This window comes from Spermophilus citellus (assembly GCF_964194105.1).
Source record: "Spermophilus citellus genome assembly, chromosome: 4".
NCBI classification, from domain to species: Eukaryota; Metazoa; Chordata; class Mammalia; order Rodentia; family Sciuridae; genus Spermophilus; species Spermophilus citellus.
Window position 1 is genome coordinate 28,289,468 of NC_138185.1, and position 71,310 is coordinate 28,360,777.

At 47.6% G+C, this 71,310-nt stretch overlaps 1 protein-coding gene across 3 annotated transcripts; it reads left to right on the forward strand.

Moving 5' to 3' along the window:
• Positions 1-7,439: 7,439 nt before the first annotated feature.
• STK35 (serine/threonine kinase 35) lies at positions 7,440-48,547 on the forward strand. Of its 3 annotated transcripts, none has more exons than XM_081290383.1 (4): positions 7,440-9,592; positions 10,185-10,788; positions 47,016-47,130; positions 47,383-48,547. In XM_081290383.1, the coding sequence occupies exons 1-4, from the start codon at positions 9,287-9,289 to the stop codon at positions 47,591-47,593; spliced, it is 1,236 nt and encodes a 411-aa protein (XP_081146509.1). In that variant the 5' UTR covers positions 7,440-9,286; the 3' UTR covers positions 47,594-48,547. The 3 variants fall into 3 exon arrangements, with proteins under 3 accessions (XP_081146509.1, XP_081146508.1, XP_081146510.1); XM_081290382.1 differs by adding an exon at positions 24,837-25,586 and having other exon boundaries at positions 7,449-9,592; positions 47,016-47,525; XM_081290384.1 differs by having other exon boundaries at positions 7,454-9,592; positions 47,016-47,525.
• Positions 48,548-71,310: the final 22,763 nt, after the last annotated feature.

Consider the following 71,310-nt stretch of genomic DNA (forward strand, 5'->3'; position numbering starts at 1 on the left):
ATGAAATCACCTAGAGAATTTTCCTTGGCTTCCTGAACACTATTCGTCCAGATGTTTTTATATATGCAAAATTTGGCATGCCAAAGGCTGTACCATGTGATAGTTCAAGATCATGAGCTCTGGAATTGAATATACCTGAGTTCGAGTCCAATCTTATCACTTTTTAGTGGTAGGCCCTTGCGAAAAATCATTTAATCTCCCTGTGCCTCAGTTTTTATGGAAAGTAGAGATAATAGTAACACCTATCCTAAAACTTATAGGGATGATGAATTGGTGCTTATGAGCCCCCCTTAGTAGGACCCCAAATGCAGAGCTATAACTCAACAAAGGTCAGCAATTATGTATGCATACTTAAATAAAACATGAGATCATACCATAGATCCTCATTTGTATTTACTTTCCTGTGCAACAAACTACTGTGAATATTTGTCCCATGGTACATACAGGGCAATTCCTTCCTTTGGATAACTATATTGTATTTGAAGCTATAACTCTATGTCATTAATCCCTGAACGTTAGCACTTGAGTATTTCTAATATTTTATTATTACAAATAGCCACAATAAAAAACCTAGTTGCACATATTTTTTTTGCATACTTGAGTAAGTATTTCTAAGGGAAAATTCCTAGAACTAGAATTGTTGAATCAAAGTGTATGAATTTTTAAGTATTTTAATAAACAGTGAGTTATCAAATTGCCTTCCTAAAAGATTGCGTTGCTGTGCACTTTGATCAACGAGGGTACTTGGGTTGTGTATATTTCAACCAGATGCCCCAATAATTTATTTCAAATGCTGCAGTAGTTGCAGAATTAAATATTTTCTCCTGCTGATTCTGCCTTATAATTCTTACTCTTTCCCAAAATCCATAAACAACTCCTAAGAACTTAACAACCAATTTTCCAAAGCAAATATTCAGATACATTTTCTGACAATGAATTTTTAAGCTATTCCCTCATGGGGGAGGAAGAAATATTGGAATTTCCTGGCTTTTCAGCAGCCAACAAGAACATTTGAAATTAGAACAGTCCCACTAATTTTTGGAGACAGGGTGGCTGTGTCTGGGACCTTCAATTAATAGACAAGAAGCCCTCTCTGTTGGATCTACTGGAGACCAGGCCTCTAATTCAGTGTTCCCTAAGTGTGATAAGGGTACACCTGATACAGTCCTCCAGATGCAGGTAGGCGATACCAGGACAAGGGTTGGACCTCCTGGCCAGAAGCTGAACAGCGCCACCAAGCTGACAGTCGGCCTCTATGATGGCCAAAGCCATGCACACTTCTATTTTTTTTTTTCAATTGATTTTATTTTTTTTTAAATATATGACAGCGGAATGTATTACAATTCTTATTACACATATAGAGCTCAATTTTTCATATCTTTGTATATAAAGTATGTTCACGCCAATTCATGTCTTTATACATGTACTTTGTGGTTTTTTTGCATTACAATTCTTATTACAATATAACCACAATTTTTCATATCTCTGTTTGTATATAAAGTATGTTGACACCCAATTCGTGTCTTCATACATGTACTTTGGATAATGATGTCCAACACATTCCACCATCCTTGCCCCCTCCCTTCCCCTTCCATCCCACTTCCCTAGAAGTTCATCTATTCCTCCAATGCTTCCCCGTCCCTATCCCACCATGATCAGCCTCCTTATATCAGAGAAAACATTCGACATTTGTTTTTCTGGGATTGGCTAACTTCACTTAGCATTATCTCCTCCAATGCCATCCATTTACCTGCAAATGCTATGATTTTATTCTCTTTTATTGGGATTGTGTATATATGCCACATTTTTTTATTCTTTCATCTACTGAAGGGCATCTAGGTTGGCTCCACAGTTTAGCTATTGTGAATTGTGCTGCTATAACATTGATGTAATCCAAGTAATTAATAAATATATATATATAAATTAATAAATATGTATTTATTAATTACTTGGAGATATATATATATATAATACTTGAGAGTTAGAGACTACTACAAGTTGGATACTACTTCAGAGCTTGTAACCAAAAGGCCCTTTTCCACCTCCCAGACCCATCCCAGAAGCATAATTTTAATTCTGTAATTAGCTTTTCATACCTGGTTTTAGTGTCACTTCTTGATTTTAAAATATTAGTCCTTTCCCATCAACTCACAGCCATAAAAGATAAGGAAAAAGTGGTTTTTTTCTCTCTCTCCCTCTCCCTTCATATCTATTTATCTCTCTCTCTCTCTCCACACACACACACACACACACACACACACACAACACTCGCACACATACATACTCTACCTCTCCAATTTTCCCCAAATAATTATACCATAATTTTTTTGTGAAATCGATGTGCTGTTTTACATTATGACAATGTAATATTACTTCCAGCTGAGCACTGTAGTCTATAATGATTACAATGTTTTTCTTATAAATTGTTTTTGTTCCTGGGCTTTAATAATCACCTCATGTCCTATTTGCTTAGTTTCTTATGTAAACAGCTCCAATCCATCCCCAGATTCTTTGCCAGAACCCAAATCCTCTGAAATTGCCTTAGCTTCATTATGCTCAGTGTAGGGGAAGCATATTGGAAGGCAGTCCTTCTCAAAGTGTTGTCCCAGGGACCAGCAAATCAACATCAGCATCACTGGGATTTGCTGGAAATGCAAATTATCCATCCTACCCCAGATATACTGAATGAGCCAAGGGGCAGTTGGGGGCCCAAAAATCTGGCTTCCACCAACTCTCCAGGCAATGCTCAAGTTTGAGAAGCATTGATGGAAGAGTTAAGAGTTTGGATCCTCAAATTCAGGGCTACCAGAGTTCAAGTCCCAGTTATTCCATTCATCTGTGATGTAACAACATCCAAGCCTCGGTCTTCCTGTGCAGAAAACAGAGACACACTCGAGCAGCATGGTGTTAGGCGTCATGAGAAGTCCCAGCTTTCTCTTGGAGCCCTGCGAAATCCAGCTCCACTGTGGAGGGGAGCTCTCCAAGTTAGCTCAAGGTGTCCTGCCCAGGGCCTTCTCACTTCCCCTCCAAGAGACACCACTTCCAGCTGGTCCTCAGCCCCTTGTACCCTCTTAGCCCTCGTCCACCCTCAGCTCTGCTGCTAGGTCCTCCATCCCTATGATGCTGAGTTCATGTCATCACCCCAACGCTCCCACCTCAGTCTCCCAGCCTCTCAGGATGCCCCGCGCTGTCTCAGCACCGGCCCCCCTTGCTTCAATCTCTTCCACCCCCCTCGGTGGGCCTCACCCATTTCTCCCAGGCCCCACCCTTCTCTCCTGGCCCAGAGCCTGCTGCTTGACCCTGGAACCGGCCCATGGCTGCCTGCCTTTAGGTGTCCACAGCCCTGTTCAGCACGTGGATGGAGGGGGAAGAGGGCAGGGCGGGGTTACCAGCCCCACCCTCACCCTCTGCCTTCCCACTCTGGGGCAGTCCCCCCAAGTCCTTTAAGAAGGACTGCCTTACACTGTACTGCTCCTAGACTGAAGATAGGAGCTCAGGCAATAGCAGAGGATTTGGGTTCTGGCAAAGAATCTGGGGAGGGATTGAATGGATTGGAGCTGTTGACATAGGGGGTGGGGAGGGGGAAATTGAACCCGAGGCACTTAACCACTGTGCCACTTCCCTGGCCCTTTTTATTTTTTTATTTTGAGACAGGACCTAGCTAAGTTGCATAGAGTATCATCAAATTGCTGGGGTTGGCCTTGAATTTGCAATCCTCCTACCTCAGCCTCCCCAGCTACTGGGATTATAGGCATGTACCACCAAGCCCAGCATGAGCAGTTCTAAGATAACAATCACTCTGAGCCTCAGCTGTCTCCTCCTTGAAAGGAGTGGCAATGGTGTCCAGCCACATCACCTCCCATGGGATTTGGTAGATGGTGAGTGCTCAGGAAACACCCAGTCCTTATCATGGCTCGGCCTCATTTGGGGTCCCTACCACATCCCTCTCTCCTCCTTCCCACTACTCTTGCCTCACTCAGTTCTAGGCCCACTGGCCTCTGTGCACATTCCTTCCCACTCAGGGCCTTTGCATCTGCTCTTGCCTCTGGCATGGAATGTTCTTCAGTAGATATGAATTTGGCACATTCTTTTACTAAAATCAGACCTCTGCTTAATGGTCACCTCCTTAAAGAGTTTTTCCCAATCCTTTTTTTTTTCTTTCCCTTTTTTTTTTTTCTTTTGGCACAGGGAATTGAATTACCCAGCCCCTTGTTTTATTTTGAGGCAGGATCTCACTCAGTTGTGGAGGCTGGCCTCAAACTTGTGATCCTTTTGCCTCAGCCTCCTGAGTCACTGGGATGACAGGCATGGGCCGCCACATCCAGCCTCCAAACCATCCGTTCTAAAATTGCACCCTCCCCGTTCCTGGTCATCCCTTTGCCAACTTTATTGTCCTTCATAGACAAATATTATGTGGGATTACATAATTCCAGTACTTTATTTTCTTTGTCAACTCAAACACAATCACTGAGTTTGGTCTTGTTCTTCCCCTTATATCAACTCTACAATTGCCTAGCACATAGGAAGGGTTAAAAATAAAGTTAGTTGAATGAATGACTTCTCTTAAATTCGGTATAGCCATTGACTAATTCGATTTCAGTGACTCCTTTGGTATAAAGAGCACAGCTAACAGCCTGGCGTTCACAGGGGCCCCTGTATACAGCAAACAGGCCCCCAGCACATGGGGGGCTTCCCTTCTGCATCCCAGGCCCACCAGAAGGGCCTAAAACCTTACTGTTTCTCTTCCTTTTTTTCTTGTATTTCTTCAGTCACTAAATACCGAGCTCTAGTCAAGAACCTGACACCATTTTTTGTGGACAGAGAAAAATGTAAAAGAGAGATTGTTATGGATGGTCAGTCTGCTTCCCTCAGGGAGGGGCTATGGGGGTGGAGAAGGAAAAGCCTGCAGGCCTAGGCCCCACCCCAGCTGAGTAACCTTTTTTAAAATATTTTCCAGTTGTAGTTGGACACAATACCTTTATTTATTTATCTTTATGTGGTGCTGAGGATTGAACCCAGGGCCTCACACATGCTAGGCAAGTGCTCTACCACTGAGCTACAACCCCAGCCCCAGCTGAGTAACTTTTACCCTCAGTTTCTTCATCTTTAAAATGTAAGTACTTCTCAGAATTGTCATGAGAATTCTTTGTTAATCCTTGTGGTGGATAGAAAATTTTCACAGGTGTTGGTTGTTAATCATAATAGTGAATATAGGTTACATCTGTAATTCAAGCAAACCTAAAATAAGACAGTAACTCTCCTGGAACTTTATATACAATCTGTCAAAATTCCGGTGGAAAAAATAGCCAGAAAGAAAGATCCTGGGTCTTGTTCAACCTGTGGAATGAGGGGTGGCAGGTACAGGATAAGGCTTCACAATGCAGCCTGTGCCCTTAGGAACCTCTAAGTAGCTGATCACGGTGTTGCATGCCTGTAATCCCAGTGACTCAGGAGGCTGAGGCAGGAGAATCATAAATTCAAGGTCAGCCTCAGCAATTTAGCAAGCCCTGAGAAACTGAACTTAGTGAGATCTTGTCTCAAAATAAAAAGGGCTGGGGATCTAGCTCAGTGGTCAAGCACCCCTGGGGGCAATCCCCAGTACGAAAATAAAACAAGGTAAGACACAAGTGTTCACAGCTGAAGTTTTGTTTTGCTTTTTCACCTTTTAAACAAACTTTACTGTGGTACAACTTACATACAATCAAATTCCATTACCCAGAAAGTCACCTTGTGCCCCTCAGTCATCAATTTCTGCCCGAAAGACAACCACTGATATGATTTCTGCCACCGAAGGCCATTGTCACCGGACTTTATATCAATAAAAACATAGAATATGTTATCTTTTCCTTTCATTTTAAAAATAACTTTATTGATGTGAAGTTGCAAAATCGAAGTACATAAGCTAAACTTAAGGGTACAATTTGGAGTGTTTTAACACACCCTGGAGACAGACAACAATTAAGATAACAAAACCTGTCCACTGCCCAACAGCCCAACAGCGCTTCAGGCGCTTTTGTTTTCTATCTTTTCCCCTCCCTCCCCACCCCATCCCTCTACTAAACTGCTTTCTGTCACTATTAATTTGCATTTTCAAGAATTGCTTATAGGGCCAGGCCAGTGGCACACCTATAATCCCAGCGATTTGGGAGGCTGAGGCACGAGGATCACAAGTTTGCAGACAGCCTTAGCAATTTAAGAGACCCTGTCTCAAAATAAAACATAAAATGTCTAGGAGCTGGGCACAGTGGCGCATGCATGTAACACCACAGGCTCCAGAGGTTGAGACCAGAAGGATCACAAGTTCAAAGCCAGCCTCAGCAAAGGCGAGGCACTAAGCAATTCAGAGACCCTGTCTCTAAATAAAATACAAAATAGGGCTGGGGATGTGGCTCAGTGGCCAAGTGCCCCTGAATTCAATCCCTGGCACCCCCTCACACTCCTCCCCAAAAAAGGGCTGGGGGATAGCTCAGTGGTAAAGAACCCCTGGGTTCAATGCCAAACAAACAAACAAACAAACAAAAAGATTGTATATAGAATCACCCATTAGGTATTCTTTTGCACTTTTTGTTGAGTATCAATGTTTCATTGCTTTTTTTTCCTTTATTGTATGAATATAACCACAATTTGTGCATTCATTTATTGATGAACATGGGAGGGGAGTGCCTTCCAGTTTGGGATTCTTATGCGGAAAGCTGCTATGAATATTCTTAACCACATCTATTTGTGAATGTTAGGTTTTCATTTATCTGGGGTAAATATCAAGACATGGAATTGCTGGACTATAGGGTAAATATACATTGCATGTTGTAAGAAACTGCCAAACTGTTGTTTTCTTTTTCCCAACTGGTTTACCATCTTACACTCTCACTAGTTGGCTGAAATTTACCATCAAACTTGTTCCTATCTCAGGGCTTTTATACTTGCTGTTCCCGATTCCTGGAAGAAACTTTCACTAGTTTTAGCATGGCTGGCCTCTTGAAATTTAGGTATCAACTCAAATGTCATTCCAAAGGGATGGTTATAAACTGAATTGTGCCCCCCCAATAAAATTTATATGTTGAAATTGCAACCCCTAGTACCTATGAAGTGGTCATATTTGAAAATTAGGTCTTTCAAGAAGTGATTACATTAGAATGGAGCTGTTGGTAAAAACATCAGGGTGAGGCTTCTTTCCTCAGAAAGACCACATGGGGACACAGCAAGAATTCAGCCATTTGCAAGGCAAGGAGGAAGGCTCAGGAGAAACCAGATCTGCCCATGGATTTTGGATTTCTAGGCTCTAGAACCATGAGTACATAAATGTCATTTAAGCCACACAGTCTATGGTATTTTGTTATGGCAAGCCCTAAAAAGCTCATATAAGGTCTCCTGATCACCATTTCACAACCATTTTAACAAGAACTGTTTCAAGCTTTATTTATTTTTTGGATACAATTTCAAATGTCCACATAAAATTTAAGAATAGCAAAAATCTCTCACATACTTTCAACCAAATAATAAAATTTGTTATATTTTGTCACATTTGCACCTTCTCTTGTATATATATGCACATGTACATACATATATACATATATATTATGTATATAATATATATTTGTCCAAATGAGAATCATCAATTAATGCTAAAACCAGTAGATGAGAATCTAGTGAAGAACAGAATATTTAGTCTCAAAATATATTCCTCTAAAATACTTAATGTTACAAAGAGAAAATGCAAACTTATGGTGGAGAATCTCAGCAGACATAACTTTAACCAATGATCTAGAATAATATCACCAATGTTGGGACAAGCCAATGTCATGTGCTTCTTGATGTGAGACACTGAGGACATAACCTTCTTTCAGTAAAATTCCTGTTGAAAAGTGCATATTCTGAATCTACTTGTGAGAAAATATCAGACAAATCCAATTTAGTGACATTCTACAAAACAGCCCGCCAGTACTTTCCAAAAATGTCAAGGTCATGAAAGACAAAGGAAGGCTGAGTAGCTAACTGCCTTGCCAGGATTAAAGCAAAGTAAGAGACTTGACAATGGAATTCAAGTGGTCCCAGGAAATAGCTATAAAGGGCATTTTGCCACAATTAGCAAAACTTAAAATATGAACAGGTGTATTAAATAAAAGAAGGTTCTGGTTAAAATTCCTGATTTTGATCTTTGTACTGAGATTGTATGATAATACCTTTGCTCTTAGGAAATACAGAAAAACTATAAAGGGATAAAGGAATATAATGTCAGAAACTCTTGGTTTTAAAGAAAAAGGATGTATTATATAGAGGATGCAAATATGGCAGACTAAAACAACATTCTTCTGGTTGAAAAGTATATGAGAGTTCTTTACTAGTCTTACAATTTATGAATACGTTTGAAATTTTATCAAAAAATAAAAGAGCCTTTCAGTGAACACACTATCAGAAGTGGCCTGTCCACAGCTGTCACGCTTATTAATGGCCAATATTACATTGTGCGTTTAATACTTAATTTTTATTGTGTGCAAGACCTGTCCTGTTCTAGGTGCTTTAAGGGGATAAGCACTTTGAATCGTCCCACTCTTATAGATGAAAAGCAAAGACAGGAGGTTGATTAACTTGCCCCAAATAACCCAAGTGGTTTGTCTCCTCCAGTGGTGAAGAACTTCCATTAAGGCAAAGACTGTCTCTGACCTTTTCTCTGAGATTTAAAATGGTACATAGCACATTCGGTAAATATCTGAAGATTTCAACTAACAAATACGGGGCACCTACTAGATAATGGGGTACAAAGCAGTGATCAAAATATTTAAAAACCTGTGCCTAAATGGAGCTTCCATCCAGCACTGTCTGCCCACACCCAATTAACCACCACATTTCATTTGGTGGGAAGGCAGGCCCATTTTATTTTGCTGAGGAGGAAACTGAAGTTCAGGGTGGGGCAATGATTTGCCCGAGATCGCTGGGCTGGTAAGTAGGAGTGACAGTGAGCATTCCAACCCAGTTGGTTCTCAGGCCCGAGCTGGGAATCAATCAAACTAACGAATCCAATCATCCAGTCAGTATTTATTAGGCACCAACCGCGGGCGGTTAGTCCTCACGCAGTTCTCGAGAGGAGAGGCGGTTGCGGTGCGCAGGCGGCTGCGTAGTCCCGGAGGCCGCCGCGAATCGCGGGAATTTGGCGCGTATTTTTTGTAGGTCGGGTGTTCTCGGCCGTGATTGGGCCCCGGCTTAGCGTCTCCGGGTGCGCTGGGTGGCGACGGCTGCGTCGACCTTGCCGAGACCTGGGCGGCGCAGAACTCGGCTGGCCTCCCGGGGGATGGGCCACCAGGAATCTCCACTGACCCGAGCGGCAGCAGGAGGTGCAGCTTATATAAAGAGGTTATGTAAAGGGCTCAGCTGGCGCGAACACGTGGAGAGGCACGGGAACCTGGAAGCCTGGGCCTCCCCCGCGAGCGCCCCTGCCACCACCGGCGCATCAGTGAGATCTGTCGTACGCCTCACTCGGGCCACCGCCTCCCGCGAAACTAGGTCCCGGAGGCAGCTCCGGCCCGGAACGGACCATCCCCAGGCAAGGGCTCCAGGGGGAAAGCGGGCCGCCCGGAAGTGGAACGGTGCCGGCCAGGTAAGGTCGGGCCCGGGGAGTAAAGGCGAGAGCCAGCTCTGGAGCTACCGCCCGCTGCCTTGGTGACTGGGGCGGGAAACGGGGTCTTCGGTTTGTCGCACTCCGAGAGGCCGAACTTTTAGTCCGTTTCCTTCACCCGGTGCCCTGGGGGACTTGGGTCGATCCTTGGGGCTCTGCTAGGTCTTAATTCAATGGACTGTTTACTCCTGGGAGCGCACAGGGCAGGAGGCGGGGAGGGGGATCTCAAAGGAGACCAATCGGGGAAGAATATTTGAACAGTCAGAATCCCTCCTTGAAGGCGCTTTTCATACATCGTGGAGGCTGCTAGTTCTTGTTTTTCCTATTCCTACCCGATAACTTAACGGAAAAAGCGGAAAGTTTTTGCTTTTCTTTCCGGTTCACCCTCTGAGCCACGGCTTGGTGGTTCCGTCTTTCCCGCTTTCCCCTCCCCTCCCCCGTTCAATCCCCGGCGGTGGCTTCTGTCTTAAAGGGGCCGCGGCGGCCGGTGGAGGAGGAGGTGGGACGCTCCGCGGCCTGCGCTCCTTGCCTCCCCGCCTCGTCCTAATCGTTCAACTGACTCTTTCGCCCACAGGTCACAATCCAAGGTCCCGCTCCTCCGCGTCCCGGGGCCGGACGGAGGGATGAGGCAGGGGGGTCCCGGGCAGCACCGTTGCTGCTCCCCCCGCCGCCTGCAGCCATGGAAACGGGGGAGGAGGACGGCGCCCGCAGAGGTACACAAAGCCTGGAGCGGAAAAGGCGAAGCCCAGTGCCGCGGGCGCCCAGCGCGAAGCTGAGGCCGGCGGCGGCGGCGGCCCAGGCCATGAATCCGGTGGCGGCCGAGGTCCCGGGCGAGGCCTACCTGGCGAGGAGGCGGCCCGAGGGCGGCGGCGGGTCTGCGCGGCCGCGCTACAGCCTGTTGGCGGAGATCGGGCGCGGCAGCTACGGCGTGGTTTACGAGGCAGTGGCCGGGCGCAGCGGGGCCCGGGTGGCGGTCAAGAAGATCCGCTGCGATGCCCCCGAGAACGTGGAGCTGGCGCTGGCCGAATTCTGGGCCCTGACCAGCCTCAAGCGGCGCCACCAGAATGTCGTGCAGTTTGAGGAGTGCGTCCTGCAGCGCAACGGGCTAGCCCAGCGCATGAGTCACGGCAACAAGAGCTCGCAGCTCTACCTGCGCCTGGTGGAGACCTCGCTCAAAGGTAGGGACACCCCGGGCCCACGCGGGGCCGGGACGCTTGTCCTCCCTCCGGAGCGCCCGGCCGCACTGTCCCCGGGCCCCCGAGGCCCTGGTCCTGTCACCCTGGGCTCAGACACACCCTCCTTTCCCAGGCCCAGGCTTTAGGAGGCCCTCTTATCCGTACTCTAGATCAGCCTGGGGCCCCTAATGGTAGTTGGCATTTTCATAATAAAAGCTCATTTAAACGCTGATCATTATCTTGGTACTTAGTGTGCCCGCTTTATTTTTAAAATGTCTGCTACCTATAAGAGCTGGTGGGGAGGGGTAGGAGTCTTGTTCTGAGTTGTTGGCCGAACTGTGTGGGGAGCGCCCTCACCCTCTAGGGTTTTTTTTTTTTTTCCTTCTAAAGCAAAAAAGACTATATCCACCCTCTCTCTAGTTCCTGGTTTCTTGACATCCTCCAGCTCTTGCATTCCTAGTCTGCGTTTTCCTCTGAGACCCCCCACCCCGCCAGCCCTTGGTCCCAGAGTAGTCAGGAAACCGGGTTGATTTTCTGTCTTATTAATCTGCATGCCCCAGAAGACTTTAACTCCTATAGGGGGACCTAGAACTGTCAGATACAAGCCACCTGAGTCTTTCCCGCCTTTTTGCATTCTTAATCTTTTTCCTAACCTCAGAATCTGACTGGGAAGTAATTTTACTTGTAAAGAAAATTAGGCTCTGTGGGACCAAGGAGCTTGTAGCCCTCTGGGAACAAGTAACCAGGATCTCTTCATAGAGTAAAAGGAACAGTGGGCTAGAAAAGTGTGAAGAGACTCACTGAGAGTCAAGGGGAAAATTAATCTGAGTCTCAGGGATGGTCTGAGCACTGAGTAATTTTAGGTAATAATGTTTAAGTAAATTCTGTCCCATTTCTATAAATAAGAGAAATTAAGGCGTAGAGGTGAACTTAATTTGATTAAAGTTAATCAGCTTGAAAGGGAAGTTGGACTATAACTCCTTGTTCTTAATGTACCTCTCATACTTATGTGGACCCAGAATGTCTTTCAAGGTCTGAGTCAAAATGAGTAATACTACTTTTCTACCTAAGAACGAACTTTTAAGAGTAAGCAGGATTTGTGGTGGGGTAGGCTGGTTTCCTAAAGTCTTTTTCTTTTTTTCCTTTGGAGCTTTTGCCCAATTTTACTATAGAATCCCATTAGTCTATGCCAAGAGAATTCCTTGTCCTGTTTTCAAGTTAGTTGTTTTGACAATGGATTGGATGTCAAACCATATCACCTGGGGCTCTTTTCCAAAATAGACTTATATCTTTATGTCAGTCCCTGCCCCTTTAATTCTGAAAAGCCCACCTTTTCCCCAGAGTGAATTCTTTTGTTTTGAAAAGACTCTCGGGACATTTCTTTTTCTTTGCCTGTGATCCAGGAGCTCATCTCTTTTGTGTGTGTGTGTGTGTGTGTGTGTGTGTGTGTGTGTGTGTTTTGCTAGGGATTGAACCCAGGGCCTTGTGCTCGTGATGCAAGCACTCTACCAGCTGAGCTCTATTCCCAGCCCAATCACTTATTTTTAAGTCATCCTTTTTCTCAGGTGTTTTCACCATAGTTAATGAATGTTCTGGATTTCATACTTCAGGACTGTTGTGAGATGTGGGAATTTTGCGTTGCCAAACACTCCCTTACCTTTATTTCACTGATGCCAATTTTAAAACTTTAACCTCAATTTACAGTCCTTGCTTACTCTCCCAAAATATAAATACTTTTAAATTTACCATTCAGCTAGAATTTTTAAGAATTCCACAGTGATCAGAAGCAGCAGAGAATAGTAGTTAATACCATGGGCTTTGGAGTTGGACTTAATATTCAGTACTGAACTAGTGCACAGGACATGGGACAAGTTATCTAAAACCTGTGAGGAGCATGCTTTTATCCCTAAGGTCATAGAATTGCTGTGTAAACTGGGATTAGCAATAAGTGCTCCAGATAAGGAGAAATTCACGGCCTCAGTGAATTCAGGCTGCATTCTGAACCCCTTCTACTTCTGTCTTTTTTTTTGGCTTGGTACTAGGAATTGAACCCAGGGGCTCTCTACCCCAAACCTTTCTATTTTTTGAGAGAGGGCCTCTTTAGGTTGCCCAGGCTGGCCTTGAACTTAGTCGTCCTGCCTCAGCCCCCTGAGTGGCAAGAATTACTGGCATGAGGTGCTGTGATTCATGTTCTTGAAGTTTCCCAAACCTGACCATGGAACACATCTTATTAACTTTGTTAGAAACACCAACTTGACAAAATCTCTGGTATTTTCATCCTGGCTTTGCAAACTAAAACTAGAGAAATGAAATATTTTGCTTTAGGTCACATACTTGATATTGTCCCTTTTACTTATTTAGAGTCTTCAAAATATTTGATTCTCTACAATGTTCTGGGCTCAGTGAAGAAAATGTATTTGCTCAGCTTATGAAAATGACAATCTTTTTTATTAGGTGTAGATGGACACAACACAATGCCTTTATTTTTATGTGGTGCTGAGGATCGAACCCGGGTCCCGCTTGTGCTAGCGGTAGAGCGCTCACCTGAGCCACAATCCCAGCCCCTGACAGTCTTTATTGTCTGTTAATTTTGCAAGTAATAAACAGGTGATCATTTTGCCTATGTGATATTAAAAGTGGAGAACAAAGATCCAAATATCTCCAGGTTAATTTTCCTGACTCAAGCTTCCAAGATTTAGTGGTCATGATCTGACACAGGGTCCTGGGTGATCAGCCTGCCGATCCTGTCCAGTAATGTCAGAACTGGAGGGAATTCTAGAGGTAACCTAATTTCTACTCGTTAAACAGAAAAGTCCTTCACAGCCACCCTCTGCTCCATCTCCTGCAAATTAGAATGATTTTGAAATTAGACTAAAATGATGATAATCTGCCTTGAAGTCTCAGTGGAAGCTGATGCCCATATTTTTTTTTTTTAACTGGGCCCCTACAGTGGTATTTGAAGGGATAGTACAATCACTACCCCACCCCCAAAATAATCTTGCTAACTTATTGTAAAGTCCGAGGACTGTAGAAGACTTGCATGGTGAGCAAGATCACTGAGGAAATGGCAGGTTAGCTCATTAGCTTTGTAGAGATCATTATAGAATTTAGAGATAATCAGTAGTTAGAGGAGAAGATGGGCTCGAGAAAAAGGACCCAAGGGCTAAGTATAGGCAGAGACCAAGTGCAGTCTAATTTACTGTTGGGCCAATAGATTGGTTATTTTCCCCCCTTCAGCTGCCAAGTGAATGTACCAAAGGCATGTCTATAGTCTCAAGAAATTACTTGAAGTATAAATAACCCAAAACTAAGAAAGAAGGAAATTTTTTACAGTGTTCTTGGTCTTCTCCCTATCCTGCTTTGGTAAACTCTGTGCTCACATCTTTCCTTTCTGAGTAAGGACAAACCAAGTTCTACCCAGAAGCACTATGTAAAAACAGAAGCTATAGAGTCAGAAGAGTCTTATGTCTGATTTGGCCTGAGTTTCACAAGGAAGGAAATTGAAGCTCAGGAACGGGACTTGCCAAAAATGAGTTAGTGGCAGCACTGAAACCAGCCTTTTAAAGGGGGACTTTTTTAAAACTTTTTAAAACAGTCCTATAAATTACTTGGGTGATGAGTTGGTATCTGTGTCTTTGTTTAGCTTTGAAGTACTTTTCACATAAAAGAGGAATTAAGGCATCACAATTTGCTTTTATTCCCCTGCTTTCTATTGCTACATGACCCTGTCCTGATTGGACCTAAAACAAAGTTCAAGATCACTGTCACTTAGAAGACAGCAGGCAAGCCTGGCTGTCACAAACTCTGAAACTGTCCTTCTAAAACCTTCTGACAAACAGCAAATGAGGAGCTCTCTCCCAGACATAAAGTAAAATCAGGACCAACTCTCAAGACTGATAAAACTAGAAGTTTAAAAGAGCTTATCCCCAACTTTAAAAGATGTATTTCTGCTTTACCAGTTGTTTGTGTATGACTGAGTTTCCTTTAGGTAGCTTGATGTGGGAACCTAGGCCGCTGGGAAGTAGCCTTGCTTGCTTACCAACAGAATGGCCGCTGTGGTCTGGGCTGTGATACTAGAAGGGACTGTTTGTTTTTTTTTTTAAAGAGAGAGAGAGAGAGAGAATTTTAATATTTATTTATTTTTAATTTTATCGGCGGACACAACATCTTTGTATGTGGTGCTGAGGATCGAACCCGGGCCGCACGCACGCCAGGCGAGTGCACTACCGCTTGAGCCACATCCCCAGCCCCTAGAAGGGACTGTGCACAGAACTTGCCCCACGAAGCATACACATGCCCAGATGGACAGAATGATGCAGGGTCATGAGTGATGACAGCCTGGAAAACAGGTTCTCTCTTGGAGTTAAGTTCGAGGGGAGCAGGGAACACAAGTAGCTGAGCAAAGAACTAGTGTGGGGGAGGCCAGGGTCTTCAAATGGATGGGGTGCCTGCGACCTCTTTTACACTACTGAGTGTCTGGGGAAACGTGGGGGCTTAGCAGGGCAGGGCCGCCCCCTTGCCCAGGCTCCTGGAAAGCAGTTCTGAATTCTCTACTGTTGCTTAGGCCTTCCGTTTATAGAGAGTCCCCAAGTAAACTGGGCTGGAAGGTGATCTTTGGCTACCTTGACAGATAAAAGTAGTATTGTAAGTTAATGGGATTTATGGAATGCTGAACTTGGAGTCCAGTTTTAGTCCAGATTTCACCCTGTTAATATGAGCTAAAACTTATGCTGGTATGTGCCTGGTACTCTGCTTTATACCTGTTAACTTCATTCACCCTTTAGAACCATATTTTAAAGTCAGCATTCTGATTATCTTTTATAGGTGAAGCAACTGAGGTTAATGAAATGGTCCACTGTGAAACAGCTAGGCAAGTAACCAAGCCAGGATTCCAGCACAGGCATTCCGACTTGAGTCTGCTTTTTTAACTGCTATGGGCTTGACAGCTGGGGCAAATGGCTTAAATTCTGAGTTGTTCTTTTTTTCTTTATTCTTTTTTTTAATGCCATTTTTAAAGTGGGCATAATCATACTTAGGAGCTAATGGTTATTGTTTAATTATTTATTCATCAGTGTTTGGGGAACTGCTGATTTCTGTTGGTCTGTCCATGTGTCTCAGCTGCCAGGGACTCTTATGTGCCTCTGGTCTGTTCTTGAATGTCTTGGGGCAACCATGGATCCTCTTTTGCTACTGACTGCTTGATTTCTATGTGCATTGGGAATTTTTAGGTACCAGCCCCAGGAGATAGAAATGACTCTTATTTAATTGAGAGCTTTGGTTAATTGGGGTTGCATTGGGTAAGGCTTTTTATAGTGCCAACTCTCAAGGAGAGCCCAACTTCCTAGTAGAACTCATTTCACCTTGAAGTTAGCCTTTGGTTGTATCCTTCAGACTAGGAACCCTCCTGAGTGACTCAAATTCTGGATCCTTACCTAATTGTCTTTAGTTTACACATTCTGCATGCCTTAGTTACCACACATGGGCTCCTGCTCCTTGCATACTTGACTAAAGTCAATTAGTGGAAACGCGGGTGGTGGTATTTTATTTATTACAATGAGCTAGACAATCAGAAGGTAAGTGACCATCACTCTTTAAAGGGTCAGCTTGCCAGGAGCTGATATAGGGGGCAGTCGGTGTAGGAAATGGGTGATCTGAGTTGATGGGTACCTTCTCACAGGAGGTTTGTGGCAGAACGAGGTCTATCTGATCCTAATCAAACACCTGTCACCATATACTTTTCAGTTCTGCAAACTCAAGAATAAAGATCCTTATTTCCATTGGCTCTTCTTGTCACTGATTGGTTTGTGGGTTGTTCCTGACATGTTTCACAATGGATAGGTGAGAGGGAGTAGGTGAGAGGGAGTAGCTGTCCATAGGCCCCCTTGCTGATCCTCAGCCTCACAGTAATGAAAGAAAAGACTTCACCCAATTACTGTGAAGACAAGGGTCGGGTGAGGGTAAATAGAAAGTCGACTTGAGATCCTATTTCACTGTTCAGCTTCACTTCTACTTTTTTCCTGTTTTTTTTTTTTTTTAAAGCCTCTCCAGCTCATGATTTTTACTTGGTTAATTTTACCCATTATCTTACACCTATTATGGGCACGCAGTATATTGGGGGAACCCTAGGACTTGGTTTCATTCCTCCATGAGTGCTCAGACTAACGGAGGAGATGGTTATGGTACAGCAGATGTGACTTCACTGAAACCTCTGAGGTGTTGTAGGGAACCAGCTGCTGGAGATGTGGACTAGTTGAGGGAAGAGGGATGAATTGTAAAGGTCAGAAATGACCCTTGCAGAAGCCAAGGCTTGGATATGTGGCAAATGGAGAAAGTCTTGAGCCAAGACTATTGTGGATTATTCCCACTCTGCTTGGCTGGTAGAGTACACACTTTAACCAGACCCCCAGTAATGTTCAAGTGATGAAGGCTAGGTCCCCACAGTATTTTTATATTCATTTTTTTTCATTTAATCCTCTCCTGAGAAATTGGTGTTTTTGTTTGTAACCTGATGTTACAAATGAGAAAAATCAAGAACCATCAATGTCAAGTAACTTGTCCAGTATGACCCTAGTGAAGGATAGAGCTCTAGATTTGTAAACAGATGTTCTCTTCAGTTTTTCAGTCTTGATATGCCATTGTATGACAAATGTGGTCATATGGGATGACTACCACTGGTGTCCAGAGACCTTAAAATAATTCACACCCAGAAGTTGTCTGCTCTAATGTCTAGGCACTATGCTAGGTGCTCCAGATATCACAAGCCTTACAACAGCCCAGCGGAGGCAGTGTTCTTCCCAGTTTATGGAGAGTGAAACAGAGTCTTAGGATCTTGGGTCATATGGAAAGAAGGGGCCAGAGGAAAAACGTTGATACCAGGCCTGCAGGTTCATTCTTGGCCTCTGTAGGACACTGTTTCTTGCCTGGCAACCATTGAAAGCAGATCTATTTAACTAATTTTAGGAAGTAATTTTGGCACACCCCATGGTGTTGACATGGTACCCAGCTATTTTATAGTGTCATGGCACAGCCTAAATGATTGAGATTGGGCAGCAGAATTGGTTTCTGTACTCATTGTTCTTGGGAAGATGTGATGGGTCCTTGCCTTTAGCTTGTCAGAACTGATCTTTTTTTTTTTTTTTTAAAGGTTTATTTTTTTTTTTAAAGAGAGAGTGAGAGAGGAGAGAGAGAGAGAGAGAGAGAGAATTTTTAATATTTATTTTATTTTTTAATTCTCGGCGGACACAACATCTTTGTTGGTATGTGGTGCTGAGGATCGAACCCGGGCCGCACGCATGCCAGGCGAGCGCTCTACCGCTTGAGCCACATCCCCAGCCCCAGAACTGATCTTGAACTAAATCACTTTAAGATTTTAATCAAAAACAAGGATTGTCATAACTTACTCAAACTACATCTTTTTCTTAAACATAATTATATACTATTCTGCCCCTTTTTCCTCTTCACATTAAAACTTGCTTATGATGTGTTATATAACTTTCTCTTTTGACTTTAAGTTTTTGTTGACCTATAACATGACCCTTGAGCATTCAACCAAGTGGCAAATACCATAATTAACTGTGACCATTCTTAGATATAGTTGTTTTCGATTACTTTTATTATGCTATATAATGGGTGTCCTTGGTGTTTAGGGTGTCTTGGTGGTGGTGGAGTTGTTTGTTTTGTGTTTTAATTTTGGGGGGCACTTTTGGAATAAATTCCTAGAATGAAATCTTATTTATTTTTGCTACTGTGGATTGAACCGATGGTGTGCTTTATTACTGAGCTACATCCCCAGCCCCTTTTCTTACTTTTGAGATAGGGTCTCATTAAGTGGCCAAGTCTGGCCCCAAACGTGCCTCAGTCTCCTGAGTCTCTGGAATCTCAGAGGTGCACACTGTGTCTGGCTAGAATGTGATGGCAGAGTGGGTTCCAGGGATTGAACTCGGGGGCACTTGACCACTGAACCACATCCCCAGCCCTATTTTGTAAATTTTTTTTTTTTTTTTTTCAGCAACTAAGGGTCTCAGTTGCTGACCGCCTCATGTTGCTGAGTCTAGTTTTGAACTTGCAATCCTTTTTTTTGCCTCAGTCTCCCAAGCTTCTGGGATTGCAGAGGTGCATCAGTGTGCCCGGCTTTAGAATGGGATTTTTATATCAAATAGATTAAGCATTTTTAATACTTGTGATACATTCTGCCAAATTGCTATCATTCCAACACATTTAGGTCAAAATCATAATTGTCCCCTAAAGAGAATCTGCATATTGCTTATTTGGACCATCAACACTAGGGCCTTGATTAACATCAGATTCCTCTGTGCATGCATGAGTCTACCTAGGAACTTGTGCCAGCAGGGGAATCGGAATGCCCAGGTATGAGATTCTTCTGGGGCACTAAGAGACAATAGTAGAGCACCCTGAAGGTCCATGCTGTATAAACTAGGTCCTGCCCCCTCACCAGCCATGGGACCATAGATGGGCAAGTTGCTTATTTTTTGAGCCTTAGTTTCCTCACCTATAAAGAGGCGTGTAACACAGAATATATGGGAGTGTGGAGTAGGAAGAGAGGATTGGCCAGAGTACTCTGACTTTGCTTCCATCAAATGAGATGAATCACTAAATTCTGTTGATCCTAAACCTCCAAATCTCTCTCATAGCCCTTTGCTCCTCTCTTGCCTGCCCTCAGTTCTGGTTGGAGAATCTCCTGACTGCTCGCCTATCTTCCATCTCTATCCCCTCATGCCTCCAAAGAGAACTTGTTCCATTGTATCTAAGACGGAGACTCCTCTTCACATTCGTTACCATCCCTGAAATGAGAAGTTGACTTAGTCCGTGGTATGTCATAATGTTGTCAACAGCCTAGAAGGGCTTAAGTGGCATATCTAAAATTGATGACTTCTTAGACTCGGTGAGCAATATATTTTTCTAAAATACATTGAGACTTTTGATTCACTTCCTGTTTCTTGGCATCTCCATCTGCCCCAGAACATCTCCAGCCTCACTCTGCCCAACACTGCATCTCTTCTGACTCTCTGGACTCCTGTGTCCCTAGCTGTGTCCTTTCCTTCATTATCCTGGAAGACAGCTGAAGAGTCTCTTTAGTTGTTCTCAGCCTGCCTTTCTCTCTCTTTCTGTCCCCACTCCTCAGGCAGAACTGGGCCTTGCTAGTTCTTTTTTTTTTTTAATAATTTTTTTAAAAAATTTTATTTTTTTTTAAGTTATTGGCAGACACAACATCTTTGTATGTGGTGCTGAGGATCGAACCCGGGCCGTATGCATGCCAGGCGAGCGCGCTACCGCTTGAGCCACATCCCCAGCCCCTTGCTAGTTCTTATAGTTGTAGACATCATGCTTCTCCCAGCCAGCAGCCTTTGTAGGGGCTGAGACTGCATCTTAACTGTCTCTCATCTTGGGCCTGATAAGCCATGTGTGCTCGGGAAATGTTTGAATGGAATAGATGAGAAACTGGACATCCTGCCTCTGGAGGTGCCTTGGGAATTGGCTTATAAATTACAGAGTGTTTTGTATCTCTTTTTAGGAGGTGCTTGCTTTTCCAAAGCTCACACTGCTGGCCTCAAGTTTCTCAGTAAACAGGCCACTTTTTTTTTTTTTGCAGGGGGATACTGGGGATTGAACTCAGGGGCACTTGACCCTGAGGCATATTCTGTTTTGTATTTTATTTAGAAACAGGGTGTCACTGAGTTGCTTAGCAGCTCGCTTTTGCTGAGGCTGGCTTTAAACTTGTGATCTCCTGTCTCAGCCTCCCAAGCTCTTGGGATTATAGGCATACGCCACTGTACCCGGCCACGCAGGCCACATTTTATTGAAAGATTTCACTAATTTATTTGCACCTGCTTTGGTTTGTTTAGTGTTTTCTCTATCTTCTTGTGAACTATGATGTAGAATGTTTTGAAATATAAAATTATTTTGTGGGGCTGGGGATGTGGCTCAAGCGGTAGCGCGCTCGCCTGGCATGCGTGCGGCCCGGGTTCGATCCTCAGCACCACATACCAACAAAGATGTTGTGTCCGCCGAGAACTAAAAAATAAATATTAAAAAAATTCTCTCTGTCTCACTCTCTCTCTCCCCTCTCTCACTCTCTCTTTAAAAAAAAAAAAAAAAAAAAAATATTTTGTGGCCACCTGCTATCAGACTTGAGGGAACTATCCCAAAGGTGAGCCTGCCTCTTTAATCAAAGTACATGACTTGGCTCTCTGCAAACTGGGAGACAGCCTTATCTATTAGATGGACTTGGCTGTGGAGGCTCAGATCCTACCCATCCACTCCCAGTAGTGCTCTTCTTGAGCAGGTACTTAGCCTTTCTCACCCTTTATTTCCCCACCTAGAAAAAGTGCAGAACTCAGTGAGATGAGGTGGCTCATGTAATGACATTGTAAAATAGTGTCTGAAACCCAGTGAGTGCTCGGGTTCATTTCCTCAAATTCTTGTTACTTCCAATGTAACATTCTCAAATGTTTTCTCCCTCTCTAGAAAGGAAGCTCAACTTTTTTTTTGTACTAAGGATTGAACTCAGGGGCACTTGACCACTGAGCCACATCCCCAGCCCTATTTTGTATTTTATTTACAGACAGTGCCTCACTGTTGCTGAGGCTGGCTTTGAACTTATGATCTTCCTGCTTCAGCCTCCTGAGCTGCTGGGATTACAGCATGAGCCACCATGCCCAGCAGAAGATCAATTTTTAACTCTTAATCCTCCCTCCCCCTCCCCACTGCCCTAGTACTAAGGATTGAACCCAGGGGCACTCTACCATTGAGCTGCCTCCCCAGCCCTTTCTTAAATTTTTAAAAATTTCAGACAGGGTCTCACTAAGTTGCCAGACTGGCCTTGCATTATAAGAGTTGCCTATTCCAGTTGTCCATCTTGAATCTGGGAAAATAACCACAGGTGAGGATGCGGACCCACTAGATGCTCTGAGATAGTCCTGAACTAAAATTTCATTGATCACCTGACATCAGTCCCTGCTCTGACTGATGGACCACTGCACCAGTTTGGTCTTTAGAAATTGGTGTCATTTCAGAATCGGTGTTCAGTAATCCCCGATAGCTTGACAATTTTCTCTTTTCCAGTGCACATTTGGTAAATGACTGTAGGTCCCTCTGGGAGGTTGGAGAACTAAGAAATCTAACCCCCTATCTCAGCATTTGCAAAATGAGTTAGCATTTCTCATGGCTAAATATAAGTTGAGCCACAGGTTGTTCCTTTATCTGGTCTAATTTAATAAAAATTAAAATAAACTAGGGCCTTGGCTGGCCAGAGAGGGAGATTCCCTGGGAAGTCAGGCAAGTGTAGAATGGCTTTTGGGCTGTCCTTAAGGTGCACATTCACTTATATCTTAAGGACTTGGTTGTGAAGGCTTGTTTGGTTGCTGTAGTTAGCAATTCTGGCATACATTTGACAGAGATGGGGGTCTTTTTAGGTACAGGGGTCACCCCAAATAAAAGCAGCCTGAACTAGCTAGAACATAGGTCTTAGTTGTTAACCCCCCCTCCACACAAGAAAATGATGGAATTATTCACTTCTGATCTTTTACCTAACATGTGAGAACTTTATTTTATGGCCTACAGCCCTGAGATTATTGAAATCATGACTTCCAAGGCCCTGGTTGGGGTCGGTGGCAAGGAGAAGGTTAGTGATGGTCAGTGAGTGATTCCTTCAAAGTGTCTTTATCCTCTGCAAAATGCATTTCATATAATCTGTGATTTTATTCATGGCAATTGTGCACTGTAGGTGTATTCTCAGTTTGATCGATGAGAAGACGGAGCCACCAAAAAAGACTTGACACTTGGGTTCAGAGACCAGGTTTCTAGCCATTTTCTTTCTTTCTTCCTTCCTTTTTTTCTTTCTTTTTTTTTTTTTTAAGAGAGAGGAGAATTTTTTTAACATTTATTTTTCAGTTTTCGGTGGACACAATATCTTTATTCTTATGTGGTGCTGAGGATCGAACCCAGCGCCCCGCGCATGCCAGGTGAGCGTGCTACCGCTTGCTTTCTTTCCCCAGCCCCTCTAGCCATTTTCTTTACCTCGCTTTTCCCTTAAACTAAAAGTCCACCTAGCGAGCCAGTGGGTAGAGTTGGGGTCTGCACCCAGACTTGCTTCACCACAGAAATGCACCACGTGTGGGGTGCCATCACCCTGGCTTGCTTCATCATAGAAATGCACCACGCGTGGGGTGCCGTCCGTGTCCCCTCCCTATCTCTGGTCATAAGTAGCCAGGAGGCCCAGGCAGGCAGTCTGCCTGAAATGAGGGCTGGAATTCTAACCTCTTTTGTTTTTCTGGCGGGCAGCTGTGGGGTTCCAGCTTCTGAAATAAACCCAAGGCCCTTGCGTGTTCAGAGTACTGTCTCTGGGACAAGTAGCTGGGCTCCCAGGTTTTCCATTCTGTCAACGGATGTCATTTCGGCTCCTGAAAATGCTTCTGTCCAACGTTTCCCTTCCCCACACGCAGCCCCTCCTTCAGCATCTCTTGAGGTTGGCTCACTCCTCAGAGCAGGGCCCTCAGTCCAGGGGTCCCATCTGCCCCACCTACACACTAACTTCAGGCACTTTTTTGAGCCCCCCCCCCTTTTTCTTTCCCCAGATTCTTGTAACCTAGACCAACATTATAGTCTGTTTGGTAGACTTGTTTTCTTTTTTCCCCATCAGTTGCCATAGTTACCAACTTTGTATATAAAATAATCATCATTCCCCACCCTTCATTCCCCCACCAGAAGTTTCACTGTTTTCTGATGTGGCCTTTGCAAAAGGAATCTGATGACTTTTTAATCTTCTCCTTTCTGGCTGTACCACCAGGAAACCATACTCTCCTTTTGCTTTCTTTCTCCAGAGTCTAGATGGATTGGGGCTTTAGGTTGCTGCTTCATTTTGCAGTGTTTTTAGGTAGAGAGCCTCAGCCTGCTTGCCAGTGACCTAGAAAGAGGATTATGAGAGGGGAAACAACTGATCTTTAAAAAAGGAAGCCATCTGCCCTAGACTGGCACTACCTGTATTACTTTATGAGTAATATAAACAAATAAATTATATAATTGTAGGGAAAGTGAGGTATGTTAGGGTCAAAACCTAAAGCTTTTGTCAAATAACCAAGGTTCAACCTGGAACTTCAGACCTCTGGCCCTTGGTAGGCCACATGCCTTGGTTATGTCTGGTAATGTCAGCTGTCTGGGGTGGTGTGAAAAGCAGCCCCTGGCAGAGGAGGTGCAGCTCCTGTCATTGGGACTTGTTTATCCCCTCCTGTGGTTCATTTCTGTGTCCATTGTGTGCCCTCTCAGCATAGTTACCTTCTTACTTCCTCTTCTGATCCACTGTCTGACCTTTAAAGGGTAATTAGGTCCTGCCCCTTCTGACTCCTTCACCCCTGGCAAGGCCTGCCCTCTCTCCATTGTTGATGGGGTTGACCTTCTTCTGACTCACGGCTTCCAGTGGTTGCTGTCCTGGGTACCTGCCTCCTTGAAACTCAGCTTTGAAGAGCCAGGCACGTGTTGCCTTCCTGATTAGTACTAGGTGTACGGGGCTAGCAGAAGATACTGCTGGGCTGGAAGGGGTTCTGAAATATTGTGCCATTCTCCCTACAACAATAGAGTCCTCACACAAAGAAGGGAGGGGCATTTGCCTGGTGTGGAGTAACAGTGATGATAGAAGCAGGGAACAACGAACACTCTGTAGCCTGCTCCCGTGCTTTACCTTGTCTCCTCTTCCCAGCAGCCCTGGGAGGTATGAATGCATGATGCTCCCTGTTCAGAAAGAATAAAGGAAAAAATGGCTTCCCAGTCAACCATGTAGCAGTGAACCTGACTGAGCTCCTACCCAGGCCTCCACACCCCAGGTGCTTGACACCTGTCCCTGCTCCCTGTGCCATCCCTGGACTTGCCCTGTGTGGGTAGAAACACTCCTCAATGTCTAGAGTTGGCTTGGTGCCAACAGTTGGAGAATTGGAGGAGCTATATGTCACACACACTCTCTTAACTTTAACGTAGTGCATTCTTTGGTTCCAAAGTGATGTGAACATGTCCATCTCACTCTTTCGTGTCCTTTGGTTTAGGAGAGAGGATCTTGGGCTGTGCCGAGGAGCCCTGCTATCTCTGGTTTGTCATGGAGTTCTGTGAAGGTGGAGACCTGAATCAATACGTTCTGTCTCGGAGGCCGGACCCAGCCACCAACAAAAGCTTCATGCTACAGCTCACGAGCGCCATTGCCTTCCTGCACAAAAACCACATCGTACACAGGGACCTAAAACCAGACAACATCCTCATCACAGAGCGCTCTGGCACCCCCATCCTCAAGGTGGCGGACTTTGGACTGAGCAAGGTCTGTGCTGGGCTGGCACCTCGAGGCAAAGAGGGCAATCAAGACAACAAAAATGTGAATGTGAATAAATACTGGCTGTCCTCAGCCTGTGGCTCAGACTTCTACATGGCCCCTGAAGTCTGGGAGGGACACTACACGGCCAAGGCGGACATCTTTGCCCTAGGCATTATCATCTGGGCAATGATAGAAAGAATCACTTTCATTGACTCTGAGACCAAGAAGGAGCTCCTGGGGACCTACATTAAACAGGGCACTGAGATCGTCCCTGTCGGTGAGGCGCTGCTAGAAAACCCAAAGATGGAGTTGCACATCCCCCAGAAACGTAGGACTTCCATGTCTGAGGGGATCAAGCAGCTCTTGAAAGATATGTTAGCTGCTAACCCACAGGACCGGCCTGATGCCTTTGAACTTGAAACCAGAATGGACCAGGTCACATGTGCTGCTTAAAATTCAGGGTTGAACATCTTGGGTGTTTTTAAACTAGGTGAGTGCTCTCTTGTCATCCTGGGCCCTGGGTGGGCTCTGGAGAATTGGGGGGAGAAATGAAGGTTTGGTGAGAAGTAAGGGCTTGTTATCTCCCCCCAAGTCTTGATGAAGAGATAGGTGGGATTGTTGGAGACAAATTGGGAAGCATAGGGAAGTCTCTTGAGAGGGTGTTGTTTTGGGGTTGAATTTTATAAGTTCTTCAGGAACACCCCATCGCACCCCATCAAGTAATAAATGCAAAAGAGCTATAATACTTCAGGAAATAAGCGTGGCCTAATCCTAACCCTCCAGTTCACACATCCAATTCTCCAGTGTTTAGATCTGACTGGTCACAGGTCACCTAACTCTTCTCAGTGAAGACTAACTGATCTTCTGCTCTTTTCACTCCATGCTGCTCTGAGCATCTCCTCATCATACTCGGAATATGTGGTTTTCAGTGATCTTATGACAGCACATTATATAGACCATAATTTAACCATTCTCCTACTTTAGATAACAAATAGTGTCTCCATTTTAGACACTATAAAGAACATAGTAATGAATAGTCTCTTTATTTCAGTACCAGGGACTGAGCCCAGGGTCTCCCTACACTGAGCCACATCCCCAGCCATTTTTATTTAGAGACAGGGTCTCACTGAGTTGCTTAGAACTCTGCTTATTTGCTGAGGCTGGCTTTGAACTCGAGATCCTCCTGGCTTCTCCTAATCACTGGGATTATAGGCGTTCACCCTGCTGGAAGTCTCTTTCTTGCTCAGCAGAATTATTGTGAGTTCATTTGTTGATACTGTGCTCACTCTGGAGTAACATGATAAGCAAAATCAAACTTTCCCACCTTCATACAACTTTAAGTAGGGAGCAAAGCATTGATCAGTATTTGTCATAGTTGTTGGTAGTGAATGCAGGAAGCATTAAGGGCAGTTGACCTTTAAGAGACAAGAATAGGGAATTGGGGGTAGCAGGGAGGATCCCAGGTGGAAGGATCAGTTTCTGCAAAGGACCTGGTGTAGAGAGATCCTGGCACATGAGAGACACAAGAGTAATTTTGGTTAGTAAGGAAGAACAGGGACCTGCCAGGACAGGGAACCTGTGGACGGAGGTTAATAGGTAGAAAGTCCAAAGTTGTGTGCCCAGACTGGAGTCTTGAGGAGCTGGCAGGGGAAGTAGATCAGAAATTGACCTCTATGAGGGGGACATATTCATGTGCCATTTCACTTCACTTTGACAACCGTGCAAGGGGTTAAGTGGTTATCTAAGATCCTACTAAGTTTAGAGCAGGAACGTGCTACTCGAGCAGCCCCACTTTCTCCCCCTTAAAGTCAGTGTGGAAATAAGCTGTCCCGGATGAGCTTTACGATGAGGTGATGGGGGCTAGTGCTAGTCCCAGTGGGTCACAAGGAAGGAGCCTCTGAACCACTCAGCCCAGGCCTCCGTTGGCCGAGTCAGTCCTACTCCCTTCTTTCCCGTCCTCTTCCTCCTGATTTCTAGGTGGAATTGGTTTGAACTAAAAGGAACTGGTTAACATCAGTGAATATATTTCTGAGCAAGTACTTAGGTTTAATGCTTCCATCCTCAGACTGCCAGGCTACTTTGTGTGTGGCTCATCGAGTGAGAGGGTTGCATTCCCAAAGTGAGGCCCATGGTCATGCTATATTGGAGACCGGGGGCTTGCCAGCCAGTGTTTGAACTGCATTTCATGCTGTCACTTCTCAGGCCCATCTCGGTTTTTTTTCTGCTTTTGAAAGCCCTCTTAGAATTCTTAGTTTGCCCTTGTATAGGAGGAACACTGTCACTTGAAGTGGGACCTAAATTTGGGTTAGGATTGTGAGGTTGTCACAGCTAATTGAGATCAGTGTTCCCCTTTGGTTATCCACACTTGGGACTCGAGCTGCTTCACAGGGCAAAGGCAAAGTTTTCACTCCTATTTAGGAGTGATTCCCTCATCTAAGAAAGAAAGGTAACCTTGAAGAGGGGAAAAGGTTCAGAACTTGTTTACAGGTGAGTTTCCCAGGCCAGCCATTTGGTCAGTTCACTTTGAGGTTCTTTTTTTTTTTTTTTTTTTTTTTAAGTTTTTGGTGGACATAACATCTTTATTTTTATGTGGTGCTGAGGATCAAACCCAGCTCCCCGCACATGCCAGCGAGTGCGCTACCACTTGAGCCATCCCCAGCCCCACTTTGAGGTTCTCACAGCTAATTAGTACTGTACTGGTGGTGCCAGTTTCATTGGCCTGACTTACCCTTTGCTAGCCGGGCACTTAGAACTGTGGGCTAGGCCTAAGTCTGTGTGACTAGAGCTGAACTATGGTGCTGGAAGTTTCCCATTTGTTGACCCATAGGTGAACTGGATCTGGCTGGTTAGAGAATCAGGCTTGAGCTGAAAACATTGAATTCAGGGCCCCACCTGAAAAACTGATTTTATTCACTCTGTGTATTTATTAGGAAACTATCGCCAGATATCATTTCAGGCACAGACAGTACATTGGTGTATAGAATACATTTTTGCAGTTGAGTTTATATTTTGCTGAGAAAACATGCAGTAAATACAGGTCATCTGAAGAAGGCACCAGTGGAGGAGGGAAAGAGAATGTTGGGAGGTGGGTGGAATGTCAAGGTGAGTCTTCTTGAGACAGTGACCTTTGAGCAAAGGTTGGGAGTTGAAGGAGGGAATTGGATTTCTTGAGCATCCCAGACAGAAAGACTACAGCCAGTATAAAGGCCTGGCAGCCAGATGGTAGCCAAGAAGCGAGGATTGGAAAAGATGCAGAGGTAGCTAGGAGTCAAACAGCGGAGGCCTTGAAGGCCATGATAGACATTTTTGCTTTTGGTGTGGGTGAAATGGAAAGCCGTTGGGGTGTGTTACTGTAAGAGTATTTAGCTGTGCTAAAAATAAGCCATGGGGGGAACAAGTGAGAGGATGAAACGAGAGTCCCCTGCAATCCAGGTAAGAGATGATGGCAGCCTGCAACAGTGGAGGCCAGGAGGGGATGATTGGATTTGGGGTCTATTTTGAAGTCAGAACTAACAAGATTTCCTGTGATTGGATATGAGGTCTGAGAGAAGGAATTAAGGATGGCTTCAAGGTTTAGGCCTACGTAGTTAGAAGGATAGAGTTGCCATCAAAGGAATTGGGGAGACATTGGGAAATGGGTTTGGATGGAGAAAGTTGGGTTTAGTCCTCCGCAGCTTGGCACACCATTTTAGAATTCAAGTACTGACGTAGAGTAGGGAGTTGGCCAACTCTGGAGTTCGGGAGAGGAGTCCAGAGGACTACTCTAAGTAGTGGCCATTGATTAAAACCAGTGGCAAACAGGAAGCCATTGGTGATCTTGGTCAGTTTTGGTGGAATAATTCTGACCCCTAACTAGAGTAGATTTGAGCAGGCATGAGAGGGTTTGGAGATAGAAAATTGATCAGTTACTCTCAAAGTTTAGGGAGTAGGCTCCAGGGAACTTTTGTTTGGAATTACGAGTGGATATTTGTTAAAAATTAAAACTGAGAAATGTTATTAAATGTCACCCTTGAATGAATAAATAACATCATAGCTAATATTTTATGAAAAACATTTTCAGAAACATATTTAGTAAGTAGTAAGATACTTTTGTGTGTTCGCAAGTCTCTTTAATATCTGCCTTAGTAGTCAGCTGGAAGGCTGGGGATATGAGCTCAGTTGGTAGAGTGCCACCTGCCTTGCAAGCACAGGGCCCTGGGTTCAATCCTCAGCACCACTCACACACACACATACACACACACACAAAAAAAAAAAACTAGATTCACATTGGCTTCTACAATATAATTGTAGTGTGACATTGCTTCATGCAACTTCTGGAAAACCTCATTGTACACCTAGGAGACCAAGTGAACAAAGCCAGAAATGTCCTGTTATCATTTTTAAAGGCTCAGCTGCACAGACAAACCAGAGAACCATTAATAAAGATGGCTTTTTCTGAGGAATTTTGCTATGAATAGGAGCCAGGAGGTGGGTGGTAGCTAGAAAACTAGAAATAAGGAGACTATGCAAGGTCCCCAAAGAAGGGACAGAACTTGTCTGTCCTGATTTCCTAGCCAACTTTCCTGTTGGACTTGTCACAGTTCAAACTAGCTGCATATATTAAGGACACTTGACCCCTGACGTGAAGAACACCTCAGCAGCCTAGATTGCAGATTTCAGAGTGACATTTTAGTCATGGATAAATGATTATAGCTTTTCACAAAAAGGATTGAAAACTTGCCTTTTCCTTGAAAGGATTGTTGACTTGGGACAGTATAGGATTGAGTCCTGTTTCTGTAGTTTACTAACTGTGTGGCCTCAGGCAAGTTTTTTTTTTACCTCTCTGGGTCTTGGTTTTATCATCCCTAAAATAGAATTGGTCATGTTTATCTTATGGAGATTGTTGGCAACAGTCACAAGAGTTGTGACAGAATTGTCTATAAAACGTGTAGGTTAAGTGCTATGCAGTAGGTTTCTGGATAAGCACTGTGGCCTAAGGTGGAAACACTCCATTCCCCTCTGAAGGCCCTGATGTTTAGTAGTCTTGCTTCTGGGGATTACTGAAGAACTTTTCTTTTAGGACAAAGCTGTATTCAAGGCCACCTTGTCCAATTACTTGTTCCAAAATATTGTATCTATTTTTAACTACTATGTAATGATAGGTCCTATCTCTCCCTTTTGGATGACATTTAATAATTCCTAATGGATCTCACCAGCCAGCCACAAGCCTTACCCCAATCCGGAAGCCAGCCAAACTGATTTTCCAGGTGCCACTGCCCGCATGTTACTAGGGAGGATGTTGTGGGATGAGGGACACTGCGTTCATGGCCAAGTCTGCTGTCCAGTATACAAACCTCCCGTTACTAGGGCCTTTTGAATCCAAGCCCTCAATGACGTCTATTTGGAGTAGGCAGCTAAGAGCTGCCGAAGGAAATCAGATGTTCATGTGACCTGAAGGGTCATAGAAAATATTCTTTGCTTCATGTGTGATCTTGGTAGTCGTCTAGCATTACAGGAAGAAATCGAGCATAATATCTTGTCGTAGGTCACAGAACTACGATGAGGCAAAGCCTAGACTGGAACCCAAGTCTGAGTCCTTGGCTGAATTTGAGTCCCTCATTGAATTCCTAAATCATGTGTAAATTTTAAATGTTTCATGATTGAATTCATAGAGTTGAGCATCAACTAGACTGAATTTCCTGCACACCCAGCCCCGGGTATTCTGAGATGAGTGACAGAGATGTGAGGCACTGGCACTTAGTAGGTTTCCTGCGGGAGGTAGTTTCTTCTACTTAGAAGGTTCAATCTTCCAGGAAAGGTGTAGTTACAAGGAACCTCGGTCAGTGACTGATTGTGGGCCCCAGAAGCTAATCCCAGCTTAGTCTTGAATTGCCTGGGGGGAAGGGTGGCAGGAGGGACATGCCACCCTGTGCCCTAAAGTAGATTATTAGACCCTTAAGAACAGTGGCTTTATTTAAAGTAGAGAGATCCTTTGGAGGTCAGGGGTTACATATCTATTGATGATCAGTTCTCTGATCCAGGCCTATATAGAACTTCTGAGCCTTTATTCCCTGATCTCTTTTGAGGCCCTGTCTCTACAGTGGAGGTCACAGCTTTACCTGACCCTGTCTCACTAGCACTTTACAGCTGTGCCAGGGGAGAGGGACAGTGAGCCAAGACAGTGTTTGGTTTTCTCTTCTCCCAGGAAGTTGAGCTCATCCTGCAACTGTGAAGACCTTGGTGAAGGCTGGTCCCTTGGGGTCTTGTCTCTACTGGTGTTTTACAGAGACGGATCCCTGGGGTTGTGTCTAGTGGTGTTTGGAGTCTCCCTCTCCAGGTGGGAGGGCTGGTGTGTCCGTAGGCCCAGGCAGCTCTCCCGGGGCTGCTGATGCCATCTCTTGATGGTTGCTGCTGCATCAACAGGAAGAAGCTGAGCTGTCAGTTATGTAATGGGGCTGCTGGCCCCTGGGGATCATCTGTCCCTTGAAGCTCTGCAGGACATGAAAGCATCTGGGAGGGGACAGGCCTGCCCCTAGGCTGTTGACAGCAAAGCCCAGATGGTGCTCACATTCTCTCTCTCCCTGGCATCCTTGGCTCCACACTGCCGAGACTGCATCCCTATGGGCAAGGCAGAGGGCATGGAATCATCCAGCTATGAGCAGAGTTGCCTGGAGGTTCAGGGCGCCTTCATCTCCCACTTCCTCTCACCCCAGGGACCCAGAGACACTCCCCACTGACAATCAGTTCTGGTTACCAAAGCCTGCTTCAAGGGTCCCCTGACTCGTGGGGGCAGTAGCCCTGATTTTTTTTTTTTTTTTTTAAATCTACCACACTCGTTAAACTCAGCACTGTACTTCTTGTTATCGCCTACCATCTGCCTAACTGTTCTATTATTTGCTCCCATTCTGCAGATATGGAAGCCAAGAGTCACTTTCTTAGGGTTTTGAGAGTCAGGATTTGACGCTAGGTATATCTGACTAGAGATTCCATTCTTCTTTTTGCCTCTTGCAGTCTCTTGGAGAGCACTTGTGATGGGTTTGTACAGAGGCAGATAGTGGGTTCCCCTCTAAGAAGTACCGCACTGACAGCCCTGTAGGCCTAGTGCACAGGCTGCTGTGGGTGTCCTCTATAGTCTGACAGCTGATGGTAGCCAGGCACACTGCAAGACCACCAGCCACTCCTTCAGGGGAGGTGAGCCTGCAAATGAAGCCCCAGACATTGGCAGGGGATGCAGAGCTGGGACAGTGAGGCACCCACACAGCCAAGGTTCCGGCAGCAGAGAAGGGAGAAACCACACAGGCAGACAGAGGTCAAAAATGACCAATAGGTACCAAAGCACACTCCCAGCTCTGGAGGAAAGCATGAGGCATTCAGGGAATGGTGACAGTATAGGACCTCCTGCCACTCAGTCATGAGGAAGGGGCTCATGAGCAGAAGCCATCCTAGTTGTCTCTGGTCCTCAGGCAGAAGCCTTTTCCAAGGAAGTTTTAGTATCGGAGAATTGACCCCAGAGGAACTTAACCACATCACCAGCACTTTATATTTTTTTTATTTTGAGACAGGGCCTTACTGAGGCTGGCTTTGAACTTGCTATCCTGCCTCAGCCCCCAGAGCTGCTAGGGTTATAGCCGTGTGCCACCACGTCCTGCTCAAGGAAGAGCTTTTAAGGTTGATGGGGAACCAAAGCAAGGTGGCAGGAGTTGCTGTGTTTCTCGCTGACAGACCTTCAGCCCCCTCATTGAATCTTGACTAAAACAAGGGAGGACATCAGCTTGCTGCTGTGATAGATGGGCCTGCCTGCAGCCCCAGGGTGAAAAATTCTGGGGCCAGGTCAACAGAGGGAAGCCTTTGGAGGAGGTAGGATTTAGGGCTGGATTCTGAAGGAGGCTTGGTGGTGCCTTGGAATTGCCAAGTGAGATGTGAGGAGGTCACGTTTCAGGGTGCATCCTGTGGCTTTGTTCGGCTGCAGGAAGAGGTGGCTGTTCTGAGTGTAGAGATGGGCTGTGGGCCCAGGCCTGGGGAAGAGTGCCCAGGTTTCTGTCTCCCTAAACTAGGGCAGAACACAAGCTCCTAGGCCCTGTTTTCATTTCCACTAGTGAGTCCTCTGGTATTATGAAATCAGAGGAAATGGAGACCTGCTCTAGCATTTCTGGGGCTCAGAGGTATGGCAGGCCTTAAAACTGCCAACCAAGTTTAAAATAAATCAATACCATAAAACACTGCAATGAATTTCTCAACTTTAAAGGAATTTCACTTTCAGTGAGAGGTGCCAGGGGAAAGCTATAACTCAGCCCGCATCATACACAGGTCAGAAAGCATTCGGTATTTTGTTTCTTTGTTAAAGAAAGTGATGTCTGGGGACTTGGGAGGAGTGGATTAGAGCCACCCAGGCACCCCATAGTGTACAGTGAGGAAGATGGAAATGCTCCTATTTTCCCAGGCTGCAACAACTGGTCTCACTGTGCGGCCAGGGCAGTTTTCAGAATTCAGAGGCTTGGTGCTATACCAGCTTTGTTGTATCATGTTGGATTTTAACATTGATGATCTCTTCTTTTTCTTTTTTTTTTTTTTTTTAAGAGAGGAGAGGGGGAGAGAGAGAGAGAGAATTTTTTTAATATTTATTTTTTTAGTTTTCGGCGGACACAACATCTTTGTTTGTACGTGGTGCTGAGGATCGAACCCGGGCCGCACGCATGCCAGGCGAGCGCGCTACCGCTTGAGCCACATCCCCAGCCCATGATGATCTCTTCTTAATGGGAGAATGACCAAGTCGATGCAAGCCAGCTGACTCATTCTGCATCTCCTTCCATCCTTGGGAAAGGGACACCCTTGACAACTACATGCAACACTCTCCCCCTCCCTTCTTGTTTTCAGACATGCCTAAGACATGCCCTTCTAGAACACTGAAGTCTGGGGCAAATCTGAGGCATGGGGTAGGAGTATTAGTGCTGTCAGATTTTGGCAGACTGCACGGGCATTACCAGCACAGCCCAGCCCCTTGTACCAGACATAAAGAGAACTGGAAGTCACAAGTAAAGAGTCATTTGTTGTTAGTAACCAGATTGCCTGCTTGGATCTGGTGAATATTTGAAGGGAACCTTTGGTTTGCATGGAGTAGCAGAAGTACGTTTGAGTCTACCACACCCCAAACAAACAGCAGGATGACTTTTACCTTTAATAAAACTTGTTCTGGGGCTGAAGCCAAGTGCCTAAACTGAAATCCAGATGTCACCACTGATACAATCCAGAGGTCCTCCTCCCTTCTCTACCTGGAGCATCTAAGGGCCTGGGCACCAGCCTGGCATGGCACAGAAAGGCTTCAGGGAGCACTCGGCTCCTGCCTCCTCTTGAGTGTATCCTGTAGCAGTGCCACAGCTGTTGCTAGAATCCAGTTTCCCATCTCCTAGAATGAAGTTGATGCCCTAGGCAGACTAAATCGGAGTCTTGTGCAGCCTTGACCCTGGGTGAAACGGAGCTGAGGTTGGAAGGATTGCTTCTGATTCGCTGGTGCCAGGAACCCCGGGTGTCCTAAATAAGGGGATTTGGACAGATTCAAGCCATTTCATACTCCTCACTTGATTCCACTCCCCAACAGTGTCTGCAAAAAACGCCATACCAGTGGTTCTCAAACTCTCGTCCACAGACCAGCAGCATCACCTGGAAACTTGTTCAAAGACCTGTTTCATGCAGCCCATCTGGGGAGGGGCCTGTGTCTAGCCCTTCAGGCATTGGTGATGCGTGCACAGTGGGATCAATGCCTCTGCAAAATAGCAAAGGCAGTGGGCCACCTCTTGTGGTGCAGACCCTTGCTCTCACCTTTTGCTTTGAAAAGCTTGGAGCTAGGTCTAAGAGGGCTGCAAAGTTCTGACCCTGACTTCTGTAGTTTTGTATGTTGGTCTCTAGTTACCTAGCTCTGTGACTCTGGCGTGGTCACTCCTACTCTCTGATCTTGGTTTCCTAATTGAGAGAACCAGGGTAACAAGGACCACTCTTAACCCTCTTCCTCCAGCTCTGGCATGTTCCTCGTTCAGAGGTGTTCATGATTCTAGGACCTGGGACAGTTTTCTTTTGTTCAGCATGCCTACCCACCCCGCTAGCCCCCTCTCTGTGAATTTGCGTTTAGGCTGAGGCAAGGCCCTGTGGCCTCCTTGGGAGGAGGAAGAAATAATTTAACTTCTCCATGGGCTTCCCCAGCTCTGGGGAAGTGAACTTCCAAGCCATGGTAATGAGGAACCTCTTAAGGTGATCAAAGGGCAAGTACCAGCAGGATAATAAGAGGATCTCTGGGAGTCTGCTGAGAGGAAGGGAATCACCCCTAGGGAAAGGACACATGGAATGGTGAAGCACTGATGTGATGCACAGGTAGGACCTAGGATTAGACATGGCTTTGAATCCTGGCTTGATTCACGTATTGAGCACCTGCCACATCAGGCTTGGGTTGAGGAGGTAAGGTTGTCCCTGACCTCTGTCCACTTAAACCCTAGGCAATCTTGAGGCCTCATTTGTAAACCAAAGTTTCTGACCCACCGAGGTGTTGCTAGCATGAGGATTAAATGGCACCCCAGTGTGGAGCGGAGGAATCCCAGGCACGTGGCAGGTGCCCCACGGATGCTGAATCCTGTCCTGTGATGCCAGTTCTTGTCCCAGCTGGAAGTGGAGACAGACTTAGCATCTCGAAATGTGTGCTCATTCATTGCCTCCCCTGTTCCCCTTGCTAATAAAAGGAAAAACACCAGAGAGGGTCCATTATTCTGTTCTTTTTGGGGGGCTGGGGACCAGGGATTGAACTCTGGGGAACTGGGGCACTCAACCACTGAGCCACATCCCCAGCCCTATATTGTATTTTTATTTAGAGACAGGGTCTCACTGAGTTGCTCAGCACCTCGCTTTTGCTTAGGCAAAAACTGGCTTTGAACTTGCTCTCCTCCTTCCTTGGCCTTCCAAGCCGCCAGGATTACAGGCACGCGCGCCCAGCCCTATTAATTCTTTTGATTGCTACATACCATGCACTATGGTAGGTGCTCCTAATGCATTGGTGAGGAAAACAGACATGGTCCCCACCCTGGAGGCACATAGTCTCCTCAGTTGGAGAGAAATGTCGTAAAGGAGTACTGCTTGGGAATGGATGAGAAAATAGCAAAAATAGGGGACTAGCCCAAAGAAAGTTTGAGATGGTGCCAATGAAGCAGACCGGAGGATGACACCTCTGCTAAGAGAGGGAGAGGGACACAGGAGCCCCATAGGCCAAGCTTTGAGGTCACCGTAAGTGATTGAGCAGCAGTTTGCACCGCAGACGTGTGTGGGTGGAGGACAGCCCTGGCTGCTGTGCAGTGTGTAGAGCTGGAGGGAGGCCAGGTAGTGATGACAGAGGGCAGAGAGATCAAAGTGTGTCTGGGGGGTTCCTGAGGGACTGTTAGACTCACCAAGTGAGGGAGGGGTAGCTCAAAGATGACTGTGGTCTCTGGCTCTCACATTGGCTGTGGGGACAGAACTATAAGAGCTCCTGACCACTGCAGAAGAGGTATTTGGGGAGTGCGGAGGGTGTTAGCTCAGAACACCAATGAAGTCGTCTCGTCCTTGCTCCTGCAGGTGTCTGTGCTGGGGTGTGATCAGCAGGGTCTCAGAGGGTGGTTGAATCTCGAATTTGGTGCTGAATGGAGGGCACCTTCTCAGCATGATGTGGCCTCTGGGACCCCGAGGCTTCCTTCCTGGCCTTTATTTGGTGGCTACATGTAGTGTTTTGTTCTTTTACTTGTAATCCAAGTGAAGGTGACTGTGTCTGGCTCTGGGTTTTTATTTGCATATGCACTCTGCTGTGATCAAGAATCAAGAACATGGCATTTTGGTTTTGTATTGTTTTGCTTTTAGAGCCAAAAACCTGAGCAGGGTCTTGTCCCAGGGAAAGCCTGGTAGTTCTGCCACGGGAGCCAGTGTCTGGCTCTCTTTAGTTTTTGAATAGTTATATAACAGCAGGACCATGATTGCTAGCTATAAAATTGATTCTGAGAGTTACTTTAATTTGCATTTGGGAAATACTTTCTATTTTGGGTTAAGGAAAGGAGTGCAAGGGGGGGAGGTGGAGGGGGAAGGTCTCTGGGTAGCTGCCTTCAGGATGCTAAGTGCAATTCTAGGGCTGAAGGGTGGCCCTGTAACCTTAAGTGACATCTAGCTGGTGGGGAAGGTGTTCCAAGGTCACTCCTTCAGCTCTTCTTCCACTCCAGTTCCATTCCATGGAACCCAGGAACCCCTGGGTGTTTCAAATGAATACTGAGCCCTTGGTGCTTACTGGTGGTCCTGCGTCCACTGTTCTTGTTTCTGCACAAGGCCTGCGCAGACTGCAGTCATGGTGAGGCATGAGAGGAGGGGTGAGGGCATGATGACCTTAACTTGCTGAGCATGTGCTATTGTTCAGACCTCTGCTCTGCTTATCTTGTTAAACCCTCACCTGTGTCCTGGGTGTCTCAGCCCCCCTACTCCCATTCCAGGGAGAGGAAGTGGTACATGGCCGTTGAGGGTCAGCTCAGGGGATAGAGGTCAAGCCCAAGCTCTTTTCCATTGAGCTTCCAAAGAGAGACTATCTGGCCAGCACTGTCTCTCAGGGCCACTAGAAGCCAGGAGGAGGGCATGCTGGCAAGTGAGGAAGACGTGTGGGACTGAAATGCTTCACTGTAGGTGACCTTGAAGAAAGGAGAACAGGCATGGGAGGCTAGCAAGGGAGTGGTGCCGGTGCAGGCAGAGCAGTGGGAATGTTGGAGAGCGGATCCCAGGGTGGGTTGTGCAGGGCTGTATTTTAGGAGGGTGAATGAGTAGCAGAGGGGAGATCACACCTGGCAGAACACATCTCCAGAAGGTGTGAGACTGCACAGCCACCTTGCAGAATGTTAAAGTTCTTTCTTCAACTTCAACTGGATAGGATGATCTGAGCACCATGTTCCCATAGTGGTGTCAGGGTATAGGGGACTTGCTGTTGAACCTGATGGACCGCAGCCGCTCTGCCCCTTACTGGCTGGGTGAGTCAGGCAAGACATCTGTCTTCTCAGGGCCACCATTCCCTGTCAGAAGTGCGGGCTGTGCGCACTGTGTATTGTGTCCCCAGGTCCAGCTCTCACACAGAAACTTGGTAATGGTGGCTCTATTCAGCAGCCTTACCTTGCTGTTTTGTTTTTGCCAAATCCTCTTAAGCTAATCAAGTGTTTTCGCTTTGTTTCTTCTCCCTAACAATTTGTGGTACCCTTTTTTCCCCAGGAGAGCCCCAAACCCCTTAGCACGTGCCCGCTGAGTTCCCCGTGGCTTGCTGGGCTTCGGCCTTGTTGCTGTAACCAGAAGTCCATATGGTCTCCTCTTGCCTGGACCACTCTGTGGTCACAACCTTGTTTGAGTTTTTCCTTTTATAACCACAAATTGTCCTGTCCCCATATGGAAAAGTGGCCTCTCCTCTAGCTGATAACTGGGACTTAGGCATCTTCCTCCTGGCATGGGCCCTTAGGGTAGCTCCCAGGATCCCCGCCTTCCCTAGGGCCCTTTCTCTGCTAATCACGGCCACCGCAGCTGAACCCAGCTCCGTGGGGACCCGGGGAGACCGTCACAGCTTTTATTTCAACCCCCCACTTAATAAATTGAGGAAGGGAATCATTAGGGTATCCACATCACTAACTGCCAATTACCAGGGCTGCTTCTGGGGACAAAAAGTTCTCTGCTGGTCTTGAGTTCCACCCAGGACCTGTTTACCAGCTGAGGTGCTTAAGGGAAACCTGGGCCCCAGTGCCTCAGCGCCTCTGGGTTCTCAGACCCAGAAGGGATGACCCTGTGCTACTGCTATTACCACGGACACCTCCAAATCTGGAATCTTCGTCTTGCCCAGTGATGACTCTTGTGCATTTGGGGAACTTGGTAATACCAGCATTTCTGATAGTACACTCCAGGGAATCAGACTTGAAGTCATGAAATCAGCAGTGGGATGACATGGTCTAATGATGTGACTAAGTCTCCTTGCCTGAGAGCTTCCACAGTAACCACTCACGTCAGTTGGCACAGACCTGTTCAATCTCCAGACTGAACTTCCTCGCCCACTGAGTTAAAGCGGACCTCTGCAGTGCGCTGTCCTGGCTCTCGGGCCTGCTGGTGTCCCTCAGTAAGCCCCACCCTGCTGTGCGTTGGGCCTGCCAGTCGTGGTGCTGGAGAGTGTGTCCTTGCTGAAGGTGGACAACTGATGGGGCATAGAGCCACCTTTTCTCCGTGGCATCCATCCCTTTTAAGTGGGGATGACACGTAGGTTGCTTGAGACCTCTGGGAGAGAGACCTCGCTGCCTCCTGCTAAATGCTCATTGGCCTGGAGCCCTGGGGAGCCCTCGTCACACCCACGGGCTGTGTCCTGGTTAGTTTTGCCTCCTAGAACAGCAGCCTACAGAGGTTCTCCTGCTTCCCGTACTGTTTCATGGACCCATCTCTGAATCTGAATAGTGGGATATTTTACCAGAAAAATGAATGTGACTTACATTTCATGATCCTTCAGAGGGTTGTAGAACCTCTGCCACATCCCTGACTGGTCCCAAGTCCTTCATTGGACACCTAAAGAAATGAAGTTTCCAGAGAAGCAGAGCAAGCCGAGGTTGGAAGCCAGGTCCCCTGGCCATTGGGCCTTTATCATTTTCTTGCTGATTATCTTAGCATCTTTAAATATGCTGCTACTTAGGAGCCCAAGACTCCTGAGCTGTTACAGTCTGCCTCTCAGAGGCTCCGTAGAGCCAACCCCCATCTCCAGTCCTAACTTGCTTTCATGAGCTAAGTCCCTGTGGCTGACTTAGGGGACATGGTTTGAGGCCATCTATTCACACCTGGATTTCAAGGGCCTGCTCTACATAAACTGTATTTGCAGATGGTTAGATCATCTTCTCCCTTGAGGGAGGGCCTCCTTCTGAAAGCTGGTGGGAAGGGGATTGGAGAGCTGGAACCCAAACAGGAGGCTCCTGTGATCCCGAGCAGCCCACGTCTCCCACCATCCGAAGGTGTGAGAGCACAGCAGCATGGTGAGAAATAGCATGGCCTTCAGGGTCAGACCCAATCCTGGCTCTGTCCCCTACCAGCTACCTGCGCATGGAGAGGTGGCCCAGCCTTCCCTGCACCTGCTGCTCCCATGTTCAGTGGGAATGTGTGCAGAGCACTTGGCAATGAAGTGGGAACTCGACCAGAGCAGGAATTTTTAACCATATTCTTGTTGAAATGGTCTCATTGAATGAATGATCCTGTGAAGCTCATAAATTAATTTTGTATTCTGGCCGTTTCTATTCTATCACTCACTTAGTATCTGGGCTCCCTCTAAACACCTAACACTGCTTGGTAACCTGAGAGGCCTGGGAGAAGCAGCAGACTGTCCATAAGAAAGCTTGTCATCTAAGGGGATGGTAAGATCAGAGTACACACATGGTGAGTGGGGTCGCAGGTGTACATGCCTGATCTCTAGAGAACAGAGAAAGAGGTATGTGGAGGGACCCGAAAGGGTGAGTGCTGAGTGTCAGCTGGGGTGAGGGGGAAGTGAGAAGACGGACATGAGACCAGGTCATCCGTCTAGGATTTTTGTCTGCACAGATGATTATTTGTGAGGATTTTGTGGATTTTCCTTTGGTGCTTATTAGATATGATTTAAAGTGATCATCATAACTTATTAAGTGCTCTTTGCCACACTGCCTATTAATTTGCTATTACTGGTCTTCACACCCGAGACTTGAAGGCCTTGACTAGGTGGAGGTCAGACCTGGTCATGGGGAGAGAGCTTTTGGATCTTCCTACTGCAGGGCTCATGCCCTGGACAGAACAACTCTTTGCCATTCGGTAAATTATACCAAGTCATCCTCCCCCCATGTGTGGGACACGCTCCTGGATATCTGCCTGTGGCCTTCCTGGTTGTCATGGACTCCTGTGAAGCTGCTGCCATGTGTGATCTTATACTTACTGGGGTCTTATTCCCCTTTTCTGTTACACCTTGCCCCTTAGAAGTAGTCCTTAAGACTGAGAACAGCACTCTCCCGCTCACTGCCTACCCTTGGTCTTCAGACCCTGACCACAGGACACGTGTGCTGTGCTGTGCTGTGGACTGCGTGCAGCACAGTCATCCCGGGTCTTGCCCTATTTGAAGTTGCTAGCTCCGGGGCTCGGCAGGAAGCTCCACTCCGACTGATTGGAAGAGACAGGGGTGCTGGGCCCACTGAACACTTAGGGCTTGTGTGTTGATGTCTGAGTAGGAGAAGCCAGATGCTTTGGTGTACTGACCAACTGAAGTATGATTCAGTTGGAGTTCATCTGTGACCCTGACTGATTATCTTTCCTCTGTTCACCTCGGATGCCTGTTTGCTTCACATCATGATATTCTGAGAATTAATAATACAAGCCTCAGTTTACTCATCTGCAAAATGGGGATAATTCTTATGTGAACTTTTGTCTAAACAAAGAAGGCACAACTTAAAAAGCCTCATGGGGTGTCTATATTTTATTTAGAGGTGGAGTCTCGCTTAGTTGCTGAGGCTGGATTTGAACTCAAATCCTCCTGCCTCAGCCTCCCAAGCTGCAAGGATTGCAGGTGTGCGCCACCACACTGGCTATAGAAAAGAAATTTTTTATATAGATAAAAGGAATTGTGTAGAGTAGAAAGAATCTGGGCTTGCAGGGGTATCACAGATGCTCGAGGTCCCTGTCTGACAAGCAGGTAGAATTCCCTGGTGCTCCGTGCCACTCTGAAGCTTGTGGGGGCAGGGGGCTAGTCTTCTAACACTTTCAGCAAATAGGTCCTGATAAACAACCAGGTTGTGTTTCAGCTTTCTGGCAGAGGATGCCGAGAATACTTCTCCTCCCACCTGCTGTCCCTAGACCCATTGTGACAATGTGTGGCCTAGGTCCACATCCTTCCGAGCGGGGATCAGAGGGCTGCTCTCCCCACCACCTCCACTTCTTTTTTCTCATCTCCGTGGTGAGAACATAGGACAGAAATATCCTGAATTAAGCCTGGACTCGATATTAAGTTGTAGGTAGTCCAGTCTGTGGCACCCTAAGAACCAAAATGACCGTCAGCACAGATGGAGGCAAGGTCATTTGACTGAGAGCCACTCTGCCAGGTGCCTTGACTCCTCACTCCTTGCAGCAGACCCCAAAGGACAAGTAGCACCATTTGCGTTCTCTAGTAGGGAAAGGAAGCTTGGATCATGGAAGTGGCAAGTGAGTGGCAAGGCTTGGACTTGAACCCTCAAGTGCCCGCCATGAAACCTGTGCTCCTTCCCTGATAGAGCCCTGGAAAGCCTCCCACCCACACACCCTATACTGGGGGCTGAAACCGGGGCACCTTACCACTGGGACATCCCCAGCTCTTATTTGAGACATGGTTTCACTAAGTTGGTAAACCTGCCATCCTCCTACCTCAGCCTCTTGAGTCTGTAGGATTGATTATAGACCCGGTGCTTCCAGAGATTTTTAAATCCTGTGGTTACCAGACTTAAAGTACTTCGTAAGGCAGCATGATTTAGAACCAGGATGGGGAAAGAAAATCAGTTTTTTTAATCACTTCTACTTACCTTTCATCTTCATCTGTTCAAAGAAATGGCACTTCAACGTCAACAAAGCAGGAAGGCCATATTCTGAGAGGAGGGAATGATCCTTGATTCACCAGGATGCACTGTGCCTGCAGGTTGAGCAATAGGGGCAGGAGAAGGACATGAGCCCCTTCTGTCCCCATCTTCGTGTCACCGCTTGCCTGAGTTCCTCCCAGCTTCTGTGCTCCAAGCTGTTAATGGCCTTAATGAAAGCCTTTTGGCCCCCAGACTCCTTAGGCAAACCAGACAGCTGCTCAGCTGGCAGAGAACTTGCTGGAAAGCTTCTCACTGTCTGGTTGGCACCATATCCCCCCTTGTGCCCTGGGCACCAGACCTGTACAGAGGCACCTAAGCCAAGCCTTCCAAGAGCCCTTTTCTAAGTAATTCTATTTATAAATGCAGGGATTAAATGGGTTTTAAACTCCACTCATGCTCTTTTCTCTCTAGGAAGGGATTTTCTATTAGAGTCACGCATTAAAAGCAGAGGCTTTGGAGTGAGACCAACCCGAGTTTAAACCCTGTCTCTACCACCTTTATTAACGGCAGCCTTTCTCTGAGCTTCAGTTTCTTCAGCTCTTTTAAGACTGGGGTGACAATAGCTCCCACCTCATAGGGTTGCTGGGGTGAAATGAGGCAGGAGAAGTAACCTCTTGGTCCCTTTTGGGACACAGTGATCAGAAAGCAGTGTAGGAGGGTTTAGGTTTGCCTTGCTAAGTTGTTACCTGTAAAGTACTTGGAATTTGCAGGCGCATATTAAATGCTCAATAAATGTTTGTTGCATGGTAGTTTTAGAGAAATAAGAAGGCAGGATGTGTTGGGACCTTAGTCAAAAGGCTGAAATAAGAAGGATGAGGATCTGCCCACAAACCTTCCAGATTACCTTCTGCGCTAAGATCTCAGCTGCAAACTGTTAGAGCCGGTGACTGCTACTCGAAGCACATGGCTAGGCTGGTCCTGGTGAGAAGGCTTTGGGCCACAGAGCTGCGGAAGCTCTGATTAAGCGCTGGGCCTACTGCTCGACCGCTCTGGGACATGGGCTGTGTTGTTCCATATTCCTGGGCCTGTTCCTTTGGTCAGACTGGCCAAATTCATCTCACAGTAATCGCAAAGTAAAGTATAGATGTCACTCACAGACTTGTCACATCACCGTTTTTCACTGTGCTTAGCAGGTGGGTTTCGTGTACCTGGAGGGGGCTCTAGGTCAGCAGCAGGAGCTCCACTGGGTGGGACAAACCAAGCTCTGATTGAGGCTAGCAGCCTGTGTCTGGGGCAGCCAAGGAGGTGAGATGTGGCATCTGCCAGGATGAAGGGTGACCCGTGAGTGGTGGGATCTACCACTTATGGTGCCAGAGGTGCCCAGGAGGGCTGCTGATTTAACCCAGCATCATGTGACCCACACCTTCCCTCAGGCTATGGAAAGGGCCATCCCACCTTCCATGCCCCACACTCCCTGGGAAAGGTGTGTCCTCTGTGGTGGGACACACAAGTGAAAGCCAAAGTCCTTTCCACAGGGGAGAGGCAGACCCAGACCTAGGCTGTCCAGGGGGCCTCCTGACAGGAGGGCAGAGCCTTGGGAAATGTCAGCCTGGCTTCCCAGCTAGGGACCTGTGATCACAGCCGCATTACCAGCTGCCACATCAGGCGCTCTCACAGGGTGCGACGGTGGGCCCAGCCGTGTGCAGCCACTCTGTCCCATGGCTTGTTGTGTAAAGCGGCCTCTGGCTTCTGAGTCTCCCTGCTGCATCACCAGCACTGCTTTCCAGCCATTACGTGCCACCTTTCTGCTGACAGTGCCTTCCTTAGAGGACGCTGTCCTCAGCTCAGGTCTCCCCTGGGGAGGGGAAAGGGAGGTTAAAAGATCCCAAAGAGTATCTTAGCAGATCACAGGTGACTGTACAGTTTCCTGAGCTTCTCATGGAATTGTGAGGACCTCATGCCTGGTTGGCGAGGGTGTCCCCATCTTCTGGCCGCCCTGCCTCAGCTGCGGAGAGCGCAGCAGGGAACTAGGACTGGAGGTGCTGCTGAGCAGGGGGTGCATGGTTAGGAGGGTTCATCTTCCGCCATGGAAAGCTGGGATCAAGACCCACAAGTGGGCCTTTGTTGACGGTAATTAGTGGCAGGGGAGCAGGAGCAGCAGAGTGGGGGGCCTGCCCTGAGGAGTCTGTTTTCTTTCCAGATTTCACACTTTCCCAGTGCATCTCGGCCACCCCAGTCCAAAGCAGATGCTGGGTCACCCCTTTCTGGGGCAGTGGAGCGGGAATTATCCATCTAACCTCTCACGTGACAGGTGTGGAGAATTCTCCACTGCCCACTGTGTGGAGGAGCCCAGACAAGAGACAGTGAACTGTTTTCCTCAGTGAACAGTCAAAAGTGAGACTGTGATGTGTGTTCCTCATTGGAAATCGGACGCTGGGGAAGAAGTCTCAGTGTAGTTCTTGCCTGGTTTTCCTGCTGTGAGCTGGTGCTGGGGGTGGGGTCTGTTTAGTCATAGTCTCTTCTCTTGCTAATGACCCATTACTACAGACTGGGTAAGTTCTAAAGAAAAGAGATTTATTTGGGCTCATGGTTCTGGTCTCAAATCAAAGGCCCACATCTGGTGATGGCCCTTCTTGCTGACAGTTTCAGGCAGCACAGGGCATCCTGTGTCAAGGGAGGGAACAGGCCTCTCCCTCTTACAAAGCCACCAAGATCCAATCATGGGGCTTCCACCCTAATGGCCTTCTCTAAAGTTAATCACATCTCAGGGCCACACCCACTAAACCCCATAGTCGGTTGCTGATTATGTTTTCACTCATTACCTCACAGTGGGGTCTCCAGCGTGAGCTGGGGACACACCATATTCATACTTCCTGCCATACTTAGTAACTTACTGTTTTCCACTTAACCCAGAGGTAGGCTCTGGCATAATCAAAACGCCATACAACTATCTCATTTCCTCTGCAATATATCAAGTTGACGGATCATTTGCTTAATCATCCCTTATTTTTGGACTTTTGTGAGTTATTGCCTCATAAGTTACAGCAGCAAATCTCTCTCCACCAAGTCCTCTCCTTATTTAGTGTTATCTGAAGCTGGATTTCCAGGAGCAGAACTGGAGGGTATGGGGCTAAGCACGTCTCAAGCTTTGAAAGTATGTGTGGCCACGAGCCTTCCAGAAGGCTCTCCCATGTTGGCTAGTGGGTGGGGCATGGTGGAGGTGTCCCTGCTTGGTGCCCATACCTAGCCTGAAGCACTGTGGATGACTGAACAAACCATGGCCTGTTGAAGTCTATCACATTGAGAGTCCCTTGCTGAGGACAGTTGGCTGGGAATGGGTGGCTTATCAAATTTCAGAACCTGCAGTGGGAGGGTACTGTACAGTTATTACTATACTCAGCTCAAGAAAAGCGCCCCCAGTTTTCAAAGGAAGAGACCAAGGCTGATAGATAGTAAATTATTCAGTATTATCCTGTGCCCACTCTCTCTCTGAGGGCAAGAAGGCCACCTCTGAGGTGGCAGGCCATGTCATCAGATTGCACAGGCAGACAGGTTAAGGTAGAGATGGCGTGGGGCTGGGAGGGCAGGCCTCAGTCCACAGAGCCTCTGGGGGATCACAAGCATGCAGGAAAGACGGCCCATTCAGTCGTTCAGGGGGAAACCAGGCACTTGGAAGAACCTGGATGACTACGGGTGCAGGGAGGGTGGAGCGTTGCTGCCCTGGGGCCCACACTGTCTAGTACAAGGCCATACTTCATCACGTGGCTTGGTCTGGGGCAGGCCCAAAGCTCATCTCTTTGTAGGCTTTTGTGTTCTAGGTTCCTCTAGATTTAAGAAGGGCAGGCTTCTTGTCTTACTCCTGAGGCCTGGCCAGGGTGGTTTCCAGATAATACCAATACTAACAGGGTCAGCACTCTTACAAGTTTTACCTCTAAAATAAGGTAGCTCAAGCTTGGGGGCGGGGGTGCTGTGAGGCCCACGCCCACAGTTAACCCTGGAGGGCAGGGCGGGGAGGAAGGGCTTAGCAGAACCAGGGCGGATAAGGCCTGTGGGGTGTCTCCTAATAGCACAAGGAAGCTAGGGTGGGAACAAGGCCTTGGGACCCATGATCAGATCTGTAGCTGCCCCAGCATGCCTGGGTCCCTGCTTCCAGGGTCAGTCAGTTTTTTTTTTCCTAACCTAAAAAACTGGGGCTCCTCAGTTTTCTTTCCTGAAAAATAAGAATATGTGTCCACAGCAGGGTGGTTTTAGCGACACTGGAGTTACTCCATAGAAAGTATGTAGAAATTGGGCCTCGTCACATCTTTAAGCTTAGCGTAGTTGGTCGGGTTGGGTGCTGGTGCTGAGCCTGGTGATCCCATGCCCACTCCCTGCCTTCTGTCTTCCAGGTCGATCCTTTGGGACCCATAGTCTCATCCTGTCTCCAACAGGACGGCAGAGGGTACAGGTGATGGCTTGGCTGGTTGGTGATCTCCCGACAGCGACATCTGGATCTCCGGCAATGTGAAGCTTTTGTTTGGGTTTCCCCTCCTTTTAGTTTTTATTTCCCCCCGCCCTCCCCCTTTTTAATTTAAACCATCAAGACTTTGGAAGAGCAGAGAGCTATGCTGTGGACAGGCACCATTTCTTTAAAGAAATTCAGTGTGGACAAGGCATATGTATAAATTTCCCTGTTCGTTTTTATAAGGGTTTAGGGAACGATTTTGGTTTTGTCCTTCATTTTACCTCTGTCTCTTTCTTTTACACATCTCCCAGTTCTGCTCATACAGCATCTCACTTCTTGGAGAAGACCCTTCTCCCTGGAGAGCATTTTGGGTTTCTCCTGGAATGGGACATGAAGACTCAAGGAGGCCGTGAGCCACCTCCCTACCAGATGCAGAAACTGCCGGATTCCTTGGTGGGCTGGTCCTGGCCCTTGGCCCTCGATGGGACAGAGGCGAAGAACCACCTGGAAAAGGGCGACTAGGGCGTGGCCAGGAGGACTCCAGAAAGGAGGCCTAAACTCTGGATTTGGTTCTCTTCAAGCTCTTGGGAGCCCCAGGCCACACCAGGACTCTCACTGCTGGGAATCTGTTCCCTCTTGTGTCCTTTACAACTGGGAGTCCCCAGGGAGGAGGTAGCATGTGACCATCCCTGTTTGCTGCAGATGAGTGGCCACCCAACCCCAGCCCCACAAGCCCACCTCTCTGTTAGGAAACTGTTGTGCCAAACCTCTGCCCAGGACACACTGAGTCTTCCATGGGCACCTGTCACTGCTGAGGTCACCCCTCCCTGCTGCCTCCTGATCGTCGTCTTCCCAGGTGTGCTGCAAGTTTCTAGGCCATCACAGAGACTGCCGGAGGCCACCAGCCGGTCATGACCATTGCCATGATAACAGGGCACCCTGAACTGGCCACCACCTTTGTGCGGTGAAGGGTATGCCCTGTGTGCCGGGGTCCACGGTGTCACACCAGGACATATGTCAAGAGCCATCTCCCTCTCCCCCAGGGACTTTGCTAGTGCCCGCCCTCAACACAAGTGCGTCTGATGGGAAGAGAATGGAGCTGCCCTGGGCAAGGAAGGTGTCTGGCAGGACAGGGGAGACCCCGTGCCTGCCAGGTGCTGGTGTGGGGGCTTGTCACCTTAAAGCACCCCTGGCTGTGACCCCTCGATGCTGCCATCACTGTCTGGGTGGCCCTCTGCTCCTGGCAGTGTTCTTGCAGCCTCCCGCTTGGGCTGCGAACCTGGCCCTTCTCCCTGGGCGGCCCTCTGTCTGGCCCTCACATCCATAGCAGCCAGATGGGATTGGGCCTCTGGGAAGAGGAAGGAGTCATTCCTATTTGTCGGGTGTTTTGTTTTTTGTACCTAAACCAACAGAGGAGTGATGAGGAAGCACCTGGAGGGCGTTGTAGTTGGTGTGAGACCAAGGGGGACTTCCCCCAAAGCACGGAGCCCCTCAGCACCAGAGTTCTTCCTCCCCTTGGCCGGTGGTTGGCTACTGCCAGCAGGATCCCACAGGGCCCGTGGCGGTCACCTGTCTCCTCTCCTGACTTCTCAGGCAGCCTCCTGGGCACACTGCACTGCAGCTGGAGGGTCCGGGCATCAGGGTTCCTTAATGAGTGCATGTCTCTTCTCTGCCCCCCAGCCCGTCTTCCCTGGGGGTCAGCTGGGCCTACATGAGCAAATGGGAAAAGCAAGTCTCCAACCCGGCACCTGGCTGTGGTCATTCTGAAACCCCCACGCGGGCTTGAGCCTGGGGTGCCTACTTTTTGCCTGCCATTCTCTCCTGCTTCCCCCAGTCTCAGCTCTGTGTTCTTAGGGCCATAGCGTGTCCTCTTGGTGTCATAGTCTTCCCCTGTAGGCCTCGGGGAGGCAGCTCGGCAGGGGGATCTGCTTCCTCACCTTTCCTCCGGGACTCCCAGCCAGCACCAGCTTGGTGGTAGGACCTCCCTCCTCAGCTCCAACTAGGGCCAGCTCTTTATCCCCAAGTGCCTGTCCCTCCCGCCCCGCCTCCCTTCCCCTACTGATCCATTTTGTCCACCACGGGTGCACGGCCAGGTGGTAGGCAGCCTTGGGTCAGCCCCGGGGCCCATGCAGTCTCTCAGGGCCACTCCCTGCCACCTGCTCAGGGATTGGCCCCCTCTTCTATCTCCCCTCTTCCTCCTCTTCCCCAGGCCTCTGCGGGGCCTCATCTCAGCACCTCCAGGTTTGTTAGGCCTGTCCCAGTTCTAGGAGTTTCCACACCTAAGGCAGCACTCAGTCATCCTCTTCTCCTTGGGTCTGTGGAAAGGGTAGCTTGTTGGAGACATCTTGGCCCTGGCCCTCGTGGGTCTGAGCTGGGATTTCCCTTAGTGTGAGGCAGCCAGGACAGATCACAGTGCCTTAATCTCTTGCCTCCCCTTCCAGCCCAGTGAAAGTGTGGCTTCCCTCTCTGTCCATCTGTCACTTGCACTCACATTCCCTCCTACCCACAGACAGCCCGGGGGGAAGGAGACCCTCTGCACTCCCATGCCCCCTTCCCGAGGGCTGCAGCCAGGCACAGGTCTCCCCACCCACCTCCAGGCCATTCCCGAGCAGCTTTAGCCCAGGACAGAAAACCGCTGCAGACAGGTGCACCTTTGGCCTCCACCTCCCCAGCAGGTGTCCTGCCCCTTACCTCTAGCCAGGAGGACACGGCAGTCTGCTGCTTCCAGGCTGATTCCACCTGACCCCTTTCTGGACACCGGGACTAAGGTTGCCAGCCTTAGCCTCATCTCATCCCAGGGGCATTGGGACAGGTAATGGGAACTCCTTCCTCCCACCCTGATGGGCTCTGCCCACATGGCTGCCTTTCCAAGGGAGTGTATCAAATGTTTACCTAAGAAATACCCTGTTTACAGCTGGAGGAGAAATGTGCCCACAGTGGGTGGAGATCTAACTCTCTGGAAAAGGCCTGGCCTCCTTTGTGGCACTGCCAGTGGTGGCCCCAGAGCGAATGCAGGCAGAGATGCCTGGGGTGGGGGGAAGGCCCTTCACTGCCCCTGCTCCCCACCTGTGGTGCTAAGACCACTCCCTCTCTCCCATGGCCTCGTCCCAAACATTCCCGCCTCCCTGCTCCTTCCTCCGAGAGCCTCGGCTCCTTACATATCACTTGTCTCCTACCTAGAAAACCAGTGTTTGGAGCAATAAGATGATTATATTTGCTTGAATCTTTTTCTAAGAAAAGGAAAAGAGCTGGCATTGTGGGAATGGAGATGCTGTTGGCTGTTTACCTCTTTAGAAGACAAAAGGACGGTGTCTGGACTTTAGCCTTGGGGTATCTTTGGACGCATGGAAGAGCAGGAGTCAGGCTGCCATCCCCGAAGGAGGGGACCCTAACTCTGCCCTTGCCATAAGGCCCCTTCCAGCCCTGCCCCTGTGCTCTCCCCCCACCACACACATCTGGAGGCACTGGCGGGTCTACTCTGGATGGGTCTCCCTCCCCTTGATTAGTTGTCCCTCAGGCCTGTCTGGCACACAAGACGGCTGCTAGCAGGCAGCCTCAGAACAGCCAAGCTTCTTTATCAGCTCTCCAGACAGGTAGGGTTTGGAGGCCCGAAGCCCGGGATACTGCCTCTTCCTCCCTCCCACACTGAGCTGGAGCACAGTGTGGACCTGCCCTGCCCCTGGCTCTGAGGGCAGGGGGCTCCTGTCCTAGACATGCTCTTGAAGGGAGACCAGTCCCAGTGCACCGTAGTACTGGCCACTGTTAGCATGCACCACCGTCACCAAAAGACTAATCCACTGCCATTGGCTGCCCAGGGAACCCTAGGATTGGAGAGGCTATCAAAGGGAGCCCCCCACCCTAGACACTTTCTAGGAGAGACCATGGGAGAAAGGGAGTTTATTTGGAGATGCTTTAAGTCGTCTTGTGCCCTAGCTTTAAAGAAGTCTTGTACCCCAGGGGCTTCTTCCCATCAGTAGGGCAGGCAGGATGTACAATAAGTTCTTCAAATTTGGGACAGTCTTGGGCATGAGGGAGGTTTAAAGCCAGGCACAAAGTTAGTTTTAAATACTAGTTAATAAATCTATTTTTCTTTATTTTCTTTTTTTGCACAGAAGCTGGTAATCTAGGACCTACGTGTGAACAACTTTATATGAATATTTTTTGTACTTGGTTTACTTGGGTTGGTATGATACATTATATTTAAGTTCCTTGAACACTGTGGATCCCCCTAATGTGTATGAATGACTGAGGCTTTGTAAATTAAGGGACGTTTGTGTGAATAAAGTTATTTGATGGGGTCAAAGAAGCCATATGTGGTTTGAAAGTGAGTATTTTGTGGTTTTGTTGCCACTGTTTGGGAGGGTGGAGAAGCCAGCATATCACAGCAACACTGTCCTGTTTGATGGTGGCATAAGGAAAGGATGCTCACCACTCAGTATTCCCATGCCTGACAAAACTGCCAGTGGCTCTTCCGGTTCCACACCTGGAAAACACACACCTAGGAGGGCAGGAGCCTGTCCGAAGTCCTGCCTCCTCTCCTTGGGGGAGGGGCCCTGAATGAGGACCTAGACCTAAGAGAACCCCAGTGGCCTCCAGAAGGCTCTACAGCCCTCTCGGCCCCAGCCCTGCAGGTCTGTGCAAGTCCTAGCCCTGAAGAATTTTAAAGTAGAAAAAAGGTCACCGCTGCCGGGCTGGGGATAGTGTTCTAGGAAAGCGTGGGCTCTATCGAGGGCCAAACTGTTGACAGGGTGAGCAAACCAGGCCACAGTGGTTGGGTTAGGGATGGGGGAAGGAGCACATGGCCCATCTCCTTTAGCCTGGTCCAACAAAAGCCACATTCCATGAGGAATGGAGTCTGGAATTGGCCCAAAACCTTCTGATCCCTCCCCCCTGCTGCCTGGGCGGTGGGATGTGTGCCCCCTCTGCTGATGAGAAATGAAGCCCAGAGAAATCAGGCCACTGGATGAGTCGGGGGGACCTGGGAAGAACAGGGATTTGTGCCACTTCCAGTTGGGACTGGTAACAGCCATCCTGAACCTATTTGCTGGGGTAGCGAGGAGGCGGTGGTGGCTACCTTTGGAGCAGTAGAAGACTAACCAAACGCTGGGTGCAGCAGGCAGGCCCTCAGCACATGCACCTAGTTTCTAGTTTCCCAAAGAAGCAAGGTTGGGGACTCCTGAGACCTAGAGAATACTAGGCCTGACATTCTGGCATCATGCAGCCTTGGTGAAGCTTACCTGTCGTAAGGGTTGATGGTTAATGTGGAGCCCACCATTCAGGGCCTTTCTGAAGACCTGTAGACCCTGGAAAAATAAAACCACCAGAGGCCGAGTCAGAACTATGGGATGTGAGCTGAAGGGAAAGACGGGACAGGCTTGTCACCTGACTTGGAAGTCCACGGACCACACTTCAGGACCAGGGTTTGGGCTCCAGTGGCTCCTGCGGATGAAGCTTCCTGTAAAGGATTCCTCTGTCCATATCATGGACAGTAACCTGGGCGTTGAAGAGGACAACCCACAAGTTTTGGGTTTTTATTAATAGGTTTATTGAGCTAATTCACCCTCTCAAAAGTGTACAGTTCCATGGGATTTAATATATTGAGGGAGTTGTGTCACCATCACCACTAATTCCAGAGCATTCTTTTTTTTTTAATTTTTAATATTTATTTTTTTTAGTTATTGGCAGACACAACATCTTTATATGTGGTGCTGAGGATCGAACCCGGGCCGCACGCATGCCAGGCGAGCGCGCTACCACTTGAGCCACGTCCCCAGCCCCCCATAGCATTCTTTATCTCCTCAAAAAGAACCCAGTACCCATGAGCACTCACTTCCCAGGTATCATACCGGCAGCCCCTGGCAAGCTTGCACGGATCTACTTTGGATTTGCCTGTTCTGGGCATTGCATATAAATGGGATTATACAACGTGCATCCTGATTATCAATATTTCATTAATGGTATTCCATGGTGTGGATATACCACAGTTTATCAATTCATCAGTTAATGGATGTTTGGATTGTTTCCACTCTGGCTAAAGAATATATTTTTGACCAAACTTTTTCAAAAAGGCTGCCCACTTATAGATTCCACCAGTAGTGTATTTTTTTGCTGTACCCTCTTCCACATTTTTTACTGGTGCATCCCATCTTTTTATGATGAGTGATCTACCAGATGTAAATGGTCGTAGGTCATAGATGTCCATCTATCCTCTGTCCTATTCTTTGTGAATAAGAGTCATGCTTTAACTTGAGTCAGTCATTTAATGGTTCAGCCTGGCCCCCTGCTTAGTGGAGATAAAGTAACACAGATTGGCTCTGCTGTCTGAGGCACACCATCTTTCTGGCTTCGTGTTCTCTTCCACAAAGCAGTGAGTATCCACTTTGAATGATGGTTGGCAGGATTGAGGGTGTTCGTGGAAGATGCATGGTGGGCACCCCTTCAGTGTCCCAAGCCCCGTGGGTTAGGGCAGAGTTCAGAAGTGAAGAGGTGGAGAGGAGCTCGGAGTGTGTTGTTTGGGCAGGGGTGACATGGAACCTAACATAACCGTAGGAGGATCTGCCGAGGGCCATGATCTACAGGGCTGAGAGGTGTCACTGTGACCCTGGGAGGAAGGATCTAGAATATCAAACTAGGCCAGTTTTCATGTCAGTGGAAGGAGTCTGACCTCTGCGTCCTCACTAATCACCCCCACCCCACTCCCAGGGATCCTGGCTTCAGACCCTGGATTAGTGGTTCGAGAAATACCTGCCCCCAGCCACCTGCTAGCTGCCAGCAAGAGCTCCTAGTCTAGAGGAGGGACTCAGAAGAAAGAGGCATCATCGCAACAGGCCTGGTCTGAGGGAGAGGGAGGCTCCGAGGGCCTGGGCAACCCTGGAGACAGAGGGGAGACTTCCTGGAGGAAGCAAGATCTGAGGGGACACACTCAGGCCACCCTGCTACGGCCCTGAGCCCTGCTCCTCCAGGGCCTGCTGTAGCACCCAGCTGTCACGGCTGTTGTAAGGTGCAGTGGGCACATTCCCTCAGCCCTTCCTGCCTTTCCAGCGTCTTGAGGGCAGCTTCTGAGTCTCCCAGAAGGTCTTTACCTCATGACATCCCAGCTCAAGGATCCAACCGAGGTCCTATGGCACCGAGACCCCCTCAATTCAGTGTCCACACAGATGTCCTTTGAAATCAGTAAAACATTGGTGCCAAGGCTCCAGAACCCTAGGGACTTCCATTGCCCCCAAGGCACCTCCCAGCCCCTCGCCTGGCCTGTGGTCCTTCCTCACCCTGCTTACTCACCAGACCCACTTGTCCCCGCTCCCTTCAGGCTCTGCCCCCAGCCAGCCTGGCTTTCTTGCTGTCTCTCAGCACACGAGACTTTTCCAGCCTGGGGCCCTCACATTGGCTGCTCCCTGCATTGGTCCTTCATTGCTTCCTTGCTCATCACCCCCTTAAAGGAATACCGCCCTACCATCTCTACTTCTTTAGCATGCTCTACTTTTCTTTATAGCACTTAATCACTAGCAGGAAAGTTTTTATATATGTACATATGTATAATGCATATGCAGATGTATACACATATAAATAAAATCTCTAGATCATTCTTTAAGCAGAGCCTGACATGGCACACAGGAGACATTGTGGCACATTTATTAAGTAGATGGACCAGAACACGTTCTATCAGAGCATGCTATTTCACCCCAGTGGAGCGGGTTTGGGGGGGGCCTACAGGGTAGGGGGCAGCGCCCGGGCAGGAACCTGGAGCTCCTGAACCCTGGCCCAGCCACTGGTGGGCCTGCAACTTCTCTCCATTCCTGAGACTTAGTCATAGGCTACTTCATTCCTGCCAATCCCTGAGAAGTAGGAACAAAACCAGTTTACTTGAGAAGGAACTCGCCAAGTATGAGCAATAATATTACGGGGGCTTGATTTCTTTCATCTGGATCAAGGATCAGCCAGGGCAAAAAAGTCAACATGTCAGGCTTTGCAGATCCCGGGGCCGACTGCAGTTTGTCAGCTCTGCCATCATGATGTACAAGTAGGGAGTATGTCAGCAGCTGAGTGTGGCTGTGTACCAGTAGAGCTGTAGTCACGGATCTCACATACTTTTCACCAGAGTGTTACAAAGTCGTGTTCTTTTCTTCTTCAATTATTTAAAACCACATGACCTATTTAAAACCACGCGCCTCCAGTGGTCTGGGCTTGCCCCTAGGGAGCCCGTGGCAGACAGCATGGTGCGTGGCATAGGGGTCCAGCTCAGATCCAGAGGGGTGAAGGTGAGACCATGTGCATGATGGCGATGGGCAAGATCCAGGCCCTAAGGTTCTGCTCATCTCTAGATGGTTCCTTGGCCTGTGAGGGAGCTACATGTGGGGAGGTGGATGTCACCAACCATCCCACACAGTCATGAATCCAGAAACGACAGCGTGGGAGAAGCAACTGGAAGAGGAGTCAGGATGCCGGATCCAGACCCATCCCTCCTGCCAGCTGTGCGGGAGGCAGCAGCTTCCCTCCTCCCTGGCCTAATGGGCTTCTGGAATCAAACAGAGGGTTTGGTTTACCACCTTTGACCTCTGATGTATGACTTTGGGCCTGTCGCTCTCTGAGCCTCAGTTTCCTCACTTACGTAATGGCCATGATACCAGCACCTGCCTCAGAGATTTTTCTGAGAATTAATGAGATAGTGCATAGAGAATACAGAATAAGTACCTGACCAGCAGTTAATTATCCATAAATGGCATCTATTGATAGTATTTTTAAAGAAGAAAAACATTTTATAACATGTTCCTCAGATAGTCAAAGGGGAATGCTGTGTGTTTCATTTCCCTCCTGAAGTCCCTGTGCATGCTCTAGACCCTGAGCAGTGCTGTAGTAAGAGCTGCTGGTCAAGCTTTCTCAGATCACTGACATATGTACATATGTATAATGGAGCACCTGCTAGCGCTGCCTGATTGACATTGTGGAGAAACGCTTCAGAGCCCACTTGCCGGGCCAGCTTTGCAGCTTTACAACCCTGATTCCCTCTGAAGGCGTGTTGGCTGCCCCATCCTGTTTCACAGGGGCTAAGGTCACTTCCTTCTTGCAAAAGCCTTCAAAAATTGCCTCAGCTTGGTCAACTGGTTCCCTGAGGGCAGACCAGAAGACGAGGAATTTAATAACAAGAGATGAAGCCCAGGCAACTCGAATGTGGTAAGAACACAGAACAGTCGCCCCAGCCAGCAGACCAAGGGCATTGCCCAAACCCGAGCATTCCTGGTTCCCATGTTGACTGGGCCCAGCCGCCCTCCAGCTAGTGTTTACCCAGAGCCCAACACCGGCAGGGAGCCTTGTGCCGGGAGGCACCTGTAGATCAGCGATTTTGTACACAGACTCTACCATGAATCTGCCCAGGTTCAAAGCAAGTGGCTCTACTACTTTAGGACTCAGTTTCCTCATTTATAAAATGAAGATAGTAACTTTACCTATGTCCGTGAGGATTAAGTACTGCTGCACAAACTGGAGAGCACAAACAGCAGCAAGTAGCGTTCATCACCCAGGCCACCTCCTGGTCCAGGATGGCTGCTGGAGCTTCAGACATTTCATCCTAATCCCAAGTAACATGAAAAAGAGAGGGATGAAGGAGCCTTTCCCTCTCTGTTTAAGGAGACTGCCCTGAAGATAGACAGACAGACAGACAGACACACACACACACACACACACCACTGCCACTTACATTTCTTGGCTAGAACTTAGTCACTTGGCCACAGCTGGTGCCAAAGAGGTGGGGAAGCAAAGGGGACAATGGTTTTGTTATTGAGGCTGAGGGGAGATAAGTAGCTGCTCTGGCGAATCGAGTATGCCTCTGGCTTATTCTAATAAAAGTTCAGTATTACCATTATTAATAATAGCTCTGCAGATCTAGTTTCAAAAAATAAAGATAAAAATAAGGAAGAAAAAAAAAAAGAAATAACTAAATCAGCTCTTTCTTGTAGCCAGATAGGATCCAGGGTGTCTTTATCAGAGCCAGGACAATGTCTAGGTTACAGTCCCAGTTCTGCCATTTCCTGTGTGCTCTTGGGAAGTTTACCTAACCTCCCTAGACTTGTCTTTATCTCTGAGATGGAGAAGATAATAAGAATACCACCACAGGATCATCCTGAGGGCTAAGTAAATAGAACTAACGGCTCTCAACACTGGAGTGGGGGAAGCTTCGATCCCTTCCATGGACGCAGAGAGCTTCTAGATGTACACTGTTTCCTTCCTCCCTCACCTGAGCATTCACTGAGCACCTCAGTGCAGGGCTCCAGGGTTGAAAGATGAAATACACACAGACCCGTGTTCCCTAATTGTACGAACGTCTCTTGAGCCTGTCCTGTGTGCCAAGCTCTGACCACAGGACAACAGAGTCAGGTGCAGAGTCATGTGTGGGGGGCGTAGAGAACAGATCCGAGATCTCTGATTTCAGGGAAGGTGGACCCAATGTACAGAGACGTGGGGCCTGGTCCCAGCTCTGTGGGTGGGATCAGTCTGTACATTTTTGTCCCATGATTGTGGACAGGCAGCAAAGCCAGACCTGAAAATTGGGTTGGGAGAGGAGGCCACCCAAGGATAGCATAGAAAAGAGGTTCTGTGCTTTCCTGGGTCATCAAATGAACAGTAATCTGGAAACAAAAGCCACGGATGCCTGCCAACTACACCCGTCGCCTGCACCCCGGGACCAAGCCAGTTCTCTGCTCTCTGGGGCCCCAAACTTGCCTCCTAGGACTGTTTCTTTGAGACTTTCCTATCTACCCTCTTCAGCCAGCTTTGGAAAGCATTTAGAATAGCAACCCTGCCCATCTGGGTCAGCTATTAATTTATTTAATCTTAGTTCCAAGTGCTTCTTCAATATGCACTCCACGTGAGTCACCAAATGGCTTTAAGCATTTCTTCTGTAAGTGAGAATGATTTTAAGTTCTCACTGGAGGACATACACTGATAGGACATTGCAGGAGGGAAACCGGGGCCGGGGGGGGGGGGGGGGGGTCTGCAGTACATTCTTACCCTAGCCAAAGGCCAGAACGTGATCTGTCTGCATCCTTGCAGGCTCAGCCCAAAAGTATCCTTTATACAACCCTCTTTTTGTGGGGAGAGAGTACGAGGGATTGAACTCAGGGGCATTCGACCACTGAGCCACATCTCCAGCCCTATTTTGTATTTTATTTAGAGATAGGCTCTCACTCAGTTGCTTAGAACCTTGCTTTTGCTGAGGCTGGCTTTGAACTCCCGATCCTCCTGCCTCAGCTTTCCAAGCCACTGGGATTATAGGCATTGGCCTCCACACCCGGCTATACAATCCTCTTGAAACCAAAGTTCCTGTGTGGCCCATGGATAGCTGCCCATGGACTGGAGAATCCCATGCACTGGTAGCACTTCTTCAGCAAACCCATGTAGGCTCAGGTCATCTCTGGCTGGACTAAATCACCCAACTTCTCTAACACCCATGGACTGAACTACATTTTTTCCAAAAAGGTCCAAACCTCTTCCAAGTGTGTTCTTCCTTGGGCACTTATGAAAAAATTAAAACCAACATACCAACATCATATGTAATGATAAAGACTGAATACTCTCCTTTAACATCAGGAATAAAACAGGATGTCCACTCTTGCCCTTCAGCGTTGGACTAGGGTTTCTAGCCAGTGCAGTCAGGCAAGAAATAAAATTAAAGAAATAAAAGGTGTGAGATAACAAAGAAGTAAAATTGCCTTTATTTGCAGATGACATGAGCCTCTATGTAGAAAATATCATGAAATCTACAAAAAAGCTACAAGAATTAAGTTTGGCAAGGTTGCTGGATATAAGATCAATGCACGACAATCAATTGAATGTCCCTATGCTCGCAATCACAAATCAGAAATTGAAATATTAGAAAAAATAATACCATTTATAATATTATCAACATATATGAACTCCTTATGGATAAATCTGGCAAAAGATATAAAAGATGTGCACAGTGAAGATTATAAAACACTGCTGAGAGAAATTGAAGAAAACCTAAATAAAGGGGAAATGTAAGTCAATCCTCATTATTTATGGATTCCGTATTCATGACTCTGCCCACCCACTACAATTTCCTTGTGTGGTAACAGTGAATATCCTGACCTGCAGGGCAGCCAAAAAAAAAAAAAAAAATGAGTAGTAGCCTGGTACATACATTTCCAGCTAATGCCAACGAGGCCACTCCCTGACTTCTTATTTTATCTCGCATGCTATAAACAAATGTCCTTTTCAGTCTATTTAATGCCACATTTTTCATATTTGTGCTTTTTTGATGGTGATTTTAAATGGTCCCCAAGCTACTTGTATGTGCAAAGAGGTCGCAATGAGCCTTAGAGAGAAAATGCATGTTTTAGATCAGCTTTGCTCAAGCATAAGTTATGATGCTGACGTTCATGAATTCAGGCTGAATGAATCCATGCAGGTATTACATAAGGGACCTTCAAACAGAGATACACGTAAATCAAAGAATGTATATTAAATAGTTCATGAGAATGTTGTGACCAGAAGCTTGTAGAAACCTGACCCTGTTTCCCCCAAAAGCAATGGTTCAGTATTTGCTAACTCATTGTTCACAGAGACTCTGTAGAACTTAATTCCAGCAAATAATGAGAATCAACTGTCCTGTGTTCATGGGTCAGAAACTCAATATTGTTCAGATGGTAATTCCTCTCAAATTGCTGGAGGGTTCCAATCCTATACCAATCAAAATTTCCTGGGGCATTCTGTAGAAATTGACAAACTGATTTTAAAGTTCACATGGAAATGAAAAGGACTTAAAATGGCCAAAATCACTCTGAAAAAGATGAAAGTAAGAAAACACAGTACCTATTCCAAAAAGCATTACGAAGCAACATTAATCAGAACAGTACGGTATTGGCATAAAGATAGATGTAAAGATCAGTAGAACAGAATAAAGCATCCAAAAATAGACTTACACACGTTTGGATGACTGATTGTTTTTTTCTGGGTACCAGGGATTGAACTCAGGGCACTCGGTCACTGAGCCACATCCCCAGCCCTATTTTGTATTTTACTTAGGTCCCACCTCGGTGTTGCTGAGGCTGGCTTTGAACTCGTGATCCTCCTGCCTCAGCCTCCCGAGCCACTGAGATTACAGGCATGCCCCACCATGCCTGGCTTGGATAACTGATTTTTGACAAGGTTACAAAAGCAATCCAGTGGGGGTAGTGTGGCCTTTTTAATGAATGGTGCTGGAACAACCAGATGACTATAAAAAATGAAAAAAAAAATTTAACACTTCAATCTATCTCTCATGTTATATGCAGAAGTTAAATCAAAATAGACTGCAGGCCTCACTGTAAAACCCCATATGATAAAACTTCTAGAAGAAAAAAAAATTTGAGAAAAAGGAAAAAGAAGGTTTATTACTTTGCTAGCAAAGGAGAAACATAAGGGATACCTGTCCCAAAGGCTGTGATTCTGCTCATCAGCAGGAACAGGGGGCCTTTAAAGAGGTGATTCAGAGAAAATGAGATTAGGGAGGAGAGACCAGGAAGGAGAAGACGAGGGAAAAGAAGGTCAGGGAAGAGAAGACCAGGGAGGAGAGGGTTGGGGAAAAGAAAAAAAAACAACAACAATAACAACAAAGTAAGTTTCAAAGCCACAAGGAATGTAGTCAAAGCACCAAGTGAACCCCTGTTACCTCCCCACTGTCGATTTCTACATTCCATTTCTGTGGAAAGTGGGCGACGAATTCTCTAAGCTACTTCCTGCTGAAAGGGGGAGAAGCTGGGGGAAGTAACCCAAAGTCCTTGTCCTCTGTCAGGTGGGGCGTGGACAGTTAAGGGCATTCAGCAGCAGAGCAGTCAGAGGGCCACAGCAGCAGATGGCAGGTGACTGGACAAGGCATACAGAGGGCAGGGATCATGCGAATGGCCACCGATGTCACGACTTTCCTGAGTTCAGTTTCCTTTATCTCAAAGTAGAGCAACTGATGGAGCAACCTGTGCCATTCAGGGAGAGAAGGCGGGAGTTCCCCGAAGCAAAAAGAGCTTGGGCAGCTGCTGGGAAGTTCCCACAGTCCCTCCCTTTACTCACAGGAACAGCTCTTCTGAGGCTCACTCACATCTCTCCCAATTTCTCCAGTGGTCGGCTCTCAACAAACTCACCAGCCACCTTGTATCCTCAGCAAGGAAGTGGGGGTTCCTTGGAGAACCAGATCTGCTCAAGAAAGCTGGAGTGGGGGCTGCGCTCAGACCCCATTGGGGTGACAGATTTGTTGCCGAAAGCTCGGTCCTTGTCCCTGATGCCAATCCAATAACGAGGACACTGTTTTGAGAAAAAGGAAAAAGGAGGTTTATTGCTTTGCTAGCAAAGGAGAAACCCAGGGATCACCTGTCCCAAAGGCTGTGATTCTCTTCTAGAAGAAAATATGGGGGGAAATCTTTGGGGCCAGAGGTTAAGTAAATGTCTCTTAGTTATCACACTAAAAGCATCATTCATAAAAGATCAAGTAGATAAGCAGAACCACATCAAAATTTGAAATTTCTGCATCTCAAGAGACTTCAAGAATGGGAAGACAAAACTCTGACAGGAAAATATATCTTTACAAAGCATATAGTAAATAAAGAATTGGTATCCAGAATATAAAGAATGCTCAAAGTTGAATGATAAAAAATAAGCCTTCCAAAATTGGCAAAAGATTTGAATAAACTTGTTACCTGAGAACATAAACACATGGCAAATAGTGTGAAAAAGATGCTCAGCATCATTTTCTGTTAAAAGAAAATAAATTTTAAATGTTTTAAATTTAAAAATTAAATTCAAAGCTCAATAAGGTACTAGTACATACCTAATAGGGTGGCTAAAATAAAAAAGACTGACGATGCCAATACTGGGAACAATATGGAGGAACTAGAATTCTTATACTCTGTTTACAGGAATGGAAACTAGTATTACCATTTTGGAAATAATGTTAATTTTTTAAAAAATTAGTCCAGATAGACAGGCATGGTGGCACAGGACTATAATTCCAACAACTCAGGAGGCTGAGGCAGGAGGATTGCAAATTTGAGGCTAGCTTCAGCAACTTAGCAAGACCCTGTGTCAAAATAAAAAATAGGAAGGACTAGGGATGTAGCTCAGTGATAGAGCACCCCTGGGTGTCATCCCCAGTACAGCCCCCAGCCCAACGAATTAATCCAGCTATTCCATTTCTAGGTATTCATTCAAGAGAAAAGGGAACTTGAGGCCATACAAAGACTGGCACAAATGTTCAAAGAAGCTTTATTTGTAATAGCCCCAAACTGGAGATAACCCAAATGTCCATCAGCAAATCAGTCAACACATGGATAAACACATTGTGGTATATCCACACAATGGAATGCCACTCACTCAGCAAAATAAGGAAAAAAAATAAAAACCTATTGACACACACAATTACATGGAATAATCCCTAATTATGCTGAGTGCATGGAAATTGAACAAAAAAATTACTAACTTGTATGATTCTATTTCTATAAAAACTCTAGGAAATGTAAAGTAACAAAAGGCAGGTCACTGGTTGCTTGAGGGCCATGGATGGCCGGAGGGAGCATTTCAAGGAAGAACAAGGAGACTTTGGGGGAGGTGGATATGCTCTTGAATATAGTGATGACTTCCTGGGTCAAAATTTATCTCCCATGTCAAATGTATTAAGTTCCACACTTCAAATACGTGCAATTTGTTATATGTCCACTATGCCTTAATACAATGTTAAAAAAAGAAAGAAAGAAAGAGGGAACATAAGTCAACTTGAAAGGACTTCCCCAGGCCACACTTGGAATGATTTGAACATCAAACAAACAATAGTGAGCCAGGCATCTATAATGCCAGTGACTCGGAAGACTGAGGCAGGAGGATTGCAAGTTCAAGGCCAGCCTCAGCAACTTAATGAGGCCCTAAGCAACTTAGCAAAACCCTGTCTCAAAATAAAAACATAAAAAGGGCTGGGGGTGTAGCTCAATGGTAAAGCAGCCCTGGGTTCAATCATCAGTACCAAAAAAAGAAGGAAAAAAAAAAAAAGAAATGAAAACTAAAAAAAAAAAAAACAGTGATAATATATTTTTAACACATGAAATAGTAATAATTTTTAAAAGCCATAGGATGTGGTAATACTACAAAAAAGTGAGGAGGAGAAAGAGAGGGAAAAACTTTACCAAAGTATGTAGAAAGAATAATAGAATTAGGAAAACCTCTATTTTGCAGCCTCCAGTAATTGATTCAAGCAAGCTATCGACAGCTGTTGAAATCACGGAGTGGAAATTCACATCTCAACTATCATAATCCATCACAGAGGGAAATCATTATTTTCAAAAAGAATCAACTTTACAACGGAAGCACTTTTACTCAAATCATCCCATTCAGTGTCACGGATGACAGGGTGACTTGGCACATGGCCACCTTACATAATGCAGTGGGGAACATGCAGCCTCACCTCTTTGGGTTTACTGCCCAAAATATTTAGCCAGAACCTAGTCACAAGGAAGCAATTAGTTACGCCCAGATTGAGAGACATTCTACACGACAACAGGGCTGTCTTTTTTTTAAAAAAAATGTCAGTGTCAGGAGGAAAAAAAAAAAAAGGCAGGGAGAAGATACAGTGTCACCAAGTCATTCTGGATCCAATGCAGAAGGAACATTGACAACCAGATGCAGAGTCTGACCCTTGATGGAAACAGCTGCAAAGCACTGGAATCGGGCTACATGGTGGTCGGGTGGCAGCGTTCAGGGTTTTGATTTGGTCTTTGATATTTTTGTTGGATAGAATGCCCCTTGTTTGGATGGACACATGCTGTATTTTGGGGTGGAGTGAGAGGGACAGAAGGGAACAGCAATGTGACAAAATGCTAACAATTAGGGAGCCCAGGCAAAAGTATATGTGTATTCATTTTATGATTATTTTGGGTGCTGGAAATTGAACTCAGGGACACTCAACCACTGAGCCACATACCCAGCCCTATTTTTTATTTTATTTAGAGACAGGGTCTCACTGAGTTGCTTACTGCCTTGCTAAGTTGCTGAGGCTGACTTTGAACTTGTGATCCTCCTGTCTCAGCCTCCAGAGCCATTGGGATTACAGGTGTGCACCCCCACACCCAGCTTCATCGTATGATTCTGTTTTTTGGTGGAGGGCAGGATTTAACCCAGTGGTGCTTTACTGCTGAGCTACATCCACAGCTCAGTTTCTGTATTTATTTATTTTATTTTGAAACAGGGCCTCCCTAACTTACTGAGGCTGGCCCCGAATTTTCGATTCTCCCGTCTCTGCCTCCGGAGTTGCTGGAATTACAGGTGTGCGCCACCACACCTGGGCAATCCTTTTCTTCTTCTTCTTCTTCTTCTTCTTCTTCTTCTTTTTTTTTTTTTTTTTTTTTTTTGCAATGCTTTGGATAGGGCCCGTGGCCTCAGACATGCCAGGCAACAGGCAAATGCTCTACCACTAAACCCATCCCAGCCCTGTATGTTTCTTTTAACTTCTCTGTCAGTATGAAAATATTCAAATGAAAAGCTGGAGGGGACAAGAAGAGGTGGCTGGCCCAGAGGGGTCTTTCCAGCTCCCAGAGTCTGCTTAGGCTCCTGCCTTTAGCCACCAGGCAGTACTGGGCCTTCCCCAACCTGTAAGCTTCTTCCTCACAGCCTGCCTGGCTACCTGGCCTCCTGGCCTGGACCCCTGCTGACCGCAGGGTAGCCCTCTGCCACCCTCCTCCTGCCTCCTCCTCCACCTAGAGTGAAGCTCAGAGGGAGATATGGTCCAGTTGCTGGGGTAAGGGACACACAGGGCCAGTAACTCAGTGGGCAGGCTGCGGATGTCCTAGGAGGTACAGGAGTCCCAGCTGTGTCTTTGGGTGAGAGATGTAGCCACCACACTGTGCACCTGGACAGGGCCATGCTTGTCCTCCTGTCTGTGGGCTGATTGCCTTATGTCCCTCCCACTGAGAGCAAAATGGAAAGTCCTAACCATGGAGACAACCAGGCCCTTCATCCGCTGCCTTCCTACTCACCAACGGTCCTTCTCCTGTCCATCCTGACCCCACAGCTTCAATGTCACTTTCCCTCATTCCTGCTTTGGGGCTTTGTGCTTATTCACTGTCCTGCGAAGCATCCCCCTGCCCCTGCCCTGGTGTCCACCCAGCCCAGCCCTCTCCTCCGGCCTCCAGTGACTTTGTTTCTGTTTTCTCTGGAGCACACCTCACCACCCAACGGTCCACCAGGTGTCGCGTGATTCGTCAGTCTCTCCCACTAGGTACCAGTGCTCCAAGGGCTGTCCTTTCTATCTGTTGTGCCTTCTGCCATTCCCAGCACCTGCTACGTAGCAGGTGCTCAGTAAAGGGATCTGGTTTGTTTGTTTGTCTAGTACTTTACCACTGAGTGACAGCTCAAGTCCTTTTGATTTTCATTTTTATTTTTCTTATTTTGTGATGGGGTCTGGCTAAATTGTTAAAGGTCTCACTAAGATGGCCTTGAACTTGCCATCCTCCTGTCCCAGTCTCCCGAGTGGCTGGGGAAACAGGTGTGCCCCACCCTGAGTGGCCTTAATAAAGAATTCTTGGGTTGAGTGATGTCAAAGCCAGGTTTCTGCTCTCCCTTGGGCAGCATGTGTGCGCCCACGTGCATGCCCTGGTGTACGTGCCCGCGTGTGTGTGCGCGTGTGCTGGGCAGACAGAGGCAGGCTGGCCATCTGGGTCGCCCTCCTGAGGCTCATTTCCTGAGGTGCAGGCAGAGCTCAGGGGCTGGGTGGGGGCCACTTGCTGCATCAACACATTATGTAACCAGGCACGGTGGGGGGGGGGCAGGCAGGGCTTTTATTCTGTGTTTGCCCAGAGAAACCTCCCCAGGCCCCATCCCAGGCTGCCAAGCCTTCAGCTTTGTGCTCCCTAATTGCCCTGACAGGGTCCCTCACCATTCACCCGGTCCATTGGATCTGAAAGGCGACTGCACGGATGGGCGCCCAGGACAGGGAGGAGCTCAGGCCTGGCCTGTTTCTGACACTGCTGCCTGGGGTCTTGGCCCCACCTGGGCGTTGGTGACCCTGGGAGGCCAAGCCCACCTGCCCACCTGCCTGCACATGCTCAGGGCTCCAGTTGCTCCCTTGGGGCAACACCTGCCTGCCTGCTGACCTCTCCTGCACGGGGACTTGTGATCGGGGCTGTCTTGATGGGCAGCACCCCTTGGGCCCTGGGCCCCCTTGTGCCCACAGAGGGACTCAGAGCAGACTGGCCTCTGTCTATCAGGAAATCGTAATGGCAACTGACCTCACTGAGTTAGAGGGAGGTGATGCACATAGGTGCCCGCTCCTTCTCCAGGACCCACAAGTGTGGTCAGTCACCGAGGGTCCACTCTGAGCCAAGCCCTGGTCAATGGCCGGGGACTTGAAGCCAGTCATTCCTGCAGTTTCTACTTGGAACCCTGAGCCAGGTGTGGGAGACAGATACAAACAACTGTGCACATCAGGCGAGAACTTTGAAGTCAGAGACTCCAGGGCCCTGGAATAGCGGGGTAAGGTGGTCAGTGTGGTGCCCCTGGGGAGGTGGCCTCCAAGCAGGGCCTGGCTCCAGCAGGGGTGAGCCAGGTAGTGACTGGGAGGGGGGGCACAGACAGTTCAAAGGCCCTTTTGGAAGGTGTGGATGGGCCTGAGGCAAGGTAGTTGCCGCAAGAAGAGAGACAGTGCAAGGTGACACGTCCTGAGGAGACTCCAGAGCCATTGTGACATCCTCGTCTTGTCTTTTCCTCCAAGCGGTCGGGGAGACTGGAGTGTTTTGAGCAAACAGAGGACGTGGCCCATTGGCTCCTATGTTAGGAGTAGATTTGGGGCAGAAGACGGTAGGAGAAGTGTGGAGGTAGTGGGGGCAGCAGCCCTGCAACCCTGGGGGGTGGGGTGGGGTGATGGTTCTTGGGCCAGATTGGCAGGAGTGAAGGAGTGACAAGTGGCCAGGGACCAGAGAGAGTGTGAGGGTGCAGTCACCAGATTGGCTGGCCCGTGGGGCACTGGGGCTGGGAGGCAGGCCGATGGCAACTATTGACTCTGACGACCTCCTCCAGATCATCCCTGACTACCAGACGCATCTTTCATGTCTACACCCCTGAGGCTGCACGCCATTGTCCTCGTTTTAAACATGGAGGAACTGAGGCCCCATGGGTGGGGGAATGGTGTTAACTGAGGGCTGCTGGCTCAGACCAGGGGCCACCACTAGCTTTCTTAGAAAGAGCAGTCTTTACTAAGAGGCTGTCAGCGAGGCCAGGGCTCATCTCCCCCCAGCAGCATCTCAAACTCTTCCTCCTGGAGGCACATGGCACTTCCCTTTGGAAAAAGAGGGAAGGCCAACACTGTTTCCCACTCCCCTGTTCCCAAACAACATGGGGTTCTTTTGCTCATTTTGAGATAGAAATAGCAAAAAAGCAAAGTACAACTTATTTTAGTGTTTCCAGCTCTTAGCTTTCCCACCTCATCTAAGGTTCTGTCACTCAATTCAAGATAGAAACCAGGAAGAGGCCAGCAGAGCTTCCCAACGAGGCTTTCATTTTTGCAGGGTGGGTACCAGGGACTGAACCTGGGGGGGCTTTACCACTGAGCCATAACCCCAGCCCTACTTTGCATTATATTTAGAGACAGGGTCTCACTGAGATGCTTAGCGCCTCACTTTTGCTGAGGCTGGCTGTGAACTTGCCATCCTTCTATCTCAGCCTCCCAGGCCGCTGGGATTACCGGCGTGCACCACTGCACCCGGCCCCCAACAAGGCTTTCTTTATCCAGGCTTGTGCTTGAATACAGGGGAGACAAGCACATGGGTTAGGGTCCCCAGACTGCTCACTGAGAGCTCAAGTTGCAAAGCTCACTTAGACAAAACAGGTGGGCTCACACCAGCGCAGTCAGACCTCAGGATTTCTGGTCAGCTCTTTGTCCTCAGCAGGGGGTTTCACACTGGACCTGGTGATCTGCTCACACACATTCAGTTTGTCTGTGATGGTGAAGGTGCTCACTACCGCCACCCCAGGAAGGCCATCTCTCAGTCAAGTCCAGCCTTTGCACCTGTCAGGGTTGCTGGAAAGCCCGGGGGAGGAATCAGCAGCTCCTGAATTGTTGGTGGAAACAAACAGCAGCTTGCTTTCTCTAGGAAATCTGGGTCAGGAGGATCAAAGCCCCCCGTCCTGTCTCACCACTGCAGGGCCAGTGAAGCCTCCATGCCCTTCCCCACCTGTGCCTCACTCCTTCACCCAAATTGTCTGTACCTCCGCTCATCCAGCCCAAGGGCATCACACACCCCACAGGTTCCATATGGAGCTAAACTCGCTCCTCCTTCGTCCTCTTCTTGCTCTTCCTCGGATCACCTAGCTATTGCCTCTCAGCCCTGCGGGCACTATCGTGTTTACTCCTGGCTTCTACTCTGTGACGGGGAGCCCCTGGGGTACGCCAGTGTGCAGATGAGAAGGCCCAAGGAGTGAAGCATCAGGCAGCTGGTAATGGTGGAGCCAGGAGCTGAACCCAGACCCTCCTCCTCCAGATCCTGTCCCCTTTCCCGGGCTGCCCACCAGCTGGAGCTGTGGGAAGGATGGGGCTCGAGGTGCATAGATGTGCATGGATGGTTCTGGAAACAGGTGAGCTCCCTCCGCCTCATTTCTGTACAAAGTGCTGCCACCTGGAACCGCTGGCTCATTACAGTGGCTCCTGACTCTGTGATCCATCGAGATCATTTCTATTCAACCGATGAGAAAACCAAGGCCAAGAGCTGTTGAATCATTAGCCCATTTTGCACGATGACCAAGTGACCTAACCAAGATTGAGCTTGGGTCTCTGACGCCAGAACCCAGGGAAGAGCTTCTTCTACGCCTCTTTAATATGACCACCAGTGTGTGTTTGGGTGCAGGGAAGTCAGGACACCAGGGGGACAGCACATTAGGCGTGGGGAAGGGAAACCAAATCCAAGGCTTATTTTATACCTCGCATTTGCTTCTGGGTAAGAAGAAAGCAGTTCATTACTGAGACGGCCACAGCGTTCCGCTGCCTGGATCATCGATAGCTGAGGTAATTGGGGGCCTCTGTCTGGCCTCTCGGTCCCTGAAAAGAATTTGCAGGTAGATCTCAGCTGGGAGCACTGAATTCTACTTAGAATGTAAAATGCATCTGTGAAGTGTTTTCTCTGAAGTGGGAATAGGTAATTGATTTTTTTAAAGAAGGCAACCTTTCTGGGTTCTGAAAAAAAAAATGCTTTCAGGTCCCTCTCTTATTTTCCTGTGCATAAAGACAATTATCCCAGGTCAGTGCTCCGTGTAGGAAATGGGACTCACTAATTTTGCACAACAAATGTTTCACTGTTACATTCTCCTTATTGCAAGAGAGATTATTGAATCAGCTTGTTTTACATCAGAGAGAGAAAAACAGAGCCCTGCCTCCCACAGTGATTGGACGTTAGAGATTCTGCAGGGCTCGGAAAATCCCCGCCCTGGCTCTAACTCCCAACCTGCTGCTCAGAGTCCCTCTCCCCATCTGTGCCATAGCGATCACCATGGCGCCCACCTCCAACCATCGATCCCCAGCAGCATTGGTGAGTGGTAAAAATGGCCACACGTTGTTCTCCATCTGAGCCTTTTGGGGCTGTCTTCCCACCCCACTCTGGTTGTGGCCATGTGACCTACTTTAGCCAGCGGTGATAATGGTAAACGTGATGCAAGCAGAGGCTGGAAAACCTCTGGCCATTCTTTGGAACTCTTGAGACCAGCATGATGGAGCCTGAGCTAGCCTGTGGGAGGGTGAGAAGCCACATGAGACAGAGGTGAGCCATCCCAGTCATGCCAGACTGGAGAACCAAGGGCACAGTCAGGCAGGAACTGGAATCGCAGCTCTCCTATACCAGCTAATCCAGGCGAGCTGGTCCAAACCAGACATACTTCCCAGCAGAACACCAGAATTGTTGGAAATAATTACTTGTTGTTTTAACTCATTAAGGTTAAGGACATTTTGTTTCCCAGCAGTAGCTGACTGATACATCACCTCTCATTCTTATATCTATTACATTCTTGGGTGCTTGGGTAAAAGGAGAAGTTATTGGGAGATTATTTGGGAGCCTGGAATTGAGGCAAAGCCTGAAGAATCAGGCCTGGAATCAGGCAGGAAGCAGAGTCATAGCTATGGGATGATCAGGGAATGAGACCATCACCAATTCTATTCTCATATTATTCCATTCAGGAGTCAAAGTCCCATATGGATGAATGAGGTCACCCATCTAGCCCCAGTCACAGAGTATAGGGAGAAGCAGGTCTGAGGAGAGGATGTCTACAGGGTGGTGACAAAGCATAAGCCTTTAGAGCCTGTTCCAGCTTAGATCCCATTCTGCAGCTTTCTAGCAAGTTCTTTCTCTGAGTCTTACTTTGGCCCTCTGTAGAGGCGCTCTACTTGGGTTCTGGGGTTACTGTGAAGATTCGATGAAGTGATACGTGAACAGCACTTAGAACGGAACCTGGTTCTCAGAAAGTGCTGGGTAAATGCTGTTTTGTATATAATTATTATAAAATCATTATTTTCTGAAGTAGGAGGGAGAACTATGGAATTCAAATTTGGGGAGTTTAATCAAATCACTGAGACTCCATAGGATGTGGGGTGTTCTCCAAATTGTTCAGAAAGGGAGGATGGATACCAATGTCCCCTCTAGGGACATTAGGAAGGTTCCCTTCATCCTTCTGGTTACTAAGTGCCTGCTGTTTGCCCAGCGTGTGGCGAGGCTCTCTCAACAAGATGGACCTCGTCCCTGCTCCCAGCAGCTGACCTTCTAGTAGAGGGCAATGAACAGGGAATGAGGAAGTCCTGTGCTCAGTGCTGAGGGCACCAAGGGCCAGGATGGATGAATGGGAAGGGAAGGGACAGGAGGCTACTTAGGTGAGGTGACAGGGAGCAAAGAAAGTCCCCATGTGCAGATTTAGTATTTATTGTCTGCTGCAAGTCCCCGCCCTGGCAACAGGTAGGTCCTTGAGACCTGCTATCTCCATCTCCGTCCCCCAACCCTGGAGGGGAGGGGAGCAATGTGACCCCTGAATGGGGGGTCGGGATCCCTGGCTTCCAGTGCCCCTAGGACAAATTCCTTCCCCTTTGTGCGGCTTAGTTTCCTCATCTGTGCAATAAGGCAGGGGTCTGGTCAGCAAGTTTCCAAAGGCCTCTTAGCCTTGCTTTTCCCCTTGTGAGCCCCAAACAAAATGCTAAAAGTGGGGGCAGGGCACCACCTGTGAGCTCAGCGTCTCTTTCATCTCTC

Coding starts and splice junctions, on each gene's coding strand:
- STK35 (XM_081290382.1), top strand. CDS start 9,287: ATGGGCCACCAGGAATCTCCACTGACCCGAGCGGCAGCAGGAGGTGCA. Junction 9,593..10,184: donor AGTGGAACGGTGCCGGCCAG/GTAAGGTCGGGC, acceptor TTTCGCCCACAG/GTCACAATCCAAGGTCCCGC. Junction 10,789..24,836: donor GGTGGAGACCTCGCTCAAAG/GTAGGGACACCC, acceptor CCTTTGGTTTAG/GAGAGAGGATCTTGGGCTGT.